We start from the raw sequence: 72,089 nt of genomic DNA, 5'->3' as shown, positions 1-72,089 counted from the left end.
ACAAATTTAATGTAGTATATTAAGGGTATCCTTTTTTAACATCTGCAGGAAGCAATGCAATTATCATATTTTAACTTTGATTCACTAGTGAATTTACACTAAAAAATAATACACAATTCTTATTTTTAGCAGCTCTATGGGTCTCCATACCTAATTAGAATTTTTTATATTTCAGAGAAATAAAAATATTCTAAAGGTCTACGTGGCCTCCTTGATCACTAAAGCATCTATTAAAGCTGCCTATTCTGCAAGAAGAGCCATCCATCCAGAATTTTGTCATAAAATAAAGGAGACATGAGACAAGTACAAACTAAAGGCTTTGTCATAATTTTAGTTTAACTGATCAAAGAAAACTCTTTTTCTGGAATGCGTCACACTTCTCACTATGTTGGGGAGTTCAGAAGATAATCTTTTGGTTTCCTGATTGATTAATAGGGAGCAGTTTATTAGTCAAGCGTTTGTTTTACTAGCTGCTTCTGTTCTCACTGATACCGATCTGATAGATGAAGACATTTCAGTAGAAGAGAGGATGTAGAAAGAATTTTAATGATTTTCACACTTGTCTTACATGATGGAGAAAACATCATTGCTGCCCAGTGTATTGGTCTCAGCAGAACTGAATGTGGGTGGAGTTTGCTAGTTTTTTTTTTTTTTTTTTTTGGACTTTTGTTAATCACCACAATGATGGCACTCAATGCCAGTGGGAAACTGCAGTTTCAATATCTTACCTAGGCTCACTCAGCTGGTTTGTCATAGATCAAGACTCTAGAATGAGAGTTGTATGATTCATCATGTTAAAGTTCCTTGTTTTTTCACTGCAAACTCATCCCTTAAAAATCTCTTCCTAGATCACTGCACTGCAGCATTCTGCAATTTCTAAAATATGTAAATCATGTTCTACACTCAAGGTCTGTGCTCCAGCAATTGCCTCTGTCCTCCTCCTCTAAATAGTCATAAGGCTTCTTCATTATGTGACAGTGCTTTATATACTTGCTTCTTTATTATCCATCTTTCCACTCAAACAGAAGCTCCACAAGGGAAGGAAATGCTTTGTTCAGCATTATATTCTTGTAACATAAGACACAATCTTGCAAAATTAAGTACACAATAAATAATTTTGAAAAAGTATAATATGTAAATTTTCATGTAGCCTATGGCCTTTTCATTGAATAATATATCCTCTTCTTTTTTTCTTTTTTTCATTTTCTCTGATTCGGAAAAAAAATAAACCTAATCACTAGTCAATTTTCATTAGCAAGCTCGATATTTGATGTGGCTATTCAACCAATCATTCCTGAAATTTGAGAACTTTCCTTATGTAGATGAAGTTTATGGTTTTATTTAATTTTATCTTAAGTGATCAGTCCACCTTGTTAGTTGGCATTATTATCTCGGTAATAACAATAATCACACCATATTGCTAACAGAGTCCAATGGTTCCTCCACTCCTCTAATGGAGAATTTGTGTTTCTTCAACATTGTGTCTGTCATGGTAACTTGTGTGTGTGGGGTTTGCTAGTTTTTTGGACTTTCACTAATCTTCCTTTGAAATCTGTGGAGAGTTAGAAATAAGTATTCTTTGACTCTCACCTCTACTGGGATACGTTTGTTAGTCTCACACTCCCTCCTGAGTTGTGGAAAGCGGGTTGCTGTGTGAGAACTTTGGGATTGAGCCCATCTAAACAAAATAAATATGCAGACTTCTTCATATCTAGGGAAGAAATAAGACACAGAAGATATGGAATTCCTGGAATCCAAAGTCTTACAGTGAAATCAATGACATTTCAATAAATTAATAAATAATGTTTTAGATACAGTATAACTGTTATAATCTAATTTTTAACTAGGAAAATCCTTAAAAATAAAATAGACATTATTGAAATTATAAGAAAAATGATTGTTTATCCAAGAAATATGTGTTATTTAGATCTCAAATTCTGCCAGCTGTCAAAACTTCCATTTGTATTGTGGATTTATGATTGACAATGCATAGAAGACCTGCCTGGTACACCTTAGGTTCTCATGAGTGACACTAGAGTCAATAAAATTTTCCCCATTAGGAAGTACAAGTGGATTTTTTTAAGGATTAAGAAAGAGTCAATCATGGGCCAGGGGCAATATTTATGAGAAAAAACTTTATTGACAAAGCATATTTTCTGGAAAGTTATTAGAGTTGTCAGAGAATTATTAAACTCAGGGAGACAGTAGAATATTTCAAGTCACAAAGTTACCAGATGGTGCTTAAGTTCTGATTTGTGAGACAAATCTTCCTTACAGTAGAATTCCAAATAATAAACCTAAAGGGACTAATGTGGGAAATAGAAAAATTAGCAATAGAGCTGCATAGCAAAAATAGTTGCAGACCACATTTAGTGACTAATGCTAAAATTAGTGGGCAAGTCTTATTTGAGACTGCCATCTTTTTTAAGATGATGTTTTTTACATATCATATAAATACATGTTTTCTACATACTATGGTATTTTATTTTGTTTATAATTAAAGCCAGTCCAATTTTTGTATAAGTACCATAGGGTATACTGAAGCCAATTTTTATCCTCCCTTGAGATCCAATTATGCTCATGTTTACACAACTATGCATCAGAGATATTTCATTATGAGCTTTAAGTTAGCTATGCTGCTAATATTTACACCATGAAAATCTGTAGCAAATGCTACAGATCAGGGCTTTATAGCTTATTTTTCTGAGAGCTTGTTGTGAAATATTTAACAGCACACAAGTGACCTCCTTCCCTGTGTAATATTTAATATATGATTTTATAAATTTTTTTAATATATTTTACCGTTGTAATGACAAATAACCTTCATTACATCTTTCTGGAAGCTAGTATAATTATGTTTTTGTAAAATATCTCTGTCATTAGATACAACAATGCTAATACTGTAACTTGTTATAATAAAATCATGATAAAATATTTTAACTATTTTTAAAATTACCCAAAGTGGCAGTTACTTAATATATTCTAAATATATTCTATGAGTGGTAGATAAAAGACAAAACAGAAAAGCTAAAATTACATACGTCAGAATGTTAACAGAACTTACATTTAGGGGTATTATGACTGATTTATCTGAAGCTCAGGAATCAGAATCCACATTATATTATACAAAATATCCAATTTAATAATTCACAAGCCATTCAAAGTAGGAGAATATAGCAGTCCATAAGCAATGGAAATGAAGTTAGTAGAAACTTTGTCTTACTCTCCTAGATTCAGGGTTAGTAGACAAAGACTTCAAAGGAATAATGATACAAATGTTCAAAATATTTTAAAGAGGATTATGTTTAAATAATCAAAAGAAAGTATAATTGCAACGATTCCTCAAATAAAAACAAAGAGAAATTATTGACAAATTGAAATATTGGAATTGTTAATTACAACAACTAAAAATATTAAAAGGTCCCTAGATGAGTTCAACAGCAGATTTAAGCTTGTGGAAGAAAGAATTAATAAACTTGAAAATAGATGAATAGCTAAAAACAGAAGGAAAATTGAAGAAAAATGAACAAAGCCTTGAGACGTGTGGTACAGCTTCAGGAAAACTAATACAAACCTAATGGGAATTTAAGAGGAAAATGAGACATGAAAAGGGGACAGAAATAACGCCTGGCAGAATAATGGTTGAAAACTTCCCAAACTTGGTGAAAGATTTTAATCTATGTATTCAAGAACTTCAACAGAAGCCCAGTAGTATTAACAGAAAGAGATTCATTCACAGGCACGTCATTAGAATATCCATCAAGCAAATACTATTCAGCACTGAAAGGAATGGACTTCTAATGTTTACTACAACATGGATGAAATGCACACCCAAAATATAATTTTGCTGAATGAAAGATGCCAGATACAAAAGAATTCATATTGTATGATTTTGTTTATCTGAAAATTCCAAAAAGCAAATCCATGAGACAGAATGTGGATCAGTGGTTGCCTGGAAGCTGTATGTGGGAGTGAGAATTAACTAGAAATTGGCATGAGGTAACTTTTTGTGGGGAAAGAAATATTTTATACCTGAATCATGGTTATATTTATATGATTCTACATTATTTAAAATCATTGATTTTGTAAGCTTACAAATTTAGAACAACATGATGATGATTGTGCAACTCTGCAAAATTACTAAAATAAATTAATTTATAATCCATTTACATACAGTAGGTGATTTATATGGTATATTAAATTAAACTTCAATAAAACTGTTAAAAACATCATAAAGTTGCAATGTTGGGTTTTTTTTTTATGTTATGACTAAGTCTCAATTTATCCAGCTGGTATAAAATCTGTAGCTTATTTATTACCACACACATTCTACAATTATGTTAATATAGCTGAATTTTGTGTCATGAAACTATGAACCAATCAAGATTTTAAGTTTATTCTGTTTTACCTAGTGGTTAAGATTGAGGGCTTTTGAGACAAACTCATGGTTTGAATCCCATTTCTGCCATTATCAGTTGTAAGACTTTGGCATTTGCTTAATCTTCTCAAAGATTCAGTTTGTTACATGCAAAAATGCTTTAAAATGAAAATGTTATTTTAAATAGGGTTAAAAAAACAAATAGATTCTTATGATCTTTCAAGTATATAATGCCAATGTTATATTACTTAGCACATTGGCAGACATATAGAGACTTCCTGAAAAGTATAACATCCAGAAATTTAAATCTTTTTTCATTTTTACTACTGATTTTAATTCAGTCTTTTGACATAAATGAATATACAAATCAGAAATGGATTTTTTTTGTCTCAAAAACTGTGGTCAGAATAGATGATAAAAATAGTTGTTTCTTAACTTCTCATAATGTTTTACCATTTTGAAAATTGTGATGATATTTGACATTAGTCTAACAATTGTTTCAACATTTCCCTTCTACAGATCATAATCTTCTCCTTCTTTCCTTAAGGGAATTATGATTGGCCTCTATACTAAGAAGCAGATTCTGATGAGTGTGCCAGATTCTAATGAACATGAGAAGCCACAAAATTTCAGGAACCGTTTCTGTTTGATTTGTTGGTTCCTGATTCTTTCTTTCCCTCCATGGTAAATGTGCCAAAGTCACATGCCAGAAATAAAATGCTGCATTCTTGTGCTGTATTGCTTGTCACTGTAATATGTTGCTCTTTCAGGAAGTCTTTCTGATTATGTGTGATCCTTAACTGATATTTAAGCTATGAATGCATAGAAAATACAGCATAGCACATATATACTATATCTCCTTCATGCATCCCATCTATTCTCTGACTCATCCTATTTTGATTTTCTATCTCACTCCTTTCAAATGGGACTCTGTTTTCATCAGTGATGCTACCTTTGACTTTACTGTCTCATATCACACTGTTTGGCATGAAATAATATATTTTTAAATTACCAGTATAAGGAAATACTTCTCCCTTCTTCTAACCTCTCAATTCTTCATTCTACATTTTTTACAGGACTGCCCCTTTCCATTTACATGGTAATAGAGGTGACAATACATTAAAAGATATAGTGATTTTGCAGTGTTTCATCTTATTTCCTCTAGGAATTTTCTTTTGTACTTTCTGTTTAATGTGGCACATTTTTAAAGGTGAGTAACAAATGAAAGAAGTAGATGAAACCCAATTCCCCTGATTCCAAGCAGAGAGAAGATATAAACCAGACAGGATTGGGGAATATTTACTGTTGATTTTCTAAAAGAAACTTCTGAAGATTAAGAAACTCAGAAATCTCCTTTCAAATAAATTTACAATCATGCCATTGTTAGTTTGAACAGCACAAAATTTAAAAGCACATAGACTTGATTCAACTTTGTCATTAAACTCTGAATGTTTTAACATTCTCTCTCTATTTCAGAGTCTAAATGAAGTCAAGTGTTTCTGGAATATTTTTCACAGTATCAGGTATATGGCTAGTCTAGTGGCTCAAATATTTGTCTGTAAATTACTTTCAGTAAATACTTATCACCATTTGCCTGCACTGGAAATGTTCAATGTTATTACATGTATGTATACAAATTACTGCATTAATTTATTATCACATTTAGTTGAAAAACAGTGTTTATGTTGAGAAATATTATTTTATTTAACTTACTTGACTTGAAATTCATGTAAAAAGCCATCATCAGGATATGATACAATAGGCTGAATCTAACATATTTCATTGGTCTTATTTGGCCACACAACTTAATGGTCTTCTAAGCACTGCTTCCCAAATCCAAAGTTCACCATTTGAGGACCATCTTGATAGCTAGTAAAATAATTAGTTTGATGGGACAAATATTCATCTGTATCCTGTGGCCACACTTATTCCATGTTTCAATAGAGTACCTAACTATGAAATAATTCATCAGGATCCTAAGTAGACTCTATATACAAAAAGAGTATAAAAAACTTACTGGTGACATGATTTATAATATTCTGTGGAATTAAAATTTTATGTGTTCCAAGTGTACATTAAGATGAAAATGTAATAAAACAAATTAGAAAATGATGAATGTGGAGCTGAAACAAGATGATATATGTTAATTCAAAATCTCCACTAACCCCAAGATAGCTTTCTCCTATGTTTTCATTGTCTAACCAAGGGGAAGAACAGATTGACATAAAAACTGGACTACATATGTCAACAGTAAGGAACCATCCAAGACACTCAATTTCCTTTTTCTGTGTCTCTGAGTCTAATTTTTTCTTGAATAATTTCATTTATTTTCCAATATAAATAATAGGACTAAAGTTTTGTTGTCTATACCTGAAGAAGCTACTTGTTCTACTTTGCTAATGCTGCCAGAATGCAAAGCACCAGAAATGGATTGGGTTTTATGAAAGGGAGTTTATTTGGTTACAAAGTTACAGTCTTAAGGCAATAAAGTGTCCATCAACAAAGGGTATCTTCACAGGAGGAAGGCCACTGGCATCTGGAAAATCTCTGTTAGCTGGGAAGGCATGTGGCTGGAGTCTGCTCACCCCCAGGTTGCTTTTCAAGATGGCATTCTCCAAAATGTTTGCATCAGCTTCCGATGACCATCTTCAAAATGTCTTCTCAGCTCCAGCTTGCCATGAGCTCCTTCTCTCTGAGCTTACATAGTGCTCCAGTAAACTAAACAAGGCCCATGCTGGATGGGTGAAACCATGCCTCCATGGAAATTATCCAATCAGAGTTATCACCTATAGTTGGGTGGGTCACATCTCCATGGACACTGAACCAATAGTTTCCAACCCAATCCACACTAATGTGTATGCCCCCACAAGAATGCATTAGAGAATATGGCTTTTTCTGGGGGACATAATATATACAAACTGGTACATTCCAACCGCTGGACACCAGAAAAACATATTTTTTCCAAATACAAAATACATTCATCCCATCAAAAATCACAAAAACTTAAATTGTTTCAGTAACAATAGGTAAGTACAAAATCCTATCAAAATCAGTTACAAGCATAGTCTGTCCAAAAGCAAAATTACCCTCTGGCTCTGTACCTATGAAACTTAGAACAAGTTATCTGCTTCCCATATACAAATGGGGGACAGTCATAGGGTAAACATTCCCATTGCCATAAAGAGAGACTGAAAGGAAAACAGGGTTTAAGGGACCAAAACAGTTCCTAAAACCCGCAGGGCAAACTCCATTAGATTTCAAAGATTGAGAGTCATTTACCCTTGGGGACTTCATGGCAGCCCTTTCCTCTCCAAATACTGGAGTGAGTGCTCCAACATATGCACACATTAGGGAGAACACCTTCTTGGCCCCACCCTCCTCAAACTTTGGGGCAGCACCGAGATTCTCTTCCATCTCTGGGGCACATGCTCAACCCCTTCAGAACAGTGGGGTGGCAGCCAGGCTCACCCCAGTCCCCTGGGAATGTGCTCCACCCCCTTTGAGGCCTGGGGTGGCAGAGCTCTACCTGAGAATCAAGGTGGAAGGCCCACCCTCAAACTCTGGGGCAAACTCACCCTTTCCATGCATGTGGGCCACTCTGCTCTCCCAGCCTGTGACCTGTTGACTCCAGACCTAAAACTCTGTGGCTGTGTCTTTGAAGAAATTTTTCCTTCAATTTGTTCCTTGTCTGTCTCCTCCAGTCCAGACTGGCAGCATCTCTGTCTATAAAGATCTCACAAAAATTCTGTTGGCTTCTCATGAAGCACACATGGGTCAAAGCTGTCAGACAATAGGACTTTCCACAAATCTTTTCTGCTTAACTCCTTCTTCAATCTTGGCTTGTACTGAAATGTCAGCTGGTTTCCATGTTTGGTTATATCCTCATGGGGGGGGGGCTATAGCTTTTGGGGTTTCATCCCCTGGAAGCCCAGAATTTTCCAAACCAGCAGTTTCTGGTTTCTTTTGTACCCAAGAGTTCATTTTTCAGCTTATTTCTTCCCTCTCACATTTTACTATAAGCTGAAAGGAGAAGGTAGGCTATATCTTCAACTTTTAGTTTCAAAATTTCACCAGCCAAGTATCCCATCTCATTGTCTTCAAATTCTTCCTTCCATCCAACAATAGGATTCAATTTTGCCAAATTCTCTGCCACTTTAATACAAGGATCACCTTTTTTCCAGTTCACAGTGACACATTCAACATTTCTAGTCAAGGCCTCAAGGCCTCAACAGAAGTATCTTTAGAGTCCATATTTCCACAAACAGTCTCTTCAAAGCAATTTAGGCCTTTGCTATCAGGCTCCTCACAAGTCTTCCAGAACCTTCCCCTTATCCATTTAAAAAGCCATTCCAACATGTTTGGTACTCACAAACTCAGGAGCACCAGCACCCCACTTCTCTGGTACCAAAATCTATCTAGTTTGCTAATGCTGCTAGAATGCAAGACACCAAAAATGGATTAACTTTTATAAAACAGGGTTTATTTGGTTACAAAGTTACAGTCTTCAGTCCATAAAATATCCATCAACAAAGGGTACCTTCACTGGAGGAAAGCCATTGGCATCTGGAAAACCTCTGTTAGCTGGAAAGGCATGTCGCTGTCATCTGCTTGCTCCCAGGTTGCATTTCAAAATGGTGTTCTCCAAAATGTTGCATCAGCTTCCAATGGCCATCCTCAAAATGACTGTCTCAGCTCCAGCTCACTATGAGCTCCTTCTGTCTGAGCTTATATAGTGCTCCAGTAACCTAAACAAGGTCCATGCTGAATGGGTGGTACCACCACTCCATGGAAATTATCCAACCAGAGTTATCACTTAGACTTGGGTGGGTCACATCTCCATGGACACTGAACCAATAGGTTCCAATCCAATCCATACTAATACATCTGCCCCCACAAGATACATTAAAGAATATGGCTTTTTCTGGGGGACATAAAATATATAAACCAGCACACTACTCAACACTGGAACCCACTTGTAAGTAAAGTAAACATTTCCATAGAATCCTAATTTGATTGCCCATGTATTTCTTCAGGTCTTGTCTTTGCTATTTCTCAATATCATAATTACCTCTGGAGCTCGGTAAATATATGTTACATTAAACTTTATCTGGTGATTCTAATTTTATGTCTTAGTATTAAATATTAAGTATCCTTTCCATTTTAATTTTACTTAACTCTGCCAAAAAAAAAATAAAACTCAGGTTATTTGAAACCTGGACATACTTCCATGATTAGCAGGATCATGTAAAACATGGTGACTTTGTTCTTGCTGCTGTGTATGCAGACACAAGATCTAGAAAGATAGGACCAGTTTATAAATATTTTTGAAAAGTGTGCTACAAAATGGATGGCCTGTTATAAGCCAGGCTTACAGAGTAAGGGCAGGTATAAGGGAGGGATATTTTCTTTCAGAAATAGGATTTCTGAAGAGTCCAAGTCCATCATTTTTTCCCAAAGTGATTTCCAGAAGGGGTAAAATCTCAACATGAGTTTCAAAGTACAGTCACTTTGAGGGGATGCTAGGTGTCTTGCCAGGAGGGGGATGGCTAAATTGGACCATCCCCTTCCTACCCAGGTAGGGAAATGGAAATGGAAAGTTTATTGCCCAGTGTGTGTGAAAGTGGCTGAAGCTCTGACATACAAAATTCTCTAAGAGGTTTCTTCCACAACCAGACAAATTAGATTCCTCCTCTCATTTCAGCAAATAATTTAATTTTAAAAGTGCTTGAGATCCATTTTCGGCAAGATGGCAGACTGGTGAGCTGTATGTTTTAGTTACTCCTCCAGGAAAGTAGGTAAAAAGCCAGGAACTGCGTGGACTGGACACCACAGAGCAATCTGTCTTTGGGCATACTTCATACAACACTCATGAAAACGTGGAACTGCTGAGATCAGTGAAATCTGTAAGTTTTTGCGGCCAGGGGACCCGCGCCCCTCCCTGCCAGGCTCAGTCCCGGGGGAGGAGGGGCTGTCAGCTCCGGGAAGGAGAAGGGAGAATTGCAGTGGCTGCTCTTATCGGAAACTCATTCTACTGATTCAAACTCCAACCATAGATAGACTGAGACCAGACACCAGAGACTCTGAGAGCAGCCAGCCCAGCAGAGAGGAGACAGGCATAGAAAAAAAACAAAACGAAAAACTCCAGAATAAAAGCAGAGGATTTTTGGAGTTCTGGTGAACACAGAAAGGGGAAGGGCGGAGATCAGGCCTTGAGGCGCATATGCAAATCCCGAAGCAAAGCTGATCTCTCTGCCCTGTGCACCTTTCCTTAATGGCCCTGGTTGCTTTGTCTATTAGCATTTCAATAACCCATTAGATCTCTGAGGAGGGCCGTTTTTTTGTTTTTTTGTTTTTTTTTTTTTTAAATCCTTTTTGCTTTTTCTAAAACAATTACTCTAAGAAGCTCAATACAGAAAGCTTCAAAGAATTGAAATTTGGGCACGTCAAGTCAAGAGCAGAACTAAGAGAGCTCTGAGACAAAAGGCAATAATCCAGTGGCTGAGAAAATTCACTAAACAACACAACTTCCCAAGAAAAGGGGGGTGTCCGCTCACAGCCACCATCCTGGTGGACAGGAAAAACTCCTGCCCATCGCCAGCCCCATAGCCCAGAGCTGCCCCAGACAACCCAGTGTGACGGAAGTGCTTCAAATAACAGGCACACACCACAAAACTGGGCGTGGACATTAGCCTTCCCTGCAACCTCAGCTGAATGTCCCAGAGCTGGGAAGGGGGAGCAGTGTGAATTAACAGAGCCCCATTCAGCCATTATTTGAGCAGACTGGGAGCCTCCCAACACAGCCCAGCAGCCCAGAACTGCCCTGGGGGGATGGCACTCACCTGTGACATAGCACAGTCATCCCTCAACAGAGGATCTGGGGTGCACAGCCTGGAAGAGGGGCCCACTTGCAAGTCTCAGGAGCCATACGCCAATACCAAAGACTTGTGGGTCAGTGGCAGAGACAAACTGTGGCAGGACTGAACTGAAGGATTAGACTATTGCAGCAGCTTTAAAACTCTAGGATCATCAAGGAGATTTGATTGTTAGGGCCACCCCCCCTCCCCGACTGCCCAGAAACACGCCCCACATACAGGGCAGGCAACACCAACTACACACGCTAGCTTGGTACACCAATTGGGCCCCACAAGACTCACTCCCCCACTCACCAAAAAGGCTAAGCAGGGGAGATCTGGCTTGTGGAGAACAGGTGGCTCGTGGACGCCACCTGCTGGTTAGTTAGAGAAAGTGTACTCCACGAAGCTGTAGATCTGATAAATTAGAGATAAGGACTTCAACTGGTCTACAAACCCTAAAAGAACCCTATCAAGTTCAGCAAATGCCACGAGGCCAAAAACAACAGAAAATTATAAAGCATATGAAAAAAACAGACGATATGGATAACCCAAGCCCAAGCACCCAAATCAAAAGACCAGAAGAGACACAGCACCTAGACAAGCTACTCAAAGAACTAAAGATGAACAATGAGACCATAGTACGGGATATGAAGGAAATAAAGAAGACCCTAGAAGAGCATAAAGAAGACATTGCAAGACTAAATAAAAAAATGGATGATCTTATGGAAATTAAAGAAACTGTTGACCAAATTAAAAGATTCTGGACACTCATAGTACAAGACTAGAGGAAGTTGAACAACGAATCAGTGACCTGGAAGATGACAGAATGGAAAATGAAAGCATAAAAGAAAGAATGGGGAAAAAATTGAAAAACTCGAAATGGACCTCAGGGATATGATAGATAATATGAAACGTCCGAATATAAGACTCATTGGTGTCCCAGAAGGGGAAGAAAAGGGTAAAGGTCTAGGAAGAGTATTCAAAGAAATTGTTGGGGAAAACTTCCCAAATCTTCTAAACAACATAAATACACAAATCATAAATGCTCAGCGAACTCCAAATAGAATAAATCCAAAAAAACCCACTCCGAGACATATACTGATCACACTGTCAAACATAGAAGAGAAGGAGCAAGTTCTGAAAGCAGCAAGAGAAAAGCAATTCACCACATACAAAGGAAACAGCATAAGATTAAGTAGTGACTACTCAGCAGCCACCATGGAGGCAAGAAGGCAGTGGCACGATATATTTAAAATTCTGAGTGAGAGGAATTTCCAGCCAAGAATACTTTATCCAGCAAAGCTCTCCTTCAAATTTGAGGGAGAGCTTAAATTTTTCACAGACAAAGAAATGCTGAGAGAATTTGCTAACAAGAGACCTGCCCTACTGGAGATACTAAAGGGAGCCCTACAGACAGAGAAACAAAGACAGTACAGAGAGACTTGGAGAAAGGTTCAGTACTAAAGAGATTGGGTATGGGTACAATAAAGGATATTAATAGAGAGAGGGAAAAATATGGCAAACATAATCCAAAGGATAAGATGGCCGATTCAAGAAATGCCTTCACGGTTTTAACGTTGAATGTAAATGGATTAAACTCCCCAATTAAAAGATATAGATTCGCAGAATGGATCAAAAAAAATGAACCATCAATATGTTGCATACAAGAGACTCATCTTAGACACAGGGACACAAAGAAACTGAAAGTGAAAGGATGGAAAAAAATATTTCATGCAAGCTACAGCCAAAAGAAAGCAGGTGTAGCAATATTAATCTCAGATAAAATAGACTTCAAATGCAGGGATGTTTTGAGAGACAAAGAAGGCCACTACATACTAATAAAAGGGGCAATTCAGCAAGAAGAAATAACAATCGTAAATGTCTATGCACCCAATCAAGGTGCCACAAAATACATGAGAGAAACACTGGCAAAACTAAAGGAAGCAATTGATGTTTCCACAATAATTGTGGGAGACTTCAACACATCACTCTCTCCTATAGATAGATCAACCAGACAGAAGACCAATAAGGAAATTGAAAACATAAACAATCTGATAAATGAATTAGATTTAACAGACATCTACAGGACATTACATCCCAAATCACCAGGATACACATACTTTTCTAGTGCTCACGGAACTTTCTCCAGAATAGATCATATGCTGGGACATAAAACAAGCCTCAATAAATTTAAAAAGATTGAAATTATTCAAAGCACATTCTCTGACCACAGTGGAATACAATTAGAAGTCAATAACCATCAGAGACTTAGAAAATTCACAAATACCTGGAGGTTAAACAACACACTCCTAAACAATCAGTGGGTTAAAGAAGAAATAGCAAGAGAAATTGCTAAATATATAGAGACGAATGAAAACGAGAACACAACATACCAAAACCTATGGGATGCAGCAAAAGCAGTGCTAAGGGGGAAATTTATAGCACTAAACACATATATTAAAAAGGAAGAAAGAGCCAAAATCAAAGAACTAATGGATCAACTGAAGAAGCTAGAAAATGAACAGCAAACCAATCCTAAACCAAGTACAAGAAAAGAAATAACAAGGATTAAAGCAGAAATAAATGACATAGAGAACAAAAAAACAATAGAAAGGATAAATATCACCAAAAGTTGGTTCTTTGAGAAGATCAACAAGATTGACAAGCCCCTAGCTAGACTGACAAAATCAAAAAGAGAGAAGACCCATATAAACAAAATAATGAATGAGAAAGGTGACATAACTGCAGATCCTGAAGAAATTAAAAAAATTATAAGAGGATATTATGAACAACTGTATGGCATAAACTGGATAATGTAGAAGAAATGGACAATTTCCTGGAAACATATGAACAACCTAGACTGACCAGAGAAGAAATAGAAGACCTCAACCAACCCATCACAAGCAAAGAGATCCAATCAGTCATCAAAAATCTTCCCACAAATAAATGCCCAGGGCCAGATGGCTTCACAGGGGAATTCTACCAAACTTTCCAGAAAGAACTGACACCAATCTTACTCAAACTCTTTCAAAACATTGAAAAAAATGGAACACTACCTAACTCATTTTATGAAGCTAACATCAATCTAATACCAAAACCAGGCAAAGATGCTACAAAAAAGGAAAACTACCGGCCAATCTCCCTAATGAATATAGATGCAAAAATCCTCAACAAAATACTTGCAAATCGAATCCAAAGACACATTAAAAAAATCATACACCATGACCAAGTGGCGTTCATTCCAGGCATGCAAGGATGGTTCAACATAAGAAAAACAATCAATGTATTACAACACATTAAAAACTCGAAAGGGAAAAATCAATTGATCATCTCAATAGATGCTGAAAAAGCATTTGACAAAATCCAACATCCCTTTTTGATAAAAACACTTCAAAAGGTAGGAATTGAAGGAAACTTCCTCAACATGATAAAGAGCATATATGAAAAACCCACAGCCAGCATAGTACTCAATGGTGAGAGACTGAAAGCCTTCCCTCTAAGATCAGGAACAAGACAAGGATGCCCGCTGTCACCACTGTTATTCAACATTGTGCTGGAAGTGCTAGCCAGGGCAATCCGGCAAGACAAAGAAATAAAAGGCATCCAAATTGAAAAAGAAGAAGTAAAACTGTCATTGTTTGCAGATGATATGATCTTATATCTAGAAAACCCTGAGTAATCAACGATACACCTACTAGAGCTAATAAACAAATTTAGCAAAGTAGCGGGATACAAGATTAATGCACACAAGTCAGTAATGTTTCTATATGCTAGAAATGAACAAACTGAAGAGACACTCAAGAAAAAGATACCATTTTCAATAGCAACTAAAAAAATCAAGTACCTAGGAATAAACTTAACCAAAGATGTAAAAGACCTATACAAAGAAAACTACATAACTCTACTAAAAGAAATAGAAGGGGACCTTAAAAGATGGAAAAATATTCCATGTTCATGGATAGGAAGGCTAAATGTCATTAAGATGTCAATTCTACCCAAACTCATCTACAGATTCAATGCAATCCCAATCAAAATTCCAACAACCTACTTTGCAGACTTGGAAAAGCTAGTTATCAAATTTATTTGGAAAGGGAAGATGCCTCGAATTGCTAAAGACACTCTAAAAAAGAAAAACGAAGTGGGAGGACTTACACTCCCTGACTTTGAAGCTTATTATAAAGCCACAGTTGCCAAAACAGCATGGTACTGGCACAAAGATAGACATATAGATCAATGGAATCGAATTGAGAATTCAGAGATTGACCCTCAGATCTATGGCCGACTGATCTTTGATAAGGCCCCCAAAGTCACCGAACTGAGCCATAATGGTCTTTTCAACAAATGGGGCTGGGAGAGTTGGATATCCATATCCAAAAGAATGAAAGAGGACCCCTACCTCACCCCCTACCCAAAAATTAACTCAAAATGGACCAAAGATCTCAATATAAAAGAAAGTACCATAAAACTCCTAGAAGATAATGTAGGAAAACATCTTCAAGACCTTGTATTAGGCGGCCACTTCCTAGACTTTACACCCAAAGCACAAGCAACAAAAGAGAAAATAGATAAATGGGAACTCCTCAAGCTTAGAAGTTTCTGCACCTCAAAGGAATTTCTCAAAAAGGTAAAGAGGCAGCCAACTCAATGGGAAAAAATTTTTGGAAACCATGTATCTGACAAAAGACTGATATCTTGCATATACAAAGAAATCCTACAACTCAATGACAATAGTACAGACAGCCCAATTATAAAATGGGCAAAAGATATGAAAAGACAGTTCTCTGAAGAGGAAATACAAATGGCCAAGAAACACATGAAAAAATGTTCAGCTTCACTAGCTATTAGAGAGATGCAAATTAAGACCACAATGAGATACCATCTAACACCGGTTAGAATGGCTGCCATTAAACAAACAGGAAACTACAAATGCTGGAGGGGATGTGGAGAAATTGGAACTCTTATTCATTGTTGGTGGGACTATATAATGGTTCAGCCACTCTGGAAGTCAGTCTGGCAGTTCCTTAGAAAACTAGATATAGAGCTACCATTCGATCCAGCGATTGCACTTCTCGGTATATACCCGGAAGATCGGAAAGCAGTGACACGAACAGATATCTGCACGCCAATGTTCATAGCAGCATTATTCACAATTGCCAAGAGATGGAAACAACCCAAATGTCCTTCAACAGATGAGTGGATAAATAAAATGTGGTATATACACACGATGGAATACTACGCGGCAGTAAGAAGGAACGATCTCGTGAAACATATGACAACATGGATGAACCTTGAAGACATAATGCTGAGCGAAATAAGCCAGGCACAAAAAGAGAAATATTATATGCTACCACTAATGTGAACTTTGAAAAATGTAAAACAAATGGTTTATAATGTAGAATGTAGGGGAACTAGCAGTAGAGAGCAATTAAGGAAGGGGGAACAATAATCCAAGAAGAACAGATAAGCTATTTAACGTTCTGGGGATGCCCAGAAATGACTATGGTCTGTTAATTTCTGATGGATGTAGTAGGAACAAGTTCACTGAAATGTTGCTATATTATGTAACTTTCTTGGGGTAAAGTAGGAACATGTTGGAAGTTAAGCAGTTATCTTAGGTTAGTTGTCTTTTTCTTACTCCCTTGTTATGGTCTCTTTGAAATGTTCTTTTATTGTATGTATGTTTTCTTTTTAACTTTTTTTTTCATACAGTTGATTTAAAAAAGAAGGGAAAGTTAAAAAAAAGAAAAAAAAAGAAAAAAGACAAACAAGGAAAAAAAAAAAAAAAGATGTAGTGCCCCCTTGAGGAGCCTGTGGAGAATGCAGGGGTATTCGCCTACCCCACCTCCATGGTTGCTAACATGACCACAGACATAGGGGACTGGTGGTTTGATGGGTTGAGCCCTCTACCATAAGTTTTACCCTTGGGAAGATGGTTTCTGCAAAGGAGAGGCTAGGCCTCCCTGTATTTGTGCCTAAGAGTCTCCTCCTGAATGCCTCTTTGTTGCTCAGATGTGGCCCTCTCTCTCTGGCTAAGCCAACTTGAAAGGTGAAATCACTGCCCTCCCCCCTACGTGGGATCAGACACCCAGGGAAGTGAATCTCCCTGGCAACGTGGAATATGACTCCCGGGGAGGAATGTAGACCCGGCATCGTGGGATGGAGAACATCTTCTTGACCAAAAGGGGGATGTGAAAGGAAATGAAATAAGCTTCAGTGGCAGAGAGATTCCAAAATGAGCCGAGAGATCACTCTGGTGGGCACTCTTACGCACACTTTAGACAACCTTTTTTAGATTCTAAAGAATTAGGGTAGCTGGTGGTGGATACCTGAAACTATTAAACTACAACCCAGAACCCATGAATCTCGAAGACAGTTGTATAAAAATGTAGCTTATGAGGGGTGACAGTGGGATTGGGAATGCCATAAGGACCAAACTCCACTTTGTCTAGTTTATGGATGGATGTGTAGAAAAGTAGGGGAAGCAAACAAACAGACAAAGATACCCAGTGTTCTTTTTTACTTCAATTGCTCTTTTTCACTCTAATTATTATTCTTGTTATTTTTGTGTGTGTGCTAATGAAGGTGTCAGGGATTGATTTAGGTGATGAATGTACAACTATGTAATGGTACTGTAAACAATCGAAAGTACAATTTGTTTTGTATGACTGCGTGGTATGTGAATATATCTCAATAAAATGATGATTAAAAAAAAAAAAAAAAGTGCTTGAGAAGTTCTTCACCACCCCTCTAGTGGGAGGCTCCAAGAAGGAAGTCATCAGTACAGCCACCTTCTAGAACATAACAGAATTCCTGAAGATTTGAGATCCCATAGAAGTGTTCAAAAGAAGCTGCCACCACCAGGATGTGGAAAATCTGATGAAACTGGAAACATATGTCACACTTTACAGGAAAGAAGCACTCAGGAATCCACACAGGATAAAAGGCAGCTCTAGTGCTGCACCTCACAGCCATTAGGAAGAACCAGCCCATCTCCCCATGTGGTGGCTTTGACAAAGAACTCAGCAATAGTAAAGAGCATGGTGGGACATCACCACTCAAGCCAAGTCTTGGGAATACTCCTGCTCTTGTCTACTGGTGCTTGGGAGTGGCATATGGCTCCTGGTGCAACATAATCATAGCAGAAATCCCCAGGACACAGATGATGGAAAGGTAGATGAAGCATGGCCCTGAGGAGCAGTAGAAGGAATAAAACAGGCAGGGGACAATGTTCCCCATAACAAGTAGAGTGATCCCCGAACAGTCTAATTTGGAAAAAACTTCTGAGAGACTTTCTCTAAATTACCATAGTGTGAAAGAGCCAGGAGAAACTGAGGCAGGGCACTGTACCCAAAACCACATCCCAAAACCACATCTTGGAGTCCATATTTGGTCTGAGCATGGTCAAGCTTTCAAAAATGTTAAACAGCAGGAAACCAAGCAGATGGGTCCAGATGCTGCCAGTTTCTGTATGGATGCTTAAGATGCTCTTGAAGAGAGCCAGAAAGAGGGTTTGGGTGGTCTGTGGCCATGTAGCAAGTTGTCATTATCCTTCAGCCAGTTAGGAAGCACAGCATATGGGATGATCTTCCAACATCCCTCCCAGATCTTACATACAAACTTCCCCATCTTCTCCTTGGTATAGTGGCCTCACAGGGAAAGTGGCAGTACCTGCAACTCCTCCTCTTCTTCCTGGGACATTGGGATTGCCTGCTTTTCTTCAGCTTTAGTTGGAGCTGTGCAAATACCTTTTTGCCCTTGTCTTCTAGCAGGGATCCCAGTTCAGCCTGTTCTACCTTGTCAGTTTTCCTGTTACTGGCAGGAGCCCCATTGCCTTGTGCCACCAAATATTCCTTGTGGGAAGACATCTGGCTATAGTTTCAACTTTGGCATAGGTTGAGGTTTCTCAGGTAAGGGGGAAGAGACCTCCCTGGTTTGGTAGACATGCCAGGCTGGCAGGCTCTGCTGGAGGCCATTTCCCAGGCACTACATCCCCAGCATTAAGGTGACCCACCATGGAATAGTCCCAGAAGTCCACCACCCTCCCCAATCATATATATTTTTCTTTCTCAAATTAAACCATTCCTACCATTTTTCACAAACTACAAGAAAAGTTAAACAATATTGATAAGTCTCCAATATTATCCATATATAATGCACTTTATAAAAGTGTGCTTCATCAATTTTCCCAAAACTAGCTTTTGTTACTTGATAATTCATCATAAACTTTTTGGTTGATAAATATTAAATATATTTTTTTCATTTTTAATACAAACATTTAAGTGTGGAGAATAGGTATTGAACTATTCCTTGACTGATAGACCTTTGGTTGTTTGCATTTTTTTTTCTTTTTGCCATCATTAAAAAATGAATGCTGTAATAAACAACCTTGTCTCTTTAATCAGATAAGCTAATCCTTTTTATATTTCAGATAATGTATAAGGGCTCTTTCACAGTCTAACAATGTGTTCTTGGGTGAGTTTTTACATATATACAAAATAATTTGAGAAAGCTGTGCTATGAATTGCGTATTTTTTCAAGTAGTGCTTTCCTTTGGTCAGTTTCCATGAGAGGATTCTGACATTTACTTACATATCATTTTTGTGTGTGGGTGATGACAAAATTGCAATATGATAATAATAGTATGTGATATCACAGTTACAATATGAATGGTCCTCAAACATAACCTTCTTTTCTGAAGAAAATTTAAATTATTCCAGATTTTACTGAACAAGGCCATTGTCTGTAAAAGACAGAAGACACATTTTCTCTTCATAATTTTACTGATAAATAGTTCCAAAAGAATGTCACTAACCTACATGTAAATCCTTTATTTGATCACACATAAATTTCTTCCCCAAATTATAACCTTATGATTTCTTTTGATTATTTACTTTCACCCTATATGCAATTAATACCTTGATGAACCAAAAGTTTTTAGCTAACAAACTGGATTATCCTTGCATTAATAAATTGCAACAGTTACAAAAGGACCTTAAGATTAGATCGCATAAACTTGTTCCCCAGTTATTTCTAAAAGTCTTACAGTTTGATTTCCTACATGATCTGAGTCATGAATTTCCTCTATTTTACTCCATGGCTTCTTTATTGTCCTGAAGGAATTTTCTCAAAGACTCCCAGTCTTCCATGTGGAACAAAAGCCATTCTGGCTTTAGGATATTGGAACTAGATGGGTCACAAACAGGCTTCCGATGTTGACCATTTTATCTCAAGCCTCCAAGTGGTTCATCCTTAATTTCACATATAGGGTTGTGACCAAGCTACAATATTTAAGGAGACTCAATTTTAAATTAGGGATCCAATTTTAAGAGTAATAAAATATAATAACTTCTACTATATGTCACTGTTTGTAGAGCAGACAAGTCTAGACCCAACCTCATGGTGTTCAGACAAGGTCCCACTTTGTCCAACTTGTGGTCTGCTTCCATACAGTAGATGCAAAATATTGAATATGGCCAAAACAATCTTGTAAAAAACAAAGTTGAAGAATTTATGATGATGATTTCAAGACTTACTATAAAGCTAAAGTAATGAAGAAAGAGAAATATTTTATAAACATAGATAAATAGACCAATGGAACAGAATTAGAGTCTAAACCTATGCACAAATGTATGTATAACCAATTATCAGCTAAGAAGTCAAAGAAATTTAATCATATCCAGATGGTATATAAATATCCCTAAAGCCAATAACAAAAAGACAACCCAATAAAAATAGACAAAATATTTGAACAGACATTTCACAGGAAAAAAATATGAATGGCAATGAACACATGAAAAAAAGCCCTGGATCATATGTCATCAGAGAAATGTCATTACAGTAACAATGAAATATCACTTTCTAACACTAGATTAGCTAAAATTTCAATAATGATATTACCAATATACTGGCTACTATTTGCAGCTTCTGGAGTTATCAGACATTGTTGGTTGGAGTGGGAAATGATACAGCCACTTCAGAAAACAATTTGGCTTTTTCAAATAAGCTTATGATATGTCTACCATATGTCTCAGGAATCACCATTGTATTAGGGTTCTCTAGGGAAACAGAATCCATGAGAGATATCTAGGAATAAAAGTGACTCACACAACTGTTGGTATGCACGAGTCCAAATTCCACAGGACAGTCAGCAAAGTGGCAACTCCAGTGAAGATGTTTGATGAATTCAGGAAATGAACTGGGAACTTTGAAGAACTCCTAAGGAAATGCTTTGCTGGGCTGCTGAAGAAGTGAAGGTCCTCTATCTGTCTCACCTATAAGTCTTCAACTGATTAACTGGATTAAATCCAGCCAATTACATTCTCTCATTGTGGAAGACATACCCTTCAGTGAGTCATCAGTCACAGCTGCAGCTAATTGGCTGATAATTTAATAAACCAGCCAGTTGGTTTATTAACCAGCCACAAACGTCCTCACAGCAATTGTTATGCCAGTGTTTGCTTGACCAGACAGCTGGGTACTATCACCTGGACAAGTTGACACATGACACCCCTTGTCAACTTGGCAGTTATACAACTACCTAAAACCATACTTTATCTCTAAGTAGAGAACAATAACAGACATGTATTTCACCTAACAATACACCACTGTGTGGTGTATAACTGGAAATGAACTTAAATCTCTCCAGAATAGGGTGCAAGTCCTTGGGTGATGTTAATACTTAAAATTCATTTTACCTTAAATATAGCAAAATGAACAGTACAGCTTATGCCATATGATAAGAGGATAACACAGAGAAGAAAGTAAAGATATTTGCTTTACAGACAAATACAAACATACTCATAACAAAACAAGGAGGAAATATTCATGCCATCAAAGTCCTCATTTCTGTAACTGGTCATGTGTCCATAGTTCATATTTATCACTACCTTCTTCCACTACCCATTCCATGTTTCCTTTACCCTCAGCAGGCACTTCAGCTGGCCATGGTTCTGCACCTGGTGGAGTGACCCAAACCTTCATTCCTGAAGTTTCTTGGCCATTGGTAGTCCTGCCTGGATTGGGTTGTTGCAGTTTTCCATTGACTTTAACCACAGGGTATGGTAGTACTAAGAGATGCCCTAGGGGATCTCCTGTATTCCAGGAAAACTCTTCTTTACTTCCATTCTGTAGTTGCAGTGCTATTTCCTCTTGATAGTTGGGATCAATCACCCCAGCCAGTACAGTAATCCCCTTCCTTGCCTGTTGATTCAGAGGCATAAGAAGCCCAAAGTGGCCAGGTGGCAGTCTTAACTTCCAGTTCAATGGGATTACTGTGTTTCCTAGTGGAAGCACTCATCCTTTTGAAACAAAGACTTGTAGAGCAGCAGAGCTTAAGCTTGCAGGGACAGGAAGCAAAATTTTACCTAGTGGATCACTAGGTGTGATAGTGAGAGGTGCCACTCCTGCTTCCACCCCTTGATTCCTGGACCCATGAATCCTGGCTATGGGAGAAACAGCACCATAGAGTGGGCACTGATTCAGAGCATACACAGCCTCCTGGAAAACACTGCCCCAACCCTGCAAGGTATTGCCACCTAGTTGGCACTGTAATTGAGTCTTCAACAGGCCATTCCACTGTTCTATCAACCCAGCTGCCTCTGGATGATGGGGAACATGTTAAGACCAGAGGATTCCATGAGCACATGCCCAATACCTCACTTCATTTGCTGTGAAGTGGGTTCCTTGGTCAGATGCAGTGCTGTGTGGAATACCATGATGGTGTATAAGGCATTCTGTAAGTCCATGTATGGTAGTTTTTGTAGAAGCATGTCATGCGGGGAAGGCAAACCCATATCCAGAGTATGTGTGTATTCTAATAAGAACAAATTGCTGCCCCTTCCATGATGGAAGTGGTCCAATGTAATCAACTTGCCACCAGGTAGCAGGCTAATCACCTCAGGGAATGGTGCCATATTGGGAACTGAGTTTGGATCTCTGCTGTTTGCAGATTGGACACTCAGCAGTGGCTGTGGCCAGGTCAGCCTTGGTGAGTGGAAGTCCATGTTGCTGAGCCCATGCATAACCTCCATCTCTACCACCATGACCACTTTGTTCATGAGCCCACTGGGCAATGACAGGGGTTGCTAGGGAAAGATGCTGATTGGTATTCACCAAACAGGTCACTCTATTCACTGGTTATTAAAATCTTCTGCTGAAGTCACCCTCTGGTGACCATTCACATGGGACACAGATATCTTCATGTTTTTTGCCCACTCAGAAAGATCTATCCACATACCCCTTCCCCAGAATTTTGTCACCAATCTTCCAATCATTATAAAAGGGGGTTTATTTGGTTACACAGTTACAGTCTTAAGGTCTTAAAGTGTCCAATGTAACACATCAGCAATTGGGTACCTTCACTGGAGGATGGCCAATGGTGTCTGGAAAATCTCTGTTAGTTGGGAAGGCATGTGCCTGGCATGCTGCTGAGTTTGCAAATACCAGACATGTTGGAATGCCTTTTTAAATGGATAAGGGGAAGGTTCTGGAAGAATTGTGAGGAGCATCACAGAAAAGGCCTAAACTGTTTGAAGAGATTGCGGAAATACAGACTCTAAAGATACTTCTGATGAGGCCTTGAACAGAAATGATAAATGTGTTGTTGTGAACTGAAAGAAAGGTGATCTTTGTTTTAAAGTGGCAGAGAATTTGGCAAAATCGAATCCTGGTGTCAGATGGAAGACAGAATTTGAAAGTGATGAGCTGGTTTACTTGGCTGATGAGATTGCAAAACTAAAAGTTGTGGATATAGCATGGCTTCTCCTTGCAGCTTATAGTAAAATGCAAGCAGACAGAGATAAACTTAGAACTGAACACTTGAGTTCAAAGAAACCAGAAATTGATGGCCTGAAAAACTATGGGCTTCCAGGGGGTGAAACCCCAGAAACTACAGCCCAACATGAGGATGTAAACAAACATGGAACCCAGCTACCTTTTCAGTACAAGCCAAGATAGGAAATGGAGTTATCCAGAAAGGATTTGTGAAAAGTTCTATTGTCTGATGGCTTTGACCCCTTTGTGCTTCATGAAAAGCCAAATGAATTTTTGAGATCTTTATAGATAGAGCCATTGCCATTCTGGACTGGAGGGGACAGACAAGGAACAAATTGAAGGAAAAATTCTTCAAAGACAGAGCCATGGAGGTTGAGTTCTGAAGTCAAGAGGTCTTGGGCTGTGAGAATGGAGTGGCCCACACACATGGAAAGGCTGAGTTTGCCCTGGAGATGGAGGGTGGGCCTTCTGCCTTGATGTTCCAGAAGAGTTTTGCCACCCCAGGCCCCAAAGAGGGTGCACATTCCCAGGGAATTGGCTCTGAAGGGGTTGAGCATGTGCCCCAGAGATGGAAGGGAATCCAGGTGCTGCCCTGATGTTTGAGGAGTGTGGAGCCAAGAAGGTGTTCTCCCCAATGTGTTGATATGTTGGGGAACTCATCCAGTGTTTGTAGAGGAAAGGGCTGCCACAAAGGCCCTTAGGAAGGGTTAGACTCCCACTCTCTCAAGCCCATTCTGTAAATGACTCTCAGACTTTGAAATCTAATGGAGATTGTCCTGCAGGTTTTAGGAACTGTTTTGATCCTGTCAACCTTGTTTTCCTTACTCTTTCTCCTTATGGCAATGGGAATGTTTAGCCTATGACTGTCCCTCCTTTGTATATTGGAAGCACATAACTTGTTCTAAGTTCACAGATCCACACCTAAAGGAGAATTATGCTTTAGGACTGACCATGCCTATAATTGATTTTGATGGAATTTTGTACTTAGCTATTGTTACTGAAATAATTTAAGCGTCTGTGATACTGTGGGATGAATGTATTTTGTATATGGAAAGATAATGCCATTTGGGGGTCCAGAGGGTGGAATGTGCCAGTTTGAATGTATTATGTCCCCCCAAATGCCATTAGCTTTGATGTAATCTTGAGTGGGCAGACCTATCAGTATTAATTAGATTGTAATTCTTTGAGTGTTTCCATGGAGATGTGCCCCACCCAACAGTGGGTGATGACTCTGGATAAATTCCACGGAGGTGTGGGCCCACCCATTGGGTGGGTCTGAATTAAATTACTGGTGTACTATATAAGATCAGACAGAAGGAGTGAGATTGTTACAGCCAAGAGGGACACTTTGAAGAAAGTGCAGAAGCTGCAGATGAGAGACATTTTGAAGATGGCCATTGAAAGCAGACTCTTGCTCTGGAGAAGCTAAGAAAGGACAAATACCCCAAGTGCAACTAAGAATGACATTTTTGAGGAACAGCAGCCTAGAGAGGAACATCTTGTGAGAAAGCCATTTTGAAACCATAACTTTGGTGAAGATGCCAGCCACATGCCTTCCCAGCTAACAGAGGTTTTCCAGACACCACTGGCCATCCTCCAATGAAGGTACCCAATTGCTGAGGTGTTACCTTGGACACTTTAAGACCTTAAGACTGTAACTGTGTAACCAAATAAATCCAATTTTATAAAAGCCAATCCATCTCTGGTGTTTTACACTCCAGCTGCATTAACAAACTAGAACAGCCTCCTTCATCTTTACCTAAAGGGAATAAAAGCATATGTGCAGAAAAATACTTGAGCATTAATCTTCATGATATCTTTATCCATATTAATCTGACTTCAAATATTACAACTACTTATGAACAGAAAAATGTATTAAAAACTGTGGTATATTCATAAAATCAATTTTACTCAGCAAGAAAATGGAATCAACTAATGCTGCATCAAACAACATGGGTGTATTTCAGTAGTATTAAGTCAGGCAAATGAAACTAGAAAAAAGCATACTATATTTTTCTATTTATATCATGGTTAGGATGGGTAAAATTAATCTGGTGGCAGAAATCATATCAACTGTGGTCTGGGATATAATGTGGGGGATTTACTGCAAAGAGACCTCAGGGAAATTTCTGGGGTGATGGAAGTGCTTTCTTGATTGGAGCAGTAGTCAAACAGGGGTTTTCATTTGTCAAATCTTATCTATGCACATTTACAAACTGTGAAATTTATTATATCTGAATGATACTGGGTTGGTTAGATTCATGTGTCAATTTGGCCAGGTGATGTTGTCCAGGTGTCTGGTCAAGCAAGTGCAAGCACTGGCCTAACCATTACTGCAAGGACATTTGTGGCTGGTTAATAAACCAGAAGGCTGGTAAATTAAGTCATCAGTCAATTGGCTGCAGCTGTGACTGATTACATCAAAAAAGGGCATCTCTTCCACAATGAGAGAATTCAATCAGCTGGATTTAATCCAATCATTTGAAGACCTTTATGTGAGACAGACAGAGGACCTTTTTCTTCTTCAGCTAGCCAGTGAAGTGCTTCCTGAGTTGTTCATTGAACACCTGCTTTGGAGTTGCAAATTCACTGCCTGAGGAGTTCATTGAACACCTCCATTGGAGTTGCCAGTTTGTTTCATGCCCTATGGAATTTGGACTCATGCACAACCACAGTTGCCTGAAACACTTTTATAAAATCTTATGTTCATAGATATCTCTTGTTGATTCTGTTTCCCTAGAGAACCCTAACAAATACAACTTGGTACAGGAAGTGATTCTTGAGGAATTCAATGATAAAATGGGCATTTACAATTGGTTTTCTACTCTGATTAGATACAAAGGCACAAATGACTCCATTTCCAATAATCAAGATGGCACTGACAGTCCATGACATGAGTTGGCAATGGAGATATGCAAATGTTACTGCTTGATTCTCCTAATCATACTCTTGTATGAAGCAAGGCTCTGGGTGTTTTTGACACCTTAACAGAGTTTTGCAAAGTTAAGAGGTATAATGATGTCTGATTGCTCTTAGATATGCTGGATAAAGTTATAAGAGAAAAGGACAAGCTAAAGCTTCAAATTTGAAACTTAAGTGGCATATGACAGATGTAAAGTCTTCTATGTGTGCCCTGAAAGAAAATCTTATTTCCTGTGGCTGCAGACTTGAGGCTTCTGAAAGCCAGACCCAAAGGCTCATTCCTCAAGTAGCAGATTTACAAAATAAACTAAAATCTCAACCTCCAAAGGTGTCTGCTGTTAAAATAAACATATCGATTGGAAAAGAATGGGATCCTGAAACTTGGGATGGGTACATATGGATTGATAATAATGGCAGTGAGGACATTGGAACCCTGGATTCTGCTGAGACTTTGTCAGATATACCTGTAGTGGTCTGTCCTGAGGAAACAGCAACCCCACCTCCAGTCTTCCATGAGGAGACAGCTACCCAACTTCCATCCTGCTTTGAGGAAGCAGCTTCCTGATCTCCAGCCTGTCCTGAGGAGCCTTCCATCCAACTTCCACCTAAAGAGATTAACCCTTCAGTGCCTGCTAAACCTGTAATCACCTCCTCTGAGGAAGCAGCCCTCACTCTTCTGTCTGAAGAAATTAATCCTGTTTCATGAGATGAGACTGCAAAAGAATGTCCTGAGGTAAATGGCTTGAGGGATACTTCTAATCTTTTCATGATTGACTACAACCATCAATCTTTGATTCAAGAACTATAACTAAACTAATGTCCCAATAGGCTCCAAAGGGTAAGGTAGAATGTGTGTCCCATGAGGAAGTATGCTATGCTCCAAAAGAACTGTATGAGTTTTCCAATTTATACAGACAGAAATCAGGGGGATATGTATAGAAATGGATATTAAGGATGTAGGATAATAGTGAAAGGAATATAAAATTGGATCGGGCTGAATTTACTGATATGGGCCCACTAAGCAGAGATTCTGCAATAATGTTGTAGCTGAAGAGGTAAGAAAGGGCATTAACAGTTTTGGGTGGTTGGCTGAAGTGTTGATCAAAATGTAGCTGACATTACCTGAGGTCAAAATGCCAGAACTGCCCTGGTATACTCTAGAGGAGGGGATTCAAAGTCTTAGAGAGTTTGGAAAGTTAGACTAGATTTCTCATGAAAGACCAGCTCAAACACCCCTGGAATATCCAGAGGGCACACCTTTTACCAGTACTGTGAGGAATAAATTTGTGAGACTAGCTCTATCATCCCTGAAGTGCTCTGTAGTTGCCCTTCTCTGTAGGTCAGATATTACTGTGAGAACTGCTGTCACTGAGCTGGAATCCTTAAACACAATGGAGATAATTGGATCCTGAGTCAGCAGAAGCCACATGGCAGCACTTAATAGCAAAAGAGATGGACATGGCTGCCACCGTAATGGAAAACAGGCTCAAGGCAGCAGTCAAATAATCTGACACTGAGTCTGATTGTGTTGGCTAGTAGATCACGGAGTACTGAGTAGTAAAATAAATGGATAGTCTATTAAATTATTGTTTGAGCTGTATAAGCAGAATAATTCTAAGTCAAGTGAACAGAGGTCTACCTTGATTTACAAAAACAGTGTCATGACCCCTTAATTCCCAGACTTGAGACAGTTTACAGATCCAGAGCCCCTTGAATGAGGGGAAGGTCAGATACCCTTGGGGAAGGACCCTGTTACTAACTGCCAAAAATTTATACTGTTAATCTTCCTCCCAGCCTTCTCCAGGGGGACCTACAGCCTTTTACCATAGGGGTAACTGTGCACTGGGGAAAAGAAAATGATCAGATATTTGGGGAATTATTAGACACTGGTTCAGAAGTGACAATAATTCCAGGAAACACAAAACAGCACTCTGGTCCACCAGAGTTGGGGCTTATGGAGGCCAGGTAATCAAATGAGATTTATCTCAGATCCATCTCACAGAGGGTCCAGTAAGTCCCCAGACCCATTCTGTGGTTATTTCCCCAGTTCTGGAATGCATAATTGGAATAGACATACTCAGCAAGTGGCAGAATCCTCACATTGGTTTCCTGATTCATGGAGTGAGGGCTATTATGGCAGGAATGGGAAAGTGGAAACTGCTAGAATTGCACCTGCCTAGCATAGTAGTAAACCAGAAGCAATACCAGATTCCTGGATGGATTGCAGAGATTAATGTCACTTTTAAGGACTTGAAGGATGAAGGTATGGTGATTCCCACCACTTCCCCATTCAACTCTCCTATTTGGCTTGTGCAGAAAACAAATGGGTCTTGGAAGATGGCAGTGGATTGTCATAAGATTAACCAGGTGGTGACTCCAATTACAGCTACTGTTCCAGATATGGTATCATTGCTTGAGGAAATTAACACATCCTCTAGTACCTGATATGCAGGTACTTATCTGGCAATTTTTTTCTCAATAGCTGTTAGTAAGGGCCACCAGAAAGTTTGCATTCAGCTGGCAATACCAGCAGTATACATTCACTCTGTTACCTCAGGGGCATATCAACTCTCCAGCCTTATATCATAATATTGTCGTCTGGGATCTTGATCATTTCTTCCTCCCACAAGACATCACACTGAGCCATTATATTGATGGTATGTTGATTTGACCTAGTGAGCAAGAAGTAGCAACTACTCAATATTTGATGAGTTTTTTGTGTGTCAGAGGATAGGAGACAAATCCAACAAAAATACAGGGGCCTTACATCTCAGTAAAATATCTAGGTGGCCAGTGGTGTGGGGAATGTCAAGGTATCCCTTCTAAGGTGAAAGATAAGATGCTTCATTTGGCCCCTCCTATGACCAAAAAAGAGGTACAATGTTTAGTTGAACTGTTTGGATTTTGGAGACAACATATTCCTCACTTGTGTTTTCTACCCCAGCCCATTTACTGAGTTACCAAAAAAGCTTCTAGCTTTGCATGGGGAACAGAACAAGATGAGGCTCTGTGACAGGTCCAGGCTGCTGTGCAGGCTGCTCTGCCACTTGGACCATATGATCCAGCTGATACAATGGTGCTGTAAGGGTGAGTCACAAACGGAGATGCTGTTTGGAGCCTTTGGCAGCCTCCTAAAGGAGAGTCACAACATAGATCTTACACTTTTGGGGTCAAGCTTTACCGTCCTCAGTAGATAGCCACTCTCCTTTTAAGAAACAGCTTTTGGCCTGCTATTTGATGTTAGTAGAGACAGAAGGTTTAGTCATGGGTCACCAAATTACCATGGGTTCTGAGTTGCCTGGCATGATCTAGGTATTGTCTGACCCACCAAGCCATAAAGTTGGGCATGCACAGCAGCACTCCATCATAAACCAGAAAGGGTATATAGAAGATAGAGCTTGAGGGGGTCCTGAAGGCACAAATAAGTGACATGAGGAAGTGGCCCAAATGCCCATGGCCCCCACTACTGCTACATTTCCTTCTCTTTCCCAGCCCACATCTATGGCATCCGTGGGAGTTCCTTACAATCAATTCACTGAGGAAGAGAAATCTTGGACCTGGCTTACAGATGGTTCTGCAAAATATGTAGATACCACCCAAAAGTGTACAGTTGCAGCACTGCAGTCCCTTTCTGGGATGTCTCTGAAGGACAATGGTGAGGGGAAATCATCCCAGTGGGCAGAACCTTGACCAGTGCACCTGGTTATTCATTTTGTTTGGAAGGAGAAATGGCCAGAGGTGCATCTGTATACTGATTTATGGTCTGTTGCTAATGGTTTGGCTGGATGGTCAGGGACTTGAAAGGGACATTATTGGATAATTGGTGACAAAGGTATGTCGATAGACCTTTCTGAGTGGACAAAAAACATGAAGATATTTGTGTCCCATGTGAATGGTCACCAGAAGGAGTCTTCAACGGAGGAAGATTTTAATAATCAAGTGGATAAGATGACCCATTCCATGATTACAAGTCAGCCTATTTCCACAACCACTCCTGTCATTGCCAAATGGGCTCATGAAGCTTTTTAAAATCACATGGTCACACAATAAAAGCTATAAAGTTATACCACCATTATCAAAGATCAAATCTACTGGATTATTGTTCAATAATTTCAGGAATTTCCTTCTGGCTATTCTAATACACAGGAAACTAAAAAAAAAAATCAGTAAATCTGTCGATAGGTATAATAAATTGTTAAATTCTAATTTCCCAGTTACACCTCCTCATTCTTATTTAATCATTCCCCAATCTTCAGGGCTATCTGAGCAATGAACATTTTAACTTCTTCATGCTAGAATGGAGCATTGACTTAATGGGGTAGAGGAATAAAACTGGTTGTTGTACATGGAGAGACTAGTTTCTCTGGGTTTCAGGGCTTATCTGTCATAGGAACAATCTGGAGGCCTTAAGTTTTTTAAAAGAAAAAAAAAACTTACTAAATAACACTTCTATAGAGTCTTAGAGAGAGCCAAGTTATTCTTTAGGGTTCTCAGGAATACTGTTGGTTGGGGGTTGGCATACTGTAGCAGTTTGCAATATATGGCTGAAGCTTACGTAAGAGTAACATCCAGGATGACTTCTTACCTCTATTTGAAATCTCTTAGCCACTGAAGCTTTGATGTGTTTCATTTCTTTTCCTCCTTTTGGTGAAGAAGGCATTCTCAATCCTATGATGTCAGGGTCAATCAGCCTCTTTCCCTAGCCACACCTGTCATTGTCCAATGGGCTCAAGAACAAATTGGCCATGGTGGTAGGGATGGAGGTTATGCATGGGCTCTGCAAAATGGACCTCCACTCACCAAGGCCAACCTGGTCACAGTCACCAATGAGTGCCCAAACTGCAAGCAACAGAGACCAAAACTCAGTCCTGGATATGGCACCATTCCCTTAGGTGATCAGCCTGCTACATTGGACCACTTCCATTATGAAAGGGGCAGTAATTTGTTCTCACTGGAATAGACACATACTCCAGATATGGGTTTTTCTTCCCTGAACACAAGGCTTCTGCCAAAACTGTCATCCATAGAGTTATGGAATGCCTGATCCACCATCATGGTATTCCACACAGCATTGCTTCTGACCAAGGAACCCACTTTACAGCAAATGAAGTGAGGGAATGGGCACATGCTCATGGAATTCTTTGAGATCATCATGTTCCCCATCATCCAGAGACAGCTGGGTTGATTGAATGGTGGGATGGCCTGTTGAAGACTCCATTATGGTTCCAACTAGGTGGCAATACTTTGCAGGGATGGAGCAGTGTTCTCCAGGAGGCTATGTATGCTCCGAATCAGTGTCCATTCTATGGTGCTGTTTCTCCCATAACCAGGATTCACAGATCTAGGAATGAAGGGGTGGAAAAAGGAGTGGCCCCACTCACTATCACTCCTAGTGATCCACTAGCTAAATTTTTGCTTCCTGTCCCTGCAAGCTTAAGCTCTGCTGGCCTACAAGTCTGTGTTCCAAAAGGAGGAATGCTTCCACCAGGAAGCACAACAGTAATTACATTGAACTGGAAGTTAAGACTGCCACCTGGCCACTTTGGGCTTCTTTTGCCTCTGAATCAACAGGCAAGGAAGGGAATTACTGTACTGGCTGGGGTGATTAATACTATCAAGGGGAAGTAGCACTGCAACTACACAATGGAAGTAAAGAAAAGTTTTCCTGGAATGCAGGAGATCCCCTAGGTGTCTCTTAGCACTACCATGCCCTGTGATTAAAGTCAATGGACAACTGACACCACCCAATCCAGGCAGGACTACCAATGGCCAGGAAACTTCAGGAATGAAGGTTTGGGTCACCCCACCAGGCAAATAACCACAGCCAACTGAAGTGCTTGCTGAGGGTAAAGGGGACATGGAATGGGCAGTGGAAGAATGTAGTAATGAATATGAACTACAACCACATGACCAGTTACAGAAATGAGGACTTTGATGGCATGAATATTTCCTTCTTGCTTTGAGTATGTTCGTATTTGTCTGTAAAGCAAAAATCTTTGTTTTCTTCTTTATCTTATCCCCTTACCATACGACATAAGCTGTATTGCTCATTTTTCAGTATTTAAGTTAAAGGAAATAAATTTTAAGAGAGTTAATGTCATCCAAGGACTTTCACCCTATTCTGGAGAGATTTTCTGCATTTCTTTTTGTACACAGGACAGAGGAGTTTTGTTAGGCAAAATACATGTTTGTTGCTGTTCTCTACTTAGATATAAAGTATGGTTTAAGGTGATGTGTATAACTGCCAAGTTGACAAGGGGTGGAATGTGATGGTTAGGTTCATGAGTCAACTTGGCCAGGTGATGGTGTCCAGGTGTCTGGTCAAGCAAGCACTGGCCTAACTGTTACTGCAAGGACATTTGTGGCTGGTTAATCAACTAGAAGGCTGGTTTATTGTATCATCAATCAACTGTGTCTGTGGCTGATTACATCAATGAAGGGCATCTTCCACAATGAGATAATTCAATCAGTTGAAGACTTTTAAGTGAGACAGATAGAGGACCTTTTTCTCCTTCAGCTAGCCATCAAAGCATTTCATAAGGAGTTCATCAAACACCTGCATTGGAGTTGCCAGTTCACTGCCTGAGGAGTTCATTGAACACATTCATTGGAGTTGCCAGTTTGCTGCCGGCTATATAGAATTTGGACTCATGCATACCCACAGTTGCTTGAGACACTTTTACAAAATCTTATATTTGTACATATCTCTTGTTGATTCTGTTTCCCTAGAAAACTCTAATACATGTATCTTGATACATTTTTTAAAGGAACCATTGTAAGATAACTTTTAGTTTATTATTTTTATTTTTCTTCTCAGAAGCTTGCCCTAAATAGAAATAAATGGAATTTTAAAGGCTGCATTTCATAAAATATAAATCTCTGTATTTAATTTAATGCATTTCTGAGAAGTGGATTGAATTTGATTCCAATATTTTTCCATACTGAGTAATGTTCTTATGAAGATTCTTGTTTATATATTTTAATGATATATATATCCGTATAACTGAATTCAGAAGTGTGTTAGCTGACAAAGAAAATATATTTATTTCAAACTGTTTCCTGGACATTTTAGAATAATTATGTTCCTCTATTCATGGCATATCATCATCAGTGGACCTAGCAAAGTGCATCTCTTTTTAAATTTATTTCTTATTCCCTTTAACATTGTTCATTTAACCATCCCTTCTGATGGTCTGATCTGATGCAGTTAATGTGAATCTGCTTATTTTTTTCTTGCAAAATGTTTGTATTCCATATGCATGCATTTATACTCTACATAAATGGTATTGTATATATAGCTCAATTTCAATCTTTAAATTTAAGATCAATAGGGAACAATATTATGACACTCCAGAGAGGAAGTTTTGCCACAAAGAGTACTTAAGATCCATGGAAGAGAATTTTCTATATATAATCCCATTAGCCATTACACACACACACACACACACACACACACACACACGTGTATATATATATATATATAAGCTTCAGTGTTTAAAAAAATATGTCTATCTGGAAATCCAAAGATATATTCTAATCTAACAAAGGAGTTTTGCTTTTAAATGCTGTTTACTTTTTCCCAGTAGTTTACGTTCTACCTTTTCCTCACCACAAATACAAGAATAAAACAATAATTTTATTCCATAAGGGTTATTCTTTGGAGGATCCATCCTCCTTTTAACCTCTACTTCACACCATCCTTTAAACTATGAAGATACTAATTATACTCCTTGAGGCAAAAGGAGAGAAAATTCCAACAACAGAAAGTGACATTATGAAAATATTATTTACAGTATAATCACTACATAAATAAATAGATATAGTTTGCCTTAATTTGACTGCTAGACACTTGGCTCCTAGCTCCTCAATGTTCTATTTTTTACAGAAATAAATCCCTGAAGACAAATGAGCTGCTTTGGGAGAAACACTTAACCACTGTGTCCCTTAGATGCCATGGAGTCTGACTCAGTTCAGTAATCTAGACCTGGACTGTCACAAAGAGGTCCCAAAGGGTGCCTGGTTGAATTCCTAGAGGAGCTTCTGTTAAAGAATGAATCACTGGTGGCATCTTCTCCAAGGAGGTAAAAGGCAGTTGTGGACCTGAAGTTACTGTGCTTCAGAGATAGGGTCACAAAGGTTTAGAAAGTTCCATCAATTCTCAATGCCTTGGTCAAGAAGAGACACCCACTAAGAAGCAGAAGCAGATCCTCTATGAAAGGTAGGTAGAAAATATTTACCTTTTTTTTATATAATGGACATTTTAAAAATCTAAAACTTGCAGCTAAAAGTAAGCCACTTACTTATGTTTTTGGAAGGCACTGGGTATTAAGAAAAGCAACTAATAAAATCTTTCAACTAAGTGTTTTTGAAGATTTATAATTATTTAGGGATTATAGGTGTCAAATATAATCCAGTTATGTCTCCAAATTAGAACTGACATTGTATGTCTTGTACACTTAAATCAATTGTATCATTAATAAAAAATGGATTTTTGTACACTGAGACAGTATATATAATTGTACTTTTACAATGTTGACTAAAATAAAATTGCATATTTCATAGGATAACCTGTGAAGTTAAATTTGATAAGCAACCAATCAAACTAAAAATGATGCCAGTTTTTGAGAATATAAATATAGATCATAAACTCCCAAGAAAAGTACTCATTAAATCTGATAGTATACACTCATATACATAAAGAAACATCAAGTATAATCAATGTAATATTGTAACATGTTTAGATAGACCATCTATTTCCAAGCAAAATTAATCCCCACATATTTTCATTGGGAAGATATCAAAAAGAAGGCTCTTCATTTGAGGAGAGACACTGCATGAGCAGGAGCAGGACATCAACAAGCTGCATAACCCAAGATTTCTTGTGTGATGGGTTAGAACTTCTGTAATATTCTAAAGGGGAAAATAAAACACAGGAGGTAAATATTCATTTCCTGGGTTGCTCTTAGAAGAACTGACCTAAAATAAAATGTTCAGAAATTATTTTACATCCTAGTTATTCTCCCTTGTCATTTTACAGTAAAACAAAATTCTAATAAATGGAAAACATTTAGAAAATGTAAGTATTTTAGGATATCAAAATTACTCCATAGCCATAAAGAACTGGTAATAATTTAAAGGCAAATCACCAATATTTCTACTCTCCAAAATATTCATTATTCTTCATAAGAGGGAAATTACCTAGAGAAGGATTAGGATTGCTACCTTCAAATACTACAAATTTAAGTTTGGTAGCACCATTTGACACTAATTTCTAGTTTCTGATCACATGGGGCCATTGTTACAAATTGGTGGGCAAATTTCTTTCATATAAGATGCCATCTCTCACATAAAATGGAGCAGTCCCAGGAGAATTATATGAGAAAGGACATGAAGGACCAGAGATGAAAATGTATGTTCAACATGTGCCTGGTAGGTTAGAATGAAAAAAATATATGACATGGACCTGAATAAGGAATGTATTGAGAGACTGTAACAGAATTCTATTATTTTAAAGAATAGCTCAGAGTATATATTTTACCTACCCAAAAGCTTTAATTACTACTATTTGTTTACAAGCCAATCTGACAGAATTGGGACTTGGAGACTGGAAAGGATATTGGAATAACCACTGGCATTGTTAATGAAGGCATGGCATAGGGAAGTATATAAAGGAGACACATTGGAAGAGAAAAAGTAAAGCCTTGAAAACAGAATTTATAGAAATTGGAAAATAATCCAATGCAGTGCATTGAAAGAAGTAGTAGATAGTAAATATTACAGTTGTGACTTAAAATGGTGTTTTTCAAAGTTTTGTTATTGGATTTCCAAATGAAGGTAGCAAGCCAGCAGCATAATGGATTTTAGGAGAAAGACTGGGACTGGTACAATTTGGAAACATTCATACTGGCTGATTGTTGAAAAGCTTGCCAAAGGAGAGAAAGGAGAACATAAAGGCTGAAGACAGAATATTAGAAATTGAAAATACAGAAAAGGCAAAATAAGAAAGATACATGAGAGGGGATACAGAACTAATACCCAAGGTTTAGGGAGAAAAGGGCATGCTAGAATTTCAAAAACACAGAGTTGATCCTTAGTGAACAGAGCTGCAGATATGTTAAGTAGTATATCATGAATGTTTTGTTACAAATTTCAAAAAATACAACACTCAATATAGTTAAATTTATCATCTAGGTTGATGTTTCTCAGGTATCCACATTCTAACCACATCATTGTGCTCCAGACCTAAATATTAGCTTGTCTAAATGATTACTTAAATGTCTCATAAGCACCTAAAGCTTAGCATGTTCAAAATCTCATTTTGATCAATCCCACCTGTGTTAGTTTCCTGATGAATAAAACAAATACCATACAATAGGTTGGCTTAAAAATGGTAATTTATTAGCACTCAGTTTTGAGGCTAAGAGAAATTCAAAATTGAGGCATCAGTAAGCCATGATTTCTTCTCAAAGACTGGTGTTCTGGGGCTGGCTTCTGGTGATCCTCGGTCCCTGGATTTTCTGTCACATGGCAATAAACATGGCAATGACTTCTTTCTTCTCCAGTTCCAATGATTTCTGTCTTCCTCTCCTCCATGTGACTTTCACTCTGTGTCTGAATTTTATTCTGCTTACAAAGGACTCTAGTAATCTGGATTAAAGACCAACCTGATTTAACTGGGCCACACTGTAACTGTAGTAACATCTTCAAGAGATCTTATTTACAATGGGTCTACAACTACCAGAATGGGGACTCAGACCAAGAACATGTTCAAACTTGGATACACAATTCAATCTGCCACACTATTTCAACCTTTTCTTCTCATATTCAATAAATTGTTATGACCATTCACTCATTTGCAAAAGGCAAACAGGAGTGGGTCATTCATCCTCTGTCTATCATTCTGTCACATATGTCTCATATAATTCATTATATTAACTTTGTTTAGTAGGTCATCTAATTTATGTTGCCAAATGTTTGTCAAATATGCTTCTCTCTATCTTTAGCTCCTTCACTTTGACACAAGCAAACATAATCTTTCACCAGGAATCCTGCCACAACTTCTACATTCATTTCTTTATTTTCACTCATGCTGTACCTCTACTCCTTTTCATTCCACAATTCATCACCTTCAAAAGAGCTAGAGAAATACTTTCAAAACTTAAATTCACATAATTTAAAATGTCTCAATGTTTTACAATTCACTTAGAATAATATACAAAAATGTATTTTGGCCTACATTATCTGTCTCTAATAATTTTCAAGTTGCCACACAACCCAGTCTCACAGACATCCATTATGTCTCCCCTTAACAACAAATCAAAGCTGTTTTCTACCTTAGAGCATTTTCAAGAAATGCTCCCCTGCCTGGAATCCCAGAATATTCTTCCACAGATTTATTATATAGCTGGCTCATTCTCATCTTTCAGGTTGTGTTTCAACTGTTATCAGAAAAGCTAGCCCTTAATATTTTATGTAAAATCATTTTTTTCAAGTTGTAGCAGTGTTTATTTTGTTTAATTCACTTATTGAACTTGTCACAATATGCAATTATCTTGTTTATATATATATATATATATATATATATATATATATATATATTACCAGATTTTTGTTTGTCACCCATCTGTGGAATGGAAGATCTATGAGGTGAAGGAAAATTGATTTAACTGAAGCTTGTGCATTGCCTGGCATAGAGTGGGAAATCAAAAAATGTTTGGTAAATAAATAAAGAATATTATTCAAAGAAGTCAAGAGAAAGAATGATGTTTGTTGTCAGAAATAAATTCATATTAGATACTCAACAGATTTAGGAGTTATTTTGGTCTAACTTCTCTGATTCTTTTTATGTTGTCATTTCATTGTTTCTCCTATTGTGGAATCATTTTCTATTTTTCTTTCTATTCTGTTCTTTCTAGAAGAAGAGAAAATGGAAAATACTCTGGACTTTTGCACTTCTAGACATTTGTGGTGATATAGTCCTGACTCTTTGGAACTTAGCTCCAAATTTATAAATAAGAGACAATGGCAGTACTTCTTTGGAACCACTGGATCTATCACCTGTGCTGGGAAGGGACTCCAATTGATTTAGTTAGATTCAGGTTACCAACATTAAAATAAACAACTACAGGAAAGTATTTGGGCATATTACAATCGCATACTGATTTTTTATCGTATATATATATATATAATGAAACTATCATTGAAACACTGTAAAGTAAGGATGTTTACTAGGTTAAAATATCAAAATCTTACTTTTAAACATTTGAAATACTAAAAATTAAGGCCAGATATGTTTTATAAATTTAAAAAATAACAATATGAAATTCTATAATAAGTGTTTAAAAATAAAACACAATGGAAATAATATAAAGAATCCAATAAGAGAAAATATCATGACAAGAAGGAAAAGAAAGTTGTATAGAGTAAATCATGGTGTGAAAAAGTTACCAAAATGATAACATTTCAGAGATGTCAGCTTTAAAAAGCTGAAAAATAAGTAACCAGAACAATAGATATGAGGATATATCTCCATGTATTCTTGACTGTATAAATAAAATGGAAAATAAGAAAAAAGTGAACATATGTATGATAGAACTGATAAGTTAAATTGTAGCAAGGTAGAATAAAGTAAATGAAACATGGTTGCAGTTATAATATCTATTATTGAGATACAGCAAGAAATTATAAGGAGCCACATTTGATTCCTGAAGTCTTTTCTGCTCAGTGCAAGAGACATAATACTGAATGTTGCTTTAATGTCTGCAAAGTAATAGCATAGTCATACTTTTATAAGATTGTAAGGAAATAAACATTCCCCAAATGATGCATTATGCTGGATCATATCCAAAATTTGCTTTTCTCTCTCCCAAATGATGACAATGTTTATCAAATTAGAGGTTTGAGTTTAATAAATGAGTTAGTTTATTGCATAATAAAGATAATTCACCCAAGCAGTTTTCCCTGTCATCTAAATGCAGTCCTAGAAAATAATTCCATGAAGTTAGTAACCACTTCTTTTCTTGTCCAAACAGATGATTTTGCAAACTCTTACATGGCTCCTGCAAACTTCCCCTGGGTGACTGAGTTTATCCTCATTGGTGTCTCAGAGTGTCCAGAGCTCCAGGTTCCCCTCTTCCTGGTCTTCCTGGTGATCTATGGGCTGAAAGTGACAGGGAACCTGGGCATCATCACCGTCATCAGTGTTGACTCTCAACTTCAAACCCCCATGTATTTTTTCCTCTGACATTTGGCTGTCATCAATGTTGGTAATTCTACCATAATTGCCCCTAAGATGCTGATTAATTTCTTGGTAAAGAAGAAAACCACCTCCTACTATGAATGTGCCACCCAACTGGGTGGTTACCTGTTTTTCATCGTAGCTGAGATTTTCATGCTAGCTGTGATGGCCTATGACCACTATGTGGCCATTTGTAATCCCCTGCTCTACATGGTGGTGGTATCTTGACAGATCTGCCTTCTGCTAGTATCTCTCATGTACATCTATAGCTTTTCTACAGCTATTGTGGTTTCATCTTGTGTATTCTCTGTGTCTTATTGTTCTTCCAATATAATGAATCATTTTTACTGTGATAATGTTCCTCTTTTAGCCTTATCCTGCTCTGATACTTACTTCCCAGAAACAGTGGCCTTTATTTCTGCAGCTACAAATTTGTTTTTCTCCATTACTATAGTTTTAGTATCCTATCTCAACATTGTCTTGTCCATTCTAAGGATAGATTCATCAGATGGAAGGAAAAAAGCCTTTTCTACCTGTGCTTCACATATGATGGCAGTCACAGTTTTCTATGGGACACTGCTATTCATGTATGTGCAACCACAAACTGACCATTCATTAGATACTGATAAAATGGCTTCAGTGTTTTATACTCTGGTGATACCCATTCTGAATCCACTAATCTATATCCTGCAGAATAAGGATGTGAAGGTTGCCTAAAAGAGACTCTTGAAAAATCCATGTTCTTCCTTTAAATCAATGTCATTTTAGAACTCTACAAGTAAATGAAGAGATGGTTGAAGTAGGTTGCCATTATGTCACCAAATGTCAAAGTTAAGGAGCCAACTTACAGAGTTGCAAGTGAGCCTGGGAATTAAAGGGAGCTATGCTTTTAAAAAAATCAAATGAAAAATAAGCTGAAATTCTTGGAGTAGTGAGGTTAATAAACAAACAGGGTAGTCACTTTCTTTGCCCAGGAGTAAGCAGGTAGCCAGTTTTGGAATAAATATTTCTAGGAGTCAAGGGAGACATAAGTTAAAAAAAATCAAATACATTTGAATAGAGCAACAAAATGTGGATGAGCAAAGTAAACCAATCTTATTCTTTGGCTTCCTTCTTACCTTGTGTCTATGTATGGTTAGGTATAGTAAATTACTACATTTCAAATAACTGCAATAGCAAATTGCTAAAATCCTTTTCTTCAGGTAAGTTAGACAAATTGGACCAATACATATATTTAAAACAAAACTCCCTAAACTTCTCAATACTTTTGAGTGGAAAAATTTAACCTACAAAATTTATATTCTGATTTCTAAGAAACATAAGATAGAAACTATTTCATTCCAATTAATAGAATTTGTGCATTTGTATGAAAGACACAGGGTACCATCATTTTACATGCTTTCATGTTGGATATTGCATGATTAATAAATCTAGAAATTGAAATGATGTTCATTTCTCCCTGTTAGTATCAGTCTTAATTTGTATGCATAATAAATATGTTGGATTATTGTGTTCTTAGACATTTAGTGGACTGTATTCAGGAATGTTCTTCAGGTGATGAAAAGAAATTTTTTCTGTATTTATTAACTTATTTTTAACTTTTAAAAAATATTATTAACTTTTTTTCTGTATTTGGATATTTATTGATCAGTGAATGTACATCAAAATCTATTTTACAATTTTGATTAGAAACAGGTGACCAAGCTATATCTCAGATATAAAATTAGAATCACTAGATAAATGTTAATGAATCATATATTTAATAAGCTCCAAAGGTAATTATGATATTGAATTTAAGTAATAAATCTTGACAAATATCAATGACTGGACATGAAGAAAGAAAAGACCAATCAAATTAGCATTCTATGGAAATATTCACATTAATTATAAGTGGGTTCCAGTGCTCATAGCTTCTTCAAGTATAGACACCAAAACTTTACTCATAATATTTATAACAGAAAAGAAATGTAATTATTCAACACAAAATTTGACTCAGAGACATGGAAAATTGTGATTATCTTTGAGTCTGCCTTAATATGGACATGTTTAGTGCAATTTTTATGTCAATCTGTTCTTCCCCTTAGAAAATGAAAAAGTAGGAGAAAGGTATCTTGGTGTTAGTTGAGATTTTGAGTTAATATATATCATCTTATTTCAGCTTCACTTTCATCATTTCTAATTTGTTTTATTAAATTTTCATCCTAATATACATTTGGTATGCATAAAATTTTAATTCCACAGAATATTATAAAATATGTAACCAATAAGTTTTTCATACTTTTTTAGTATATGGAGTCTACTTTGGCTCCTGGTGAATTATTTCCTAGTTAGGTCTTCTATTGAAACATGGATAAGTGTGACCACATGTTAAAGAAGATTTGTCCCATCAAACAAATTAATTTGTCAGCAATTAAGACGGTCCTCAATGGTAATCATTGGATTTAAAAAGCAGTGCTTAGAAGACTATTAATTTGTGTGTCACCAAATAAGACAAATGAAATATGTTAGATTCAGCCAGACCTATTATACACTGATGACAGCTTTTTAGTTGAATTTTCAAGTCAAGTAAGTTAAATAAAATAATTATTTTTCAATGTAAACATTGTTGGTTCAACTAAATGTGGCAATAAATTAAGGTAGTAATTTGTATGTGTACACGTTAAACAAGTTGGGCATTTCCAATGAAGGAGAATGATGGTTATCATTTATTGAAATTAATTTACTGACAAATATTTGAGACTTTAGACCAGCCATATGCCTGATACTGTGAAAAATATCCCAGAAAACACTTGACTTCATTTGAACCCTGAAGTAGAGATAAAATGTTAAAATACTCAGAGTTTAATAACAAAGTTGTATCAAGTCTATATGCTTTTAAATTTTCTGTTGTACAAACTAACAGTGACAAGATTGCAAATATATAGGGAAGGAGATCTCTGAGTTTCTTAATCTTCAAAAGTTTATATCAAAAAACAAGAGCAGATGTGCTGGTTTAGATGTATTATGTCCTTCCAAAATGCCATGTTCTTTCATGTAATCTTGTGGGGGCAGATGTATTAGTGTTAATTAGGTTGGAACCTATTGGTTCAGTGTTTCCATGGAGATGTGACTCAATCACCTGTGGGCAAGAACTTTCATTGGATTATTTCCATGGAGGTGTTGCCCCACCCATTTAAGGTGGGTCTTCATTGGATCACTGGAATACTTTAAAAAGAACCACACAGTCCCAGATACTGAGCAGCTGCAGCTGAGAGATATTTTGAAGACAGCCATTGAAAGCAGACTTTTGCTGACACTTTGAAGAATGCCATTTTGAAATGCAACCTGGGAGCAAGCAGACACCAGCCACATGCCTTTCCAGCTAACAGAGATTTTCTGGACATGAATGTCCTTTCTCCAGTGAAGATACCTGATTGTTGATACCTTACCTTGGTCACTTTATGGCCTTAAGACTGTAACTGTGTAACCAAATAAGCCCCCTTTAAAAAAGCCAATCCATTTCTGATATTTTGCATTCCAGCAGCATTAGCAAACTGGAACAGCAAATATTCCCCAATCCTGTCTGGTTTATACCTTCTCTCTGCTTTGAATCAGGGGAATTGGGTTTTTTCTACTTCCTACATTTGTTACTCACTTTTAAGATGATATTACATTAAAAAATGTGGAAAAGAAAATTCCTAGAGGAATTAAGATGAAAGACTACCAAATCACTATATCTTTAAATGTATAGACACCCTTTGTCCATGTAAATGCAAAAGGGGAGTCTTGTAAAAAACATAGAGGGAGGAAATGAGAGGTTAGTAGAAGGAAGAAGTCTTTCTTCATTCTTGCAATTAAAAAAGATACTGGTTCATGCCAAAGAGTATGATATGAGGGGTTATGGTCCAAGGTGGCATCACCGATGAAAATGGAGTCCCATTCCAAATGGGGTGAGAGAAAATCACAAGAGGATGAGCTGTGGAATAGAGATGGGAAGCGAGAAAAAGATAGGTACAGTACATGCTATGCCATATTTTCCATGCCTTCATAGCCTAAATATCACTTAAGTGTCACACATAATCAGAAAGACTTCTGGAAAGAGCAATATGTTACAGTGACAAGCAATACAACACAAGAATTCAGCATAGTATATCTGGTGTGTGACTTGGGCACATTAACCAGGGAGGAAAGGAAAGAATCAAGAAACAACATGTCAAACTGAAACATCTCCTGAAAGCTGGTAGCTTCTAATGTCCAGTAGATTCTGCTATATTCATCAGAATCTGCCCATTACTATAGAGGCCTATCATAATTCCCTTAAGGAAAGGAGAAGAAAAAGATTATGATAAGTGGAAGTGTAACTTTGAAACAATTCTTAGACTAAGGTCAAATATCATCACAATTCCTAAAACAGGAAAATATGAGAAGCTAAGAAGCAACTATTTTTACCATCTATTATGACCACATTTTTGAGACAAAAAATCCATTTCTGATTTGTAAATTGATTTATGTCAAAAGGCTTAATTAAAATCACTAGTAAAAATTGAAAATATTAAAATTTCTGGAAGTCATAATTTTCACAAAGTATTCTATATTTCTAACAATGTGCGAAGTAGTATAGCATAGGCATTATATGGTTCAAAGATCACAACAATCTATTTGCTCTTTTAACCATATATAAAGTAACACTTTAATTTTAAAGCATTTTTGCAGGTAAGGTAATTGAATCTTTGGGAAGTTTAAATAAATTGCCACAGTCTTACAACAGATAAATGACAGAGATGGAATGCAAACCTCAAGTTTGACTCAAAAGCCTACACTCTTAACCACTTTGTAAAATAGCATAAATTTAAAGTCTTTTTTGGCTCATATTTTCATTACACAAAGTTCAGCTAAATTTCAATATTTGTAGAATGTGTATGGTAAAAAGTAGGCTACAGATTTTATGCCAGCTGGATAAATTGTGACTTAGTTGTAGCATCAAAAAAATTCCCAATATTGTTTCTTTATGATAGTTTTAACAGTTTTATTAAGGTTTATTTTATATACCATATAATTTCACCTAGTGTAGGTAAGTGGATTATAAATAAATTTATTTGAGTAAATTTGCAGAGTTGCACAGTCATCATGATCTAGTTCTAAATTTGTGAGTTTACAAAATCAATGGTTTGAAATAATTTATAGCCATGTAAATATAAATATGATCCAGTTATAAAATATTTCTTTCCCCACACAAATTTCCTCATGCCAAATTCTCACTCCCACATATGGTTCCAGGTGAATACTGATTTTCATTCTGTCTCATGGGTTTGCTCTTTGGAATTTTCAGATAAACAAAAACATAAAATATGTATTCTTTTGTGTCTGGTGTCTTTCACTCAGCATAATGATATTTTGGGTGTGCATTTCTTCCATATTGTAGTATACATTAGAAGTCCATTCCTCTTTATTGCTGAAAAGTATTTGTTTGTATGGATATTCTATATTTGCTTATCTATTTATTAGTTGATGGACGTTTGGAAATCAATTCTCTTGCTGCTTTCAAGATTTTCTTTATCTCACCAGTTTAATTATGATGTGCCTATGTATGAATCTCTTTGTGTTAATAATACTTGGCTTCTGTTGAAGTTCTTGAATATAGAGATTAAAGTTTTTCACCAAGTTTGGGGAGTTTTCAAGCATTATTCCATCCAGTATTATTTCTGCCCCCTTTTCCACTCTCATTTTCTTCCCAAACTCCCGTTAGGTTTACATCAGTATTCTTGATAGTATCCCACAGGTCTCAAGCCTCTGTTCATTTTTCTTCAATTTCCCTTCTGTCTTTAGCTTAGATAATTTATATCATCTATTTTCAAGTCTATTAGTTCTTTCTTCCACAAGCACAAATCTGCTGTTGAACCCATCTAGGGACCTCTTAATATTTTCAGTTGTTGTATTTCTCACTGCCAGCATTTCAATTTTTCAATATTTTTTCTTTATTTTTATTTGTGGAATCATTGTAATTATACTTTCTTTTGATTTTTTAAACATAATTCCCTTTAAATACTTTGAAAATTTTTGAAAGGACTGCTTTGAAATCTTTGTCTACTAACTCTGACATCTTGGTCTGTAAGACACAATTTCTGTTAAATTATTTATTTCCCCTTACATATGGGCTGCTATATTCTCCTTCTTCAAATGTTTCATAAATTATTAAACTGGACATTCTGTGTGATATAATGTGCATTCTGATTCCCTTATCTTCAGATGAATCAATCATAATGCCAACCAAATATCAGTACTACTAACATTTTGGTATGCACAACTTCAGCTTTTCTGTTTTTTCTTTGATCTATGGATCATAGAATATATTTCAAATATATTTAGGTAGCTGCCAGGTTAGCTAATTTTAAAAATAGTTAAAATATTTTATTTTTATAACTTTATTATAAGTTCAGAGTATTAATATTGTATCTAATGGCAGAGATATTTTACATAAATTTATCATTATATTAGCCTCCAGAAAGATGTAATGAGACTTGTCATTACAACAGAAAATATATTAAAATATTTTATATAATAATATATCAAAATATTAAATTGAATGGGAAGTCAGTTATGTGCTGTTAAATGTTTCACAACCAGCTCTCCAAAAACTTAGCTATAAAGCTCTGATCTGTAGCATTTGCAACAAATTTCCATGATGCAAATATTCCCCAAAAAGCCAATTTAAAGTTCACAATGAAATGTCTCTGATGTATAGTTGCATAAACATGAGTATACTTGGATCTCAAGAGAGGATAAAAATTGGCTTCATTATTCCTCTATGCTATTTATACAAAACTGGGTTGCCTTTAATTATAAGCAAAATAAAATGCTATAGTATGCAGAAAATATATATCATTATGTGATATATAAAAAAGTGGCCTTCAAAATCCATAATAGTAATCTCAAATGAAAACTTGCCACTAATTTTAGCATTAGTCAGGGAATGTGTCCTGCAACTATTTTGCTATGCGGTATTGTTAATTTTCCTGTTTCCTTCATTAATCCTTCTAGGTTTATTATTTGGAATTCTATTGTAAGGAACAGTTGTGTCACAAATCAGAACTCAAGCACCATCTGGAAAATTTGTGAGAATATATTCTACAACCTGACCAAGTTTAATATTTCTCTGATGACTCTCTAATTGGCATACAGAAAGCCTGCTTTGCCAAAAAATTTTCTCCCCAGTATTGCCCCTGGCCCATCATTAACTCTTCCTTGATCCTTAGAAAATCCACTTGTACTTCCTAATGAGGACAATTTTATTGACTATGGTGTCACTTATGAGAACCTAAGGTGTAATAGGCAGGTCTTGCCCTGCATTGTCAATCATATATCCTACGATGTAAATGGAAACTTTGTCACCTGGCAGAATGTGAGATGTAAGTAGCTCATATTTCTTGGATAAATTATCACTATTTGTACAATTTTAATAAAGAATATTTTATTTTTAAGGGTTTTCCTAGTAAAAAATTAGATTGTAAGAGTTATTTTGTGTCTAAAATATTATTTCTTAATTTATTGAAATGACATTGATGTTACTGAAAGACTTAGGATTTCAGGAATTCAGTATCTTCTGGGTTATATTTTTTTCCCTAAATATGAAGACATCTACATGTATTCTTTTTTGTTTAGATGGGCTCAACCCCAAAGCTCTCACACAGCAGTATACTTTTACAACTTAGGAAGGAATGCAGATTAACAACCATATCCTAGTAGAGATGAGATTCAACGCATACTTGTTTCATACCCTCCACCATTTTCAAATGACGATTAACAAAACTCAAAAAAAAAAAAAAATAGCAAACTCCACCTATGCAAGTGAATGTGACAAACACAGTGTTGAAGAAACACAAATTCTCTACTAGAGGAGTGGAGAGAGCATTGGACTCAGTTAGCAATATAATGTGATTATTGTTATTACTGAAATAATAATTAATAATGTGGTCTGATTTCTGATGATAAAATTAAATAAAATCATCAAGCTTCTACTTAAGGAGAGTCCTAAAATTTCAAGAAATGATTGTTTCAATAGCTACATAAGATATCAAGCTTGCAAATAAACACTGACTATTGATTTTAGGTTTAATTTTTTCCTGAATCAGACAAAACCAAAAAAAAAAAAAAAAAAAAAAAACAAGAGAATATATTATTTGACAAAATGGCCATAGGCTACATGTAAATTTACATATTATATTGTTTCAAAAATATTTATTGTGTACTAAATTTAACAAGAACATATCCTAGGTTGCAAGAATTTAATGCTGAAAAAAGCAGTTGTTTCCCTTGTAGAGCTTCTATTTTAGTGGGAAGATGGATAATAAAGAAGCAAGTGCATGAAGTACTATCAGATAATGAGGAAGCCTTATGACTATTTAGAGGATGGGGGCAGTGACAATTGTCTGAACACAGACCTTGAGATTACACTATGATTGACATGTTTTAGAAATTGCAGAATACTAGTATAGTGATCCAGGCAGAGAATTTTACGGGATAAGTTTGCAGTGAAAAAACAAGGCACTTTAAAATTATGAAACAAAGAACACTCATTCTAGAGTCTTGATCTATGACAAACCAGTTGAGTGAGCTGTGATGGTTAGGTTCATGTGTCAACTTGGCCAGTGATGGTTTCCAGGTGTCTGGTCAAGCAAGCACTGGCCTAACTGTTACTGCAAGGACATTTGTGGATGGTTAATAAATCAGAAGGCTGGTTTATTAAATCATCAGTCAATTGTCTGCAGCGGTGACTGATGACATCATAAAGGATTAGTCTTCCACAATGAGAGAATTCAATCAGCTGGATTTAATACAATCAGTTGAATACATTTAAGGGAGAAGAGGAACCTTCTCTTCTTCAGCTAGCCAGCAAAGCATTTCCTGAGAAATTCATTGAACACTTTCATCATAGTTGCCAGTTTGCTCCCTGCCCTATGGAATTTGGACTCATGCCTACCCAAAATTGCATGAGACACATTAAATCTTATATTTACAGATATCTCTTGTTGGTTCAGTTTCCCTAGAGAACCTTAATACATGAGCCTAGGTAAAATATGAAAATTCTGCTGGTTTCCCATGGCCATTGAGTGTCATCGCTGTGCTGACACAGTTCTCCTGAGACCAATACAATGGTCAGCAATGTCCTTTTATCCACCATGCAAGAGGAGTGTGAAATCAATAAAATTCTTTCTGCATCCTTTCTTTTACTGGAATGTTTTCATCTATCAGATAAGTATCAGTGAGAACAGAAGAAACTAGTAAAAAAAAAAACCCTGACTAATAACCTGCTCCCTATTTATTGATATGGAATCCAAAAGATTATCATCTGAACTCCCCAGCATAGGGAGAAAAATATGAGGCATCCCAGAAAAAGAGTTTTCTTTGATCAATTAAACTAAAATAGTGACAAAGCCTTTAGTTTGTATTTGTCTTGTGACTCCTTTATTTTATGACAAAATTCTGGATAGATGGCTCTAGTTGCAGAATGGGCAGCTTTTATAGATGCTTTAGTGAGCAAGGAGGCCACAAAGACCTTTGGAATCTTTTTAGTTCTCTGAAATACAAAATATCGTAATTAGGTATGGAGAATCATAGAGCCACTAAAAATAAGAATTACATATTATCTTTAATAAAAATTCACTAGTGAATCAAAGTTAAAATATTATATTGCTTCCAGCTGATGTTAAAAGAGGATACCCTTAATTTACTACACTGAATTTGTTATACTGAGCAGCCAAGCACTGTTCACTGGACATGATCTTTATTACAGTTTTATTCATGATACTGTATACTATACCCTTGGTTGGGATGACATATGAGAGAGAGGAAAATGATGCAGTAGTGTAGCCTTAGCTGTGAGTTGCATAGGGACATTAACAGTGATTATGACAACTTTGAATTAGAAGCCTATGAACTTATATTGATTGAGGCCTTCAGGTGAATTTATGCATGACTCACAATATAATGTTTCTGAATTCTTGGATAAAAAGCTGTGCTTTTGGCATTTTATAGCTGGTTGAATGTCCTCTGCTTGTTATTCCTTACTTAATTGTATAATCTGATTTTAGATTTTAAGCCAAAGTAAAAATGAATTTGGGGATCAAATGTAATTTTTGACTATATAAATGTATTTATTTCATTGGATTCATTGGTAAGAATTATCTCTTTATTACATTTTGAGTAATATGGCTTGTCCAGGGATACTACCCTGATCCTGAGTTGCTGTTTCTGTAATTATAGATCTAGTTTTGCAATACCAGAGCACAATTCATGGTGATTTATAACAAGGCTCAAATAGAGATGGGACATTTGGCCATATGTACCAGATGCATTTGCCTGTGTTTTTTAAGCACTGTAAGCACATAGAAGAATTAATTAATATCTGAAACATACAATCCACACATATATACTACTGTAATTATCACACACACAATGTAGTCAGGTTGTGATTCCTAAGTATTTGCTACATTTTCTGTTTCAGTGATAGCATTCAGTTCATACACCCTGATTAAAAATAAAATCTAGGATTGTATCCCCTTCCTCATATTTTTTTTAGCCCAGTATTTTGTTTAGAATATATTTAATAGAAAACCAAGGGGTAGATTTAAAAAATTTATAACCAAAATTTAAGAAAATTTCATCTTTCCTTCCTCAAACACTAAATTAACAATATATTTCTTATTCACCACCTAATCCAGAGGGACTAGGATACAAGCATATGCTCACAGCTTTTACCAAATGCAAGCAATGTTGTTGTATAAATGGGAGGCAGAACTTGATACACATTTTTTAGATATTTATAAGAATTTCACACAGTAACTCCTAACTTCTTTTCAAAAAAACTGCTAAGCCAGACACTAATTAACAATGCCACCAATAATTTAAAAAACACTAATAATAATAGTTTTAAAGTTAGAGAATGCTTAGGGCAATGATGCAATGTAGAGGTTTGGGAAAAATGGGCATCTAGTTTCTTATTTCCTTCAATTTCCATGTTGCTATCATTAATTATGAAACTTGATCTGTGTTAGGATTTCAGATGGGAATGTAACAATTCATTTAGGATATAATTATGGTGAAAAAATATTTTTGAAAGTTATTTTTTACTTCATAGTAGTTGATCAATAAACATGCTGATTGAAATACACAAAGCAGACATAATAGTGATATTTCTTAGTAAATTGAGTGAGTTATAAGTATAAAGGAGCTATTAGTAAACCCTAAGGAAAATAAATGTGATGAAATATACACTCTTGCTTTATATGCTTTTTTATATGATATTTAACACAAGCGAAATTTCCAGAGGTATAATTCTATTTGTATGAGTTTTTTTTTCTTAAGGAATCTTTGCTTCCAATTTTAAAGGAGAGACAGAGACATTTGTCATTTGAATATTAATCTATAAAAAGCTAGTGTTATTCAGATATTTAATAATTCAAGTATAAAAATCAGTCTAAAGAAATAAGAAATTGCATACAAAGATATCCAAATAAAAAATACAGTAGGTAAACAAAAATTATACAACAAATAAAATTTAAACCTCTGTTTCTTTCATACATTATAAAGAAGTTAAAAGAAGCATATAAATGGATGCAACACTTGCAAAAGAGATAACAATTTTACTCTAATTTTCAATATCTTTTAAAATTACATAAGGATTATTTTCCTTGGGTCATGTAAGTTCATTTGTTAGAGATAACAATATTTGCAAAGGAGTATATTAAGGAAAACTTGTAAATAATTTAGGTGCCCCAAAACAGAAAAATATACATTATATTGAAAACATAATGTTAAGGAGGGTGGAATCCTTAGTCAGAAACTGATGGTATGAAACCCACCTGTAGTTCACAAAAGCTGTCTGACCTTGTTTCAGGTGTTTCTGTTTCAGGATCCTCTTCCTCATCTATAAAATGGGAATAATAATATTATATTTGCAAAAAGGATTAATCAGAAAGAAAATGAATTGAATAACTGTAGAGCATTTTTCATTCTTCTTTCCATAAAGACTCCCATTTTCAGTATTGGCATACTAACTTAATTATGAAGAGTATTGTCAACCTCTAGTGACCTCTCTGTGGTGAATGGTTAAAATGGAAACATACAGAACTATATTTTTGTTGGTGCTCTGACAATGTGGACTTCATGTCTGCACTGAAAGAATGACAGATCTGTCAGAGCCATGCCAGCATGGATTTTTTTTCCTCTCTGTTATTAATGTTAACATTTCTTCAATAAAAAAATACCTTCAACATTTTTAACAAGTCAAGTAGTATCTTTAAATAATTTAATACACATTTTGAATAGAAACTAAGGCAATGTGTACTGTTTCACAGCTTATATATAATAGATCTTGGAGGCTACAATACTCTTTCTCACAAATATCTGTTTCTATTCTTTCTCATTCATAGTTCCCAGCTTACTAGCAATCCCTAAATTAGCAAAAACAAAAAGCAAAAAACAAAACCAAAAACCCATTATAAGATATTGAGGTATAAAACATGATTTATAGAAATGGTAAGCTGGCCTTAATACTCATTTCTTCTTCCTAACTCAGACATCCTGGAAAGACACATGACACAGATGAATTGCACCCTTTGTGGGCCTCACAGATCATCAGGAGTTGAAGATGTTCCTCTTTGTGGTTTCCTTGACCATCTATCTTTGCAGTGTAGTGGGCAACATGGGTTTGATTCTACTCATTAAGACAGACACAGAACCCAACACTCAAATGTACTTCCTCATTATCCAATTGGCTTCCGTCAATTACTGTTATGCATCTATCATTATGCTCAAATTTTCTTATATAAACAAAATGTTATCTCTTTCAAAGCCTGTGGTACTCAATTAGGCTACTTCTTCACTTTGATGGTGCCAGAGTTCTTGCTACCAGCTTCCATGGACTATGATCCATATGTGGCCATTTGTAACCCCACATTGTATATGGTCACAATGTCCCCAGGAATCTGCATTCAGCTTGTAGCAGCACCCTATAGCTACAGCAACCTGGTTGCACTGTTTCATACCATCCTCACTTTCTACCTCTCTTATTGCCACTCCAACATCATCATTTCTACCATGATGACATGCCTTTCTTCATGCTAACTGCTCACTCATTCCAAACAGATATGGATTTGGGCCTGTGCTGGTATTATATTCATTTATTCAGTTCTGATTGTTTTTGTCTCCTACATGTTCATTATAACTGCAATCCTCAGAATGCACACAAGTGAGAACAGGCTTCTCTGCCTGTGGTTGTCATCTGACAGTGGTAGTTTTGCTCTATTGGACCCTAGTGTTTAATTATTTGCAGCCCAAATCTGGTCACTCCATTGATACTGATAAAATGACCTCTTGTTTTACACTTTAGTCATCCCCATGCTTAACCCCTTGATCTATAGCTTAATGAATACAGAGGTAAAAAATGTCTTCTGCAGAGTCTTGAAGAATGCATGCAACTTTTGTATTTAACATTCATTGTAGAATTTTTTTCCTAATAAACTATGACAAAGGCAAGCATGCTTCCTAATACATTTAATAGATATAATTTCATTATCTTTGACTCCTAAATAAAAGCTAATTTTAAGACACAAATAGATTGTTTCCCTTATATACAGAAATTAATCCTCATAAGTTAGATAATTAAATATCACTTTTACCCCATTGTAATAGTCAGGGTTCTCCAGAGAGACTGATGGGAGATATATATTATTGTATAAATATTAAGAGATTTATTATATGAATTGGCTTGCATGGCCATTGGATTGGTGATTCTGGATTCTCTAGGATAGGATGCAAGTTGGAAAATCCAATAAAGGTGATAATTGAGTTCATCAGAGGAAGCAGCCTGGCTGAATTAGTGAATGACAATTTTTCTTTCTGACTGTTGAAATCCTCTTTTCTCCCAGTAAGGCCTCCAACTGACTGGATGTAGAGACACCTCTCATTGCTGAAGGCAATCTCCTTTGTTGATTGTAAATGTAACCAGTCAAACCTGTTTACTGATACTCTCATGGTAACAATCAGACCAGTGCTTGCTTGACCAAACAACTGGACACTGTAAACTGGACACATTGACACATGAAATTAACCATCACACCCATTATTCCTGGCTTCTGATTATGTGATTCATCATGTGATTTCATAAACCTCTTTCATCTTTTGATGGGAAACTTCATCTTTAAACTCTGTGCATGCTTTTTCTCAATCTTCTTTTCATTTTGTTTCTGCCTGTAAAATAGCAGTGTAAACAAAGTTGGAGACAAAGAGTTATCTATGTTTCCTGATGACACAGTGAATTATTTACAGGGATCATTCCTTATTATCTTTATGCTGTCTTCAAACACATATGAAAACAGACTTAATAACTTTGATCTTTTTAGCAGTAAATTTGATTTCCTTCCCCATGAGAAAACTTGTGTCCCACATGCTGATGCAAATGGCCATGTTCCAGATGGAAGGATAGCTGTTAGGAAAGAAATGAATGGATAATGAATAGGCAAAAACAAACAAATGGTAGGGGGTTCAGATTCAGGTTGCAGAAGAAAGGAATAATAAAAAAGGAAATTTAGGATGCTTGATTGTGATAGACAAAAGTCTTAAGGATGATAGTAGATGGAGGGTATGATGTATAAAATATTGTAAGAACTAGAAGAAAATGGAAAAGATTTACCTATTTTCATATCTATATTTCCAAATTTTCAATGGATTGGAAATATTACAACAGTAAAAAATAACATGTCAACATGACAAAACTTACTCTAGGATAATTTTTTTTTTATTGCTCAACATCCAAATATCTTTAGTAAAGGAACTATGTGAAAATGGTGTCATTCATTAATAGAACATGATAAAATGAGGATAAGGTAAATTCTACTGGATTATTATACATTCTACTATGATAACATACACTTTTTCCATTAATATATATTTAGTTATGAACACATTTTTGGGAAAAAATTACATCATGTTTAATTCTTCTTCCTTTCTAGCAAACAATCCAAGCATCTTCCTATTTTCAGTTCTTTCTTTATCATATTATTAAATAATTAAAGGGACTAAATACAAGAATACATTCTCAACTGAATTCAGTTAACTTACCAAAAAATGAAACATGCAAAATTTAAACACAGTCTGGCTTTCTGCTTTGACTTAAGGCAATATGCTAAGAAAAACTTCTACACTGGTAAAATGATGGCTCCTGTAAGAAACATGTGAGTAATATTTAGCATAATTCTGACAGTCTTTTGTTTTTGGTAAAGTCTCTATATAGACATTGTGCCTGTAATCTAGAAAAGCACAAAATTTACCTCTAAATTGGAATTTTACCTTCCTTTGCTCATAAATTAAATGTGACAGGTGAGAAAATATACATCATCCCCAATAATGAATAAAAACAGGGACAGTATCAGAAACATAGAATGATTACATATTTTAGAAAGAAACAAAAGAGAGCAATTAGGACATTTAATTTCAGAAAAGCTGCCCTAATAAAATGGAAATAAAAAATAAATAATTTATTTGGAAAAATAATACTTCTTTTATAAAAATCAGAAATTTAGAGATAGTTTTAATTTGATTTTTAATGAGTATAATAATAGTGTCACTTACAGCCATAAAAGTAATATTCATGGTATTCAAAATGAAAATCAGGTTAATATAATTTAGAATTTTGAGACTGTAATACAGCAATAACCAGAAACACTGAGCTCAAAAATACTGATTTCAGATAAAATATGTGCATATACATGTATGCCCACACTCAAATAAATATATAATATGAACTAAATAGGTAATGACTGATAAAAACCACACCTTGCATTCATTTTTTTCTCTCATTTTTTCCCACTGTATGGCTCTTATGAATAGTACTTCCATGAACAATTTTGTATAAGTATTTTTATATACATGCATTAAAATTTTTTGTATATGTACCTAGTAAAGGATTTGTGGATCAAATCATATTTCAATATTTCTTTTCAAGTGGCGACCAAATTGTTTCCCACAGTGGCTGCACCATTTTACAATGATAAAAAATGTGCAAGGATTCCATTTCCTCCACATCCTCTCAAACATTGTTCTATTCACTTCTTGCTTGTGCTGAGTCTAAAACTCAGCAGAAGTTGCAAACTTAGGATCCTCCAAGGTATGTTTTTAACAAGTTTCCTGTCCTGCACATGTGTGTGCCTTCTCAGTTTTCCCCTGTGCACAGTAGCTTTCCAAAGATGCTATTCCAAAAAAAACTGGCTTTTTCTCCATGCATTCAGTATGTCAATTGCTAACTCCAACTGTAATACTTTGCCACAGGTAAGAGGAATGCCTGCATTTGTCTTTTGATACTTTCCTCTTCTCAGCCACTTTTCCACCCTGAAAGAGCCAAATTTCACAAAACAAAGGCATGTGCTTTGAAACAGTGCTAAAACCCAGAAAGGATCATACAGACAAAAAGAATTCTTTGATAAAGATCTGGTCTGCTCCATCCAGAAACAGGTACCAAGCTGTGGACACAGACTGCCCTTAAAAAACCACTGCTGGGCATGGAAGAGATGCAGAACAATGCAAATTAGAGTTAAACTGTCATAAATTGTCATACAACATTTTCTTAATTGAGCTTTTATTAGGTAGGAGTAAAGCTCTGTATGTTTTCCAGAGTTCCAAGCTGATCGTGACAATTTTCTTTTCTTTATAGAAAACTTTTAGGTTTAGAAAACAATGATATATATAATACAGGATTTCCATATGCCACCCTGTTTTTGACAACTTGCATTGGTGTTGAACATATGGTATAACTGATAGGAGCAGATTTTTAAAATTGTACTATTACCTAGTCCATGTTTTAACTTGGGGCTCACTGTTAATGTAGAGAAGTCCCATGGATTTAAAAAAATATTCTATTACCATATATAAAATCAGATGTTTCCCCTTTTAATCACATCCAGGTAAACATTTCAGTGCTTTTAATTACATTCACAATATTGTGCTACCATCACTACCATCCATATACACCAAAATATCACCATTCTTCCAAAGAGCAACCACATACATTTTATGCCTTAATGTTCCATTCTCTATCCCCACCCTGCCATCTGGTAACCTATATTCTAGATTCTGTCTCTATGAATTTTGCTATTCTAATTATTTGAAATCAGTAAAAATCATACAATATTTATCCTTTCATGTCTACAAGGGTCATCTATGTTGTCACATGTAACAGGACTTCATTCCTTTTACAGCAGGATAATATACAGTGATATATATATATATATATATATATATATATATATAGTATGTATGACACATTTTGTTTACCAATTCAATACTAAAGGGAGTGCTACAGACAGATAGGAATAGACAGAGAAAGAGGTTTGGAGAAAAGTGTAGAAATGAAGATATCAGGAGATATAAAGAAGATAGGGGTGGGACATTTGATGCTGAAGGATTATAGAATGTTCAGGAGGATTGATCGTATAGGTCCAGAAATGGATAGCATAATACTGTGTGATGGTAGCACAATATTGTAAGTACACTGAACAAAGATTGCTGTGAGTGCAGTTGAAAGAAAGTTTAGGAAAGATAGAAGACAAAGACTGGGACTGTATAACTTAGTGAAACCCAGAGTGGTCAATTATTGTGATTAAATGTACAAATACAAGAAAGTTTTTACATGAGGGAGAACAAATGAATGTCAACTTTACAAGGAGTTGACAATGGGATGGTATTGGGGAAAAATACAATCAATGCAAGCTGGAGTATATAGTGAAGACTAACAAAGGCAATACACCAAAACTAAATGTCTATAATAGGGGGATATGAGGGAGGTGTATGTGATTCTTGGCATTGGTGGTGTTGTCTGACCTTTTTATTGTGTTGTATTTTAATTTTCATTTATGTTTGTTATATTTTTTCCTTTTCTTTTTTCTTTTTCCTTTTTCTTTTTTCTCTTCTTCCTCTTTCTTTGTGGGAGAAAGGGAAACTTTCTCATATAGGTTGTGATGGTGAATGATTAACTATAAGATTATACCAGGAACAGTGTTTTAAAACTTCAACTTCTGTGTGAGACCAAAGGAAGAGATGTTTATTTGGTGCCAAATCTGTATTTTCTTGTGGAACACTATCTAATTTAACTTGTATTGTCAGTTTATGCAAGTGCCATAATTACATGTAAATTTGAACAGGGAATGAGATCAAGTTGGTTTATGCATGTTAGTGTGAAGCCCCAATGCTTCCCAGAGCAATTTTGGCAGAGAATAAAAATGTATTTGCAAAGCCCTCTTGAGGAACTGGGGAAAAATGTGAAAATATTAAACTTCCCCACCTGGGGAATTACTGATATTCTGATAAGCATTGGGGATTACAAATTTAGAAGGCCAAACACTCAATCCTGTAGTGTGTGCTTATGAAACTTGCTACTCTAAAAGGGAGAAAAAGCCTACTTATAATTGTGCCTGAGTCACGCCCAGAGAACCTCTTTTGTTGTTCAGATGTAGCCTCTCTCTCTAAGCCAACTCTGCTGGTAAAATCACTGTCATCCCCCTTTGTGAGACATGACTCCCAGTGGCATAATTATCCCTTGCAACATGGGACATGACTCACAGGGATAAGCCTGGATGCAGAACTGAGTGATTGAGAAAGGCTTCTTCACCAAAAGGGGGAAGAGAAATGAACCAAAATAAAGTTTCAGTGTCTGAGAGATTTAAAATGGAGTTTAGTGGACATTCTGGAGGTTATTCTTATGCATTTTATAGATATTCTTTTTTAGTTTTTAGTGTATTGGAAGAGCTATAAGAAAATATCTGAAACTGTTGAACTGCAACCCAGTAGCCTTGATTCTTGAAGATGATTGTATTAGTATATAGCTCACACTGTGTAACCATATGATTGTGAAAATCTTGTTGCTCACAATCCCTTTATCTGTTGTATAGAGAGATGAATAGAAAAATGGGGAAAAAAAGTAAATTAATAATAAGGAGGTGTTCTGGTTTGCTAATGGTGCCCATTATGCAAAATAGCAGAAATTGATTGGCTTTTATAAAGAGGGTTTATTTGGTTACACAGTTACAGTCTTAAAGCCATGAAGTGTCCAAGGTAAGGCATCAACAAATGGTACCTTCACTGGAGAAAGGCCATCAGCATCCAGAAAATCTCTGTTAGTTGGGAAGGCAAGTGCCAGTGTCTTCTTGCTCCCAGGTTGCATTTCAAAATGTCATTCTCCAAAGTGTTGCTCTTGGGGTGTTTTGTCCTCTCTTAGCTGCAGCTGCTCTTCAAAATGTTGCTCTCAGTTGCTCTTGGGGCATTTGTCCTCTCAGCTTCTCTGGAGCAAAAGTCTGCTTTCAAAGTCCATCTTCAAATTGTCTCTCATCTGCACAAAGCATTTGGGCCTGTGTGGCTCTTGTTAAAAGATCCAATTAGAACCCCCCTGAATCCAATGAAAGGTCTTGCTCACAGTTGATTGAGTCATATCTCCATGGAAACACTGAACCAATAGTTCCAATCTAATCAACACTAATACATCTGCCTCTACAAGATTGCATTAAGGAATATGGCTTTTTCTGGGGGACATAATATATACAAACCAGCACAGGAGGGATGGGGTTATGGAGTGTTTGGGGTGTTCTTCGTACTTTAATTTTTGTTTTTATATACTTCTTGTAGTAGTGAAAATGTTGAAAAATTAATTGTGGTGATAAATGCACAACTATATAAAATATATAATGGTACTGTGAACAATTGATTCTACACTTTGGATAATTGTATGATATGTGAATATATATTAATAACATAGAATTTTAAAAAATCATACATAAAATACAAGATTCCCATATATCATCCTATTATTAACATCTTGCATTGGTATGGAACATATGTTAAAATTGATGATACCACATTTTAAAAATTATACTATAGTCAATGTTTTAACTTAGCACTCTGTGTAGAGTAATTCCATGGATTAAAAAAAAATTCTATTATCATATACAAAATCAGACATTTCCCCTTTTAATTACATTCAGATATAAATTTCAGTGTTCTAATTACATTCACAATGTTGTGCCACCATCACCACCATCCATACCAAAACATTACCATCCTTCCAAAGAGGAACTGTGTATATTTTAAGCCTTAACTTCTCATTCCATCTACCCATCCTGTCACCTGATAGCCTATATTTTAGATTCTGGCTCTATGAATTTTGTTATACTAATTATTTTATAATCAGTGAAATCATACAATATTTATCCTTTCATGCCTAGTTTATTTATTCAACATGATGTCTTCAAGGTTCATCTATGTGTTGCATGTAACAGGACTGCATTCCTTTTACATCAGAATAATATAAAATATAAAAATATATGTAACACATTTTGTTTATCCATTCATCAATTGATGGACACTTGGCTTACATTGATCTTAAGGAAACTATAATTAATGCTTCTAGAAAATCAGTGTGCAAACATTTCTTTGAGTCTCTGCTTTTAATTCCTTTGAGTATGTACCTAGTAGTGGGATTGGGATGCCATATGGTAGCTCTATACTTAGTATTCTGAGGAATCACAAAACTTTCTACAATGACTACAAAATTTTACATTGCCATCAACATTGAATAAGTATTCCTACTTCTCTGCATTCTCTCCAACACTTATTTTCTATTTTTCTTTTTAATAGCAGCAATTCTAATGGGTTTGAAATAGTATCAGATTGTGGTTTTGATTTGCATTTCCCTGATGGCTAATGATAATGAGCATCCTTACATGTGTTTTCTGGCCATTTCTTCATTGGAGAGATATCTATTCAAACATTTGCCATTTTAAATTAGAATGTTTTTCTTTTGTTTGAATTCAATGATTACATATTCTGGATATTAAATGTTTACCTGACATGTGGCTTCCAAATATTTGTCCTGTTTTGTAGGTTTCCATTTTATTTCCATTATAAATTCCTTTGACAAGTAAAAGTTGTTTTTTTTTTTTTTTTAATTTTGATGGGGTCCCATTTATCTAATCTTTCTTTTGTTGCTTGTGATTTGTGTGGAAAGTCAAAGAAACAATTGCCTAACAAAAGGCCCTGAAAATGTACTTCCTACGTTAGCAGTTTCATAGTTCTGGTTCTTATATTACAGTCTTTGATCCATTTTGACTTGATTTTTGTTTAAGATATGAGTTAGGAATGCTTCTTTTTTTCTTGAAAATGGAGATCCAGTTTTCCCAGGACCATTTGTTGAAAGTACTATCATTTCACAATAAGTGGTCTTTACCCCCTTGTCACAAATAAATTGGTTATAAATGTGATGGTTAATTTCTGAGCTCTCAATTTAATTCAATTGGTGTATATGTCTGTCCTTGTGCCAGGAGCATGCTATTTTGATTACTGCAGATTTGCAATAAGTTTTAATGTTAGGAAGGATGAGTCTTCCAACTTCATTCTTATTTACATGATGGCTTTATCTATTCAGAGTCTTAACCTTCCATATAAATTCAGTGAATGATTTTTCCATTTCTGCAAAGAAAGTTTTGGAATTTGGATTGGGTTTGCATTGAATCTATAAATGGCTTTGGGTAGGATTGACATCTTTATGATATATAGTCTTCCAATCCATGAACATGGAATATACTTCCATTCATTTATTTATTTTTTTTTATTTTTTATTTTTTTTTCATTTTTATTGAGATTGTTCAGATAACATACAATTATCCAAAGATCCAAAGTGTACAATCATTTGCCCCTGGGTACCCTCATACAGTTGTGCATCCATCACACTGAATTTTTGTTCAATTTTTAGAAACTTTTCATTACTCCAGACAAGAAATAAAGTGAAAGATGAAAAAAGAAAACAAGAAAACTCTAATCCTCCCCTATCCCTAACCAACTCCCCTCAAATGTTGACTTGTAGTATTGATACAGTACATTTGTTACTGTTTATGAAAAAATGTTGAAATACTACTAGCTGTAGTATATAGTTTGTAATAGGTATATAGTTCTTCCCTATATGCCCCTCTATTATTAACTTCTAATTGTATTGTCATACATTTGTTCTGGTTCATGGAAGTGATTTCTACTATTTGTACAGTTGATCATGGACATTGCCCACCATAGGATTCAGTTTTATACATTCCCATCTTTTGACCTCCAACTTTCCTTCTGGTGACATATGTGATTCTGAGCTTCCCCTTTCCACCTCATTCACACACCATTTGGTGCTGTTAGTTATTCTCACATCTTGCTACCAACACCCCCATTCATTTCCAAACATTTAAGTTCATCCTAATTGAACATTCTGCTCATACTAAGTAACCACTCCCCATTCTTAAGCTTCATCCTATATCTTGGTAACTTATATTTCATGTCTATGAGTTTACATATTATAATTAGTTGCTGTCAGTGAGACCCTGCAATAATTGTCCTTAGGTGATGGGCTTATTTCACTCAGTATATTGCCCTCGAGGTTTTGTCATCAACCCATTTTTTCTTTTTTAATATGGTTTTGTTCACTCACCGTACATTCCATCCCAAGTAAATAGTCGATGGTTCTCTGCATGGTCATACATTTATGTGTTCACCACCTTCACCATTATCTATATAAGGGCATCTACATTTCTTCCACAAGGCAGGAGGGAGAGTCAAAGAAGGTAGAGAGGCAAAAGAAAGAGGAAAAAAAAAGACAGCTAGGAAGCAGCAAAAGGAAAAATAACCTTAAATCAAAGTAGAATAAAGAATCAGACAATACCACCAATGTCAAGTGTCTAACATGCCTCCCCTATCCCCTCCTCTTATCTCCATTTACCTTGGTATATCACCTTTGTTACATTAGAGGAAGCATAATGCAATGATTCTATTAGTTAAAGTCTCTAGTTTATGCTGATTACATCCCTCCCCCAATGCCTCCCCATTTTTAACACCTTGCAAAGTTGACATTTGCTTGTTCTCCCTCGTAAAAGAACATATTTGTACATTTTATCACAATTGTTGAATACTCTAGATTTCACCAAGTTACACAGTCCCAGTCTTTATCTTTCCTCCTTTCTTGTGGTGTCTCACATGCTCCCCACCTTCCTCTATCAACCGTATTCATAGTTACCTTTGTTCAGTGTACTTACATTGTTGTGCTACCATCTCCCAAAATTGTGTTCCAAGCCATGCACTCCTGTCTTCTATCACCCTGTAGTGCTCCCTTTAGTATTTCCTGTAGGGCAGGTGTCTTGTTCACAAAGTCTCTCATTGTCTGTTTGTCAGAAAATATTTTCAGCTCTCCCTCATATTTGAAGGACAGCTTTGCTGGATATAGGATTCTTGGTTGGTGATTTTTCTCTTTCAGTATCTTAAATATATCACACCACTTCCTTCTTGCCTCTATGGTTTCTGCTGAGAGATCCACACATAGTCTTATTAAGCTTCCTTTGTATGTAATGGATTGCTTTTCTCTTGCTGCTTTCAGGATTCCCTCTTTGTCTTTAACAATTTAATCTGATTATTAAGTGTCTTGGCATAGGCCTACTCATATCTCTTCTGTTTGGAGTACGCTGCGCTTCTTGGATCTGTAATTTTATGTCTTTCATAAGAGATGGGAAATTTTCATTAATTATTTCCTCTATTATTGCTTCTGCCCCCTTCCCCTTCTCTTCTCCTTCTGGGACACCAATGATATGTACCTTATTGTACTTTGTTTCATCCTTGAGTTCCCAGAGATGTTGCTCATATTTTTTCATTCTTTTCTCCATCTGCTCCTTTGCATGTAGGCTTTCAGGTGTTTTGTTCTCCAGTTCCTGAGTGTTTTCTTCTGCCTCTTGAGATCTGCTGTTGTATGTTTCCATTGTGTCTTTCATCTCCTGTGTTGTGCCTTTCATTTCCATAGATTCTGCTAGTTGTTTTTTTGAACTTTTGATTTCTGCCATATATATGCCCAGTGTTTCCTTACAGCCTCTATCTCTTTTGCAATATCTTCTCTGAACTTTTTGAATTGATTTAGCATTAGTTGTTTAAATTCCTGTATCTCAGTTGAAGTGTACATTTGTTCCTTTGACTGGGCCATAACTTTGTTTTTCTTAGTGTAGTTTGTAATTTTCTGTTGTCTAGGCATGGTTTCCTTGGTTATCCAAATCAGGTTTTCCCAGACCAGAACAGGCTCAGGTCCCAGAAGGAAGAAATATTCATTATCTGGTTTCCCTGCAGGTGTGTCTTAGAAAATTGCTCCACCCTTTGATGCCTCAGGTCACTGTGCTTTTCTGCCCAGCAGGTGATGCCTGTTAGCCTGTAATTCTTGACTGGTGTGAGGAGGTATGGCTGTGTTCCTCCAGGCTGTGGGGTCTGGTTCTGAATGGGAAGGGCCCCACCCCTTTCCTCCTAGAGAAGACAGACCCCCAGGTGGAGGTCATTAGCATTTCAATGGTCTCTCTCTGCTTGTGCTGTCTCCACCCTTCCCTGAGTCACAGCCCTTGAAACTGAAAATGACTGGGGCTTTCCCCACTGAGCTGATAAAGAAGCAGATAGTCCCCTTCAGACCTAGTCCAAGGCAACCCTCTGGCTCTCCAAGGTCAGTCATCACCCAAAGCCTCTGTCTGTTTTTTGGGGATGTGTACCTGTAGTGAGCAGTTTACACTCACTGCTTAAAACCCCAGTTGGAGCTCAGCTGAGCTGTATTCGCTTGCTGGGAGAGAGCTTCTCTCTGGCACCATGAGGCTTTGCAGCTTGGGCTATGGGGGAGGGCATCTCATGACTTGGATCTGCAGGTTTTACTTACAGATTTTATGCTGTGTTCTCGGGCATTCCTCCCAATTCAGGTTGGTGTATGATGAGTGGATGGTCTCCTTTGTCCCCCCGCAGTTATTCTGGATTATTTACTAGTTGTTTCTGTTTTTTTGTAGTTTTTCCAGGGGGACTACTTAGCTTCCACTCCTCTCTATGCTGCCATCTTGCCCCACCTCCCATTCATTTATTTTTTCTTTAATTTCTTTTAGCAATATTTGGTAGATTTCTGTGTACAATTCTTTTAAATTCTTGGTTAGTTTTATTCTTAGATGTTTGAGTCTTTTAGTTTTTATTATGAATGTCATTTTTCTTTATTTCTTCTTTCAATTGTACATTATTGTATAAAATCTATTGATTTGGGGGTATTGATCCTGTACCTTGCCATTTTGCAGAAATTGTTTATCAGCTCTAGGAGATTTGTTGTGGATTTTCAGAATTTTCTGTATAAAGGATTGTGTCTTCTGCAAACAAGGACAGTTTTATTACTTTTTTTCCTTTTAATTTCTTTTTATTGACCAATTTCCCTGGAAAGAACTTCCAGTACACTGTTGAATAACAGTTGTGACAGTGGGCATGCTTATTTTGTCTCTCATTTTAGAGAGAAAGCATTTAGACTTTCCCCATTAAGTAGAATGCTGGCTGTGTGCTTTACACAGATGGACTTTACCATGTTGAGGAAGTCTCCTTCTATTTCTATGTTGTAAGTTTTTTTAAGAGTGACCACCCTTAAAATATCTGATTTTCATTTTTATGTTGTATTTCCAACATAATAAATAAAAATGTTCCTTAAGAAATTTGCTAATTTCACTTCTGATTTCCTGTTTGTCCATTGACTGTTTTTAAGACTATGTTGTTTAATTTCCATGTATTTGTATATTTTCCATTTCTCCCTCTGTTTTTTTTTTATTTCTAGCATCATTCTACTCTGGAGAATGTACATTGTATTGTTTACTGATTTTTTTAATTTATTGAAATTTGTTTTTTGGCCTAATGTATGGTCTGTCTTAGAGAATGATTCACATGTACTTGAGATAATATGTATTTTGTTTTTTGTTTGTTTGTATGTTTTGTTTTGTTTTGTTTTGATTTGAGCATGGTAAGTAGAATACTCTGTATATGTCTGTTAGATATATTTGGTTTAAAGTATCTTTCAGATTGTGTATTTCCTTATGGATTTTCTGACTAGATGCTCTATCCAGTATTGAAAGTCATGTATTAAAATCTCCTACTATTAATGTAGAACTATCAATTTCTTCAATTTGTCAGTATTTGTCTCAAATATTTTGGAGCTCTACCCAGAGGTGCATATATATTCATAATTTTTAGTTTCCTGTTGAATTTCCCTGTTATTATCTTTGTCTCCTTGTAACAGTTTTTGACTTAAAGTATATTTTATCTAATATCATTATAGCTATTCTAGCTTTCTTTTGGATACAACATTGCAAGATATTTTCCCCCAATCCTTTCCCTTTTAGCTTATTTGTACCTTTGAATTTAAAGTGAGTCTTTAGCAGAGAACATATGTTTGGATCATGGTTTCTTATGCATTTGGCCAAACTTTGTGTTTGTTTTTTCAACAAAAATCCATGGCAAAATTACTATTTTAGAAAGTTTAAAATGTTATATTTAAGAGGATAGAGAGATTCATATATTATACTGAAATCATATTATATCTACCCTGCTGTGGACTCTCCCTGTTCATACACAGAGTAACCTTCAGCATTTTAGAGTAAGCCTTATTTTTCATCAATCACAATATTCAAGACAATGGGCTTGAAATGAGAAGCACATACTGCAATGGTAGCCTTTTAAGTATAACCTTAAAACTGTAAGTAACCTGTGAATTTGAGCTTTTAGTCTCACAAAGGAGCAATCTGTAAAAGCAAGCTGTGAATTTGAGCTTTAGTTTCACAGATATGCAATGTGTAAATGTAATATGTAAACATTAAGTCTGCACCCAGATATGAATCAACTTTCATTTTTTGCCCCAGACCAGCAGGCACCATGCCCCAGTTATCAAAAAGATGTAAATCATAAAGGAATTAGTAAATAACTGAGATAAGGAACTAAGGAAGTTGTCCAGACTCTTATCACTTGCTACCCAAGATAATTATCTTTCTTTGTCTCTAACCTGTATAAAAGCCAATTGAAAAATCACTACTGGCAGGCAGATTTAGGAAGTTTCCCCTGCCCTCCCACTGGTTTGCATACACCTCTTTTTCCTCCTCAGCCCATTCAATGTGTCTCATGTTTAGGCAAGCTGAGCAGTGCATGGAGATTTGGGGGGGGGGCTCATCTACAATATTGGATTCTACAGAAGCTGTGGCAGTTGAAACTTATAAACAGAGGGTAACTGAAAAGTTAGTATTTAAGGACTGATTATTGAATCATTATACAGGTATTCCCTTTTACTTTCTGGTATATTAGAGTAGACAGAAGGAAATACCTGAAACCTGAACTCTAATCCAGCTGCCTTGATCTCTGGTGAAGATTGTATAGCCTTTTTCTTCTGTCCTTGTGATTGTGAAAACCTTGTGGCTAACCTTCATTTTTACCCATTTATCCAGTTTTTCAACTTCAAAGTCTTATAATCACCAAAGACAGTACCCTCATGTTTATTAATGAAGGGCCTTGGAGCAGCCCAGAACCAAACCACCCCAAGTCCAAAGTTTTCTTGATAACTGAAGCTGAATCTAACCAAAATGGGCCCTCCTGACATGTGCAGTAGCTTAGACTTTAATGTACAAGTCTCCTATACAGTGGAACTCCACAAGGCTGTGAAATGATAACCAGGAATTTATAAACTGAACAAATTACAGAGGTCAGAGATGACAGGCTACATTAGCTTCCAAATGGCCAGAGAATATAGTTCTTATTTAACATATGAGCATCCAGTAGAGTTCTTAGAGGAAAAAGCTACTATAGATCTATCCACCTAGCTGAAGACAGGCTTCAAAAAGAGCAATGAGGTCTCTTTTAAAAAAGCAATATCTTTTACACACACAATATTCAGCATCCAATCCAAATTACTGCTCATGAGCAAGAGGAACATGTCATGTAGCCAGAAGATACATCAGTCAATTGACAGATTTAACTGTTGAGACAATTAGCAGACAGGGACTTTAAAATAACTAGTAGAGATATGTTCAGTGTGTTCAGTGATTTAACAGAAAGGAAGAATAAAATGAGAAAAATAAGAAAAAATTTAAAAAATCTACAAAAGGAACTTTAGAGATGAAAATACAATATCAGAAACAAATATAAAAATTATTAGAGAAACAGGAAATTATACCCTGAAAATTAACATAACTAAATTAAGCATATTACTAGTGATTATCCAAAATGAAGCCAGAGAGAAAATGAAATACCGAAATAAACACTATAAGAAATTATTCTCGGTGATCTGTGTACTAATTACAGGCTATCTAACCTGCCGTTAACTGTAGGCCCAGGAAGAAATTATAGAATGTATTGGGCAGAAGAAAAACATTCATGGTCAGATATTTTTCCAAATTTATAAAACAAAACAAAATAACAAATCCCAGAGATAAGAGAAGCTCAAAGAACTCCACACAGGATAAACAAACAAACAAAAAAATCATGCCAAGGCACTCACAACCAAATTTCTGAAAACCAATGCTAAAGAGAAATCCATAAAAACATCCAGAGATAAAAGATATATTATTTACAGAAGGACATTGAAAAGAATGATCACAGTTTCTCAGCAGATGCAATATAATCTGTATAATCTTATGTACACCTACAAATCTATATCCAGAAAAATATCCTTATAAATCATGTTGCATATCAAATATTAAATCACTTTTGAGGAAGTCATTCTTTCATTTACTCATGTATTTTATGTGTGAATATGTGTTGTGTTTGTGTATGTGTGTGTGTGAGTGCATTTGGGTGTGTGTATGTTTGGGTGCTGTATACCCACTATATTAATAATGATGTATAACTGAGCTACAAACAAAAGCATACTTCTGATGTCCAGGGTTTGATGATATTATGTAATTTATTAATTCAGATAGACCCAGGTAAAAAATACTTTTGACATTTTCCTAACAGGATTTTCAGAGAACAATTAGCAGCTAACTAATGCACTGTCCCTTGAGGTAATTGTATGCAATGTGTTTATTCTCAAATCAAAGTAAATTTCAAGAAAATGAGACTTAAGGGGATAGAAAAGCACTTAAATCTTTCCTGCAACAGTTAGGATTAAACCTGAAGGGAGCCAAACATGATCTTCCATTAAGGTGAGCATGAAACATTGGTCTTTGAAACTTTCGTGGAACATATATAACTTAAACTGGACCATCCCCAAATATCTTGAAGAGCTTATGCTTGCAAAAATGCTTCCACCTTTGCAACACGTTTTTCTGTCATCAATAGAATTATTATTCATGATAGACTTAATATACAGTCCCTGATATTCTGTACTGTGTTATTTATAACACCTTTGTTTCAAGTTAGCTTATGCTTCAGTCATGTATTTCAATGTTGATCTTGTCTTCTCTTATTTCTCTGGTGTCCTTCTTTTCCCTCTCTTTATTTCCTATCTCAGGTACCTTAATGGAGAGGCACTATGTCATGTTTGAAAAAAACCTGTTCTCAAGGCAAAATGTTTGGATTTAACTCTGACTCCACAACATATTAGCTGAGTGATCTTTGTTATTTAACTCTCTTATCTCAATTTCCTTCCTTGTCAGGTGAGGATAGAAACAGTACCCATTTTCTATTTTTATTGTGTATCACATGAGTTACTGTAAAGTGCTTAAAAAACTGCTTTGCACATATGTCCTTTTGTGCTGTCTATTCATTTGTATTCTTTATTCTGCTCAGCTTCTTTACATAAATCTCCATTAAGTGTTCAAGAATAATCAGAATAATTAGGTCCTTTGTGCACAGAAAAGGTATGCATGACTGAAGGATCATTCAGAAGAAGTGATTCAATCTGCAGAAAAACAGGCAGATGTAACAATGAAGACTATGACATTATTAACAAAATTCTAAAATTAACTTATCATAGCATATTTTCCATTGCTTAAAAACTGATTTCATAGGGAGAAGTATTAAAACCAATATTTAATGGTCAGTTGTTTCCTAATCACCATCTGATTCATCACTCCACCAATAGCTTGGAAAGTTTCTTCATGCCTTGCTACTTTATATAGATATGGCAATTGTCAGAAAGGTGAGGTTTGTGGCTTATGAGTGGAGGTCTGTTTTACAAATTACTTGAAATTTTTAAAAGCTGAAAACACTTAAAAAGATTTTGGGTCAAAAGAACTAAGTCATCATGAGTGCTTGAAAAACAACCACATGAAATTATTTTGCCTCTTTTAAGGCATACTTGAGCAAGTTTTAATGAATTCAGTGCTAGTGCATGTAATTTTGACATTTTGGGTGGAGGAATCTCTATTTAGGATTTGAGATGGAGAAAAGGCCCCTATAGCTTATACATAAAGGTCTATGTTGTCTCAGAGATAGCATGTCAAATAATATAAGTACTGATTTTATGCCTTACACAGATTACCAGAATGAACCTTATGGAAAAAGGCAATCATACAGCAGTGTCCCAAGTGACTGAATTTATTCTCATGGGTATTACAGCCCACCCTGGACTGAAGGCACCACTCTTTGCAACCTTTCTTGTAATATACTTGGTCACAGTGATAGGCAATCTGGGTGTGATTTTCTTGACCCATTTGGATTCCAAGCTACACACACCCATGTACTTTTTCCTTAGACATTTGTCCATTACTGATCTTGGATATTCCACTGTCATTGGCCCAAAAATGATGGTAAACTTTGTGGTGAGCAAAAATACTATTTCCTATAATTGGTGTGCCACTCAGCTGGCAACTTTTGAGATTTTTATCATCAGTGAACTGTTTATTCTATCAGCAATGGCTTATGATCGCTATGTGGCCATCTGCAAACCTCTTCTCTATGTGGCAATCATGGCAGAGAAAGTGTGCTGGGTACTTGTAATTACTCCATATCTCTATAGCACTTTTGTGTCCCTAATTCTCACAATTAAGTTATTTACATTATCCTTTTGTGGCTCTAACATCATCAGTTATTTTTATTGTGATTGTCTGCCTTTAATTTCCATACTCTGTTCTGACACATGTGAATTAGAATTGATCATTTTAATCTTTTCAGGTGGTAATTTGCTCTCTTCCTTGTTAATTGTTCTCATATCCTACATGTTTATTCTTGTGGCCATCTTCAGAATGAACTCAGCCAAGGGGAGGTACAAAACCTTTTCTAACTGTGGCTCCCATCTGACTGTGGTAGTTGTGTTCTATGGGACACTGTTGTTCATTTACCTGCAACCCAAATCCAGCCATACCTTTGATATTGATAAAATGGCCTCTGTGTTTTACACCCTGGTTATCCCTATGCTGAATCCATTGATCTACAGCCTAAGGAACAAAGATGTAAAAGATGCTCTAAAGAGAATCTTAACTAATCAAAGAAAAATTCTCACTTAATATTTTAATGTTCAGTAATAAACAGTTGCAATAATATTTGCATAATATTCTGCCAGATTATAGAATCAGAAAGTAGAAATATTTGATCAAAATAGTTTTTCTATGTTTTCTTCTTCTTATGAATAAATACTTCCTTTTCTGTATCCCTGTACTCTTCTTCACATCAATAGATGTAAACATAGCAGCCAGATAATATAAGCCTCCAGTTTTCCAAGGTCATGTTGAAACCTATACTATTTAGAAATAAGGCAAGTAATTCTGAATTTGGGGTAAAGCAAAAAATTCCTCACTGAATCCCATTGGCATCTTTGTCACAAAATAATTGCCCAAAAATAGATGGCTTTACTTCTCTACTCTTAAGTCAGTTCCATTGATTTATATCAATATTTATGGGAAAGACACACTGTCTCATTTACTGTAATTTAGTAGTAAGTTTTGATATAGGGTTGGGTAAGTTCTCCCATTTTTTTTGTCACTTAAAAATTGTTATGAGTATTCTAGTTCCATTACATTTCCAAAGAATTTTAGAATTAGCTTGACAATATCTTCAAAAATTCCTGCTGGGATTTTGAAAGTGATTGCACTGAATCTGGAAATCAATTTGTGGCAAATTACATCTCAAAATTTTTCAGTCTCCTAAACCTAAACCAGGTACATGACATATCCCCATTTATATAAGATTTAATTAC

General features: G+C 36.1%; 1 protein-coding gene and 2 pseudogenes across 1 annotated transcript; 2 read left to right on the top strand and 1 right to left on the bottom strand.

The window, feature by feature from the left end:
- Positions 1-17,979: 17,979 nt before the first annotated feature.
- LOC119511395 lies at positions 17,980-19,097 on the bottom strand (annotated as a pseudogene).
- A 20,879-nt stretch (positions 19,098-39,976) lies between these two features.
- On the top strand, positions 39,977-40,930 carry LOC119511394 (annotated as a pseudogene).
- A 29,510-nt stretch (positions 40,931-70,440) lies between these two features.
- LOC119511626 (olfactory receptor 8K1-like) lies at positions 70,441-71,400 on the top strand. Its single transcript, XM_037806133.1, has one exon. It carries the CDS (start codon positions 70,441-70,443, stop codon positions 71,398-71,400), a length of 960 nt encoding a protein of 319 aa, XP_037662061.1.
- Positions 71,401-72,089: the final 689 nt, after the last annotated feature.

This window comes from Choloepus didactylus, chromosome 16 (assembly GCF_015220235.1).
Source record: "Choloepus didactylus isolate mChoDid1 chromosome 16, mChoDid1.pri, whole genome shotgun sequence".
Classification (NCBI taxonomy): Eukaryota; Metazoa; Chordata; class Mammalia; order Pilosa; family Megalonychidae; genus Choloepus; species Choloepus didactylus.
This window is presented reverse-complemented; position numbering and strand designations above follow the sequence as displayed.

Coding starts and splice junctions, on each gene's coding strand:
- LOC119511626 (XM_037806133.1), top strand. CDS start 70,441: ATGAACCTTATGGAAAAAGGCAATCATACAGCAGTGTCCCAAGTGACT.